This window comes from Bidens hawaiensis, unplaced genomic scaffold, assembly GCF_021521415.1.
Source record: "Bidens hawaiensis isolate Kalapana, Puna unplaced genomic scaffold, B.hawaiensis_p1.1 tig00007737_1, whole genome shotgun sequence".
NCBI lineage: Eukaryota > Viridiplantae > Streptophyta > Magnoliopsida > Asterales > Asteraceae > Bidens > Bidens hawaiensis.
Window position 1 is genome coordinate 559,339 of NW_027491536.1, and position 72,089 is coordinate 631,427.

The 72,089-nt window shown below is 35.9% G+C and overlaps 4 protein-coding genes, 1 non-coding gene and 4 pseudogenes across 7 annotated transcripts in view; 4 read left to right on the forward strand and 5 right to left on the reverse strand.

The window, feature by feature from the left end:
- Positions 1-3,175, reverse strand: part of LOC143635826 (GDSL esterase/lipase At5g55050-like) — a 4,138-nt pseudogene extending 963 nt beyond the window's left edge. Inside the window, exons 1-3 of the transcript XR_013154131.1 lie at positions 2,691-3,175; positions 2,139-2,277; positions 1-137 (exon numbers count right to left, since the gene is read on the reverse strand). The exon at positions 1-137 is cut by the window's left edge and continues 100 nt beyond it. The product of XR_013154131.1 is annotated as a GDSL esterase/lipase At5g55050-like (transcript). The remainder of the gene's footprint in view (positions 138-2,138; positions 2,278-2,690) is intronic.
- Positions 3,176-10,232: 7,057 nt separating this feature from the next.
- LOC143635827 (tetrapyrrole-binding protein, chloroplastic pseudogene) lies at positions 10,233-11,360 on the reverse strand (annotated as a pseudogene).
- A 14,719-nt stretch (positions 11,361-26,079) lies between these two features.
- LOC143635853 (uncharacterized) lies at positions 26,080-31,584 on the forward strand. Its single transcript, XM_077103583.1, has 9 exons — positions 26,080-26,521; positions 27,109-27,199; positions 27,280-27,358; positions 27,444-27,489; positions 27,581-27,679; positions 28,181-28,249; positions 28,355-28,694; positions 29,771-29,916; positions 30,538-31,584. Exons 1-9 carry the CDS (start codon positions 26,117-26,119, stop codon positions 31,582-31,584), a joined length of 2,322 nt encoding a protein of 773 aa, XP_076959698.1. The 5' UTR covers positions 26,080-26,116.
- A 1-nt stretch (position 31,585) lies between these two features.
- On the forward strand, positions 31,586-32,227 carry LOC143635869 (uncharacterized). The gene has a single exon (XM_077103596.1). It carries the CDS (start codon positions 31,604-31,606, stop codon positions 32,171-32,173), a length of 570 nt encoding a protein of 189 aa, XP_076959711.1. The 5' UTR covers positions 31,586-31,603; the 3' UTR covers positions 32,174-32,227.
- A 5,041-nt stretch (positions 32,228-37,268) lies between these two features.
- Positions 37,269-40,844, reverse strand: LOC143635828 (autophagy-related protein 8C-like). Its single transcript, XM_077103566.1, has 6 exons — positions 40,771-40,844; positions 40,560-40,617; positions 38,661-38,716; positions 38,525-38,577; positions 38,311-38,429; positions 37,269-37,599 (listed from the first exon to the last, which is right to left on the reverse strand). Exons 2-6 carry the CDS (start codon positions 40,594-40,596, stop codon positions 37,505-37,507), a joined length of 360 nt encoding a protein of 119 aa, XP_076959681.1. The 5' UTR covers positions 40,597-40,617; positions 40,771-40,844; the 3' UTR covers positions 37,269-37,504.
- Positions 40,845-43,413: 2,569 nt separating this feature from the next.
- On the reverse strand, positions 43,414-45,195 carry LOC143635829 (CASP-like protein 2D1). The gene is made up of 3 exons (XM_077103567.1): positions 44,773-45,195; positions 44,549-44,660; positions 43,414-43,930 (listed from the first exon to the last, which is right to left on the reverse strand). Exons 1-3 carry the CDS (start codon positions 44,934-44,936, stop codon positions 43,670-43,672), a joined length of 537 nt encoding a protein of 178 aa, XP_076959682.1. The 5' UTR covers positions 44,937-45,195; the 3' UTR covers positions 43,414-43,669.
- Positions 45,196-64,282: 19,087 nt separating this feature from the next.
- On the forward strand, positions 64,283-64,940 carry LOC143635830 (protein translation factor SUI1 homolog 2 pseudogene; annotated as a pseudogene).
- Positions 64,941-65,625: 685 nt separating this feature from the next.
- TRNAE-UUC (transfer RNA glutamic acid (anticodon UUC)) lies at positions 65,626-65,697 on the reverse strand. Its single transcript has one exon. It is a non-coding gene; the product is annotated as a tRNA-Glu (tRNA).
- A 2,396-nt stretch (positions 65,698-68,093) lies between these two features.
- LOC143635872 (reactive Intermediate Deaminase A, chloroplastic-like) overlaps positions 68,094-72,089 on the forward strand; it is a 4,041-nt pseudogene continuing 45 nt past the window's right edge. Inside the window, exons 1-6 of the transcript XR_013154139.1 lie at positions 68,094-68,293; positions 71,238-71,353; positions 71,447-71,491; positions 71,608-71,681; positions 71,762-71,811; positions 71,902-72,089. The exon at positions 71,902-72,089 is cut by the window's right edge and continues 45 nt beyond it. The product of XR_013154139.1 is annotated as a reactive Intermediate Deaminase A, chloroplastic-like (transcript). The remainder of the gene's footprint in view (positions 68,294-71,237; positions 71,354-71,446; positions 71,492-71,607; positions 71,682-71,761; positions 71,812-71,901) is intronic.

A 72,089-nucleotide genomic window follows, 5' to 3' on the forward strand; every position in this document is an offset into this window, starting at 1 on the left:
TCATTGCTTCCAATGACAACTAGAAATAGAGACTTTGATAAGTGGGCTTGGGCTTCAGCTGAGCCCATTTTCTGAACCAGTTGATCATGGACTAGTGTGTAGAAGCCCACTTGCTTTGTCATGGAAATTGTTTCTGTCTGTAATATAAATAGAATAATATTAGTAGTTACTACAATTGCTGGGATAGCTCAGTTGGGAGGGCGTCAGACTGAAGATCTGAATGTAACGTGTTCGATCCACGTTCACCGCATTCAATTTTTATATTTTTTTCATTTTGAATATTTCAGCTAAAATACAATATATAGTTTTTATTTTGTAAACTACTAAATTACTCTCTTTTACTAAATAAATATTTTCATTATTATGTAATATTATTTTGAATAAGTTTTTATTAGTTGTTACATGTTAAATATTTCTTAAAATTTTTCATTATTTTGTAATGAATGTTTTTCATATTATGTTTGCATTGGTTTACTTATAAACATAACTAAACTATTATTGTTTTTGGTATACTAACCGATTTTAATTGCTCAGTTAGTAAAATAATTTAATTCCACGCAAAGGTTAATTATTGATCTTAGTGGATATGTCTATTCTGTAGTTCACCATAAAATGTCTTGTGTTTTTTTTTCTCAGCTTTTTATGGGTTTGATTGTTTAAAACGATAACAAAAAATAATGGTGCAAATGTGATTGTATAATATTATTCGTTATACGCTCAGGCATATATATGCGTATTTACATACTTTTGAAAATGCGTGTTCGAAAGCCTCAAGGATGACATAACGGTGAGCGTAAAAACATAATTTTAGAAAATGTTTGTTAAAAAGCCTTAAGGATGATGACATAATGGCTAGCGGCGAGCCATTCGAATTCATATTTCAATGATTTTGTTTTTCCTTTAACCAACTAAGAGATATGTTCAATTGTTCATTACAAGAGAATTAGCACGGTATTGTTGCGATCTCCTAAATTTATCGGTAACGGGTTCTCATAAAAAAAATTATGTAACAAACTAACAATATATGCGGTCCCATCTTTTTCTTTTCATAATTCCAACATGCTATGAATATATACATTAAAGTTTGAGATTTAAGTTAGATGAAATTTAGTGGCTTTTTTGACGCAATTGTCTTCTATTTCAAGTTATAAGATGAAAAGAGTTTAAACCTTTTTACGAAAATTCATATTAATAAAACAATATTAAAATATTTTGAGGTTTGACCAAATACAAACTAAATTAACGTGTTAACTATGCGAATCAAGTAATATAATTACAATATAGTGTAGTTACAATACTATGTAATTACATAACTACACTATTTGATTCGAATGATTAATACAGTCTTTTAATATTTGTATGTTAACTTTCCTCTAAATCCAAATAGACATTTGGTTTATAGGAGCATATTTGAAAATATGTTATATATCATTAAAAAAACTTTGAACTGTTTTATATGTTTTTAAATAAAAAGAGTATAAGAATATTAATAAAAAATGTATTTAATAAACTGAGTATATATATTTTTTAATATTTAATAAAAAACACGTACACGTAGTACCCGGATCAACCCCACATATGTCCTTCCACCACCATAACTTTGTTATCTCATGATCATCATCATCATCATCGTACTCAGTATATCCTACCAATAGCAATGCTATGGTAGGGTCTGGGGAGGGTAAGATGTAGACAGCCTTACCTATATCCCATAGGGATAGAGAGGCTGCTTCCGGTAAGACCCCCGGCTCGATAGTAGTTTTGCATCAAGCCTTGGACATAAGGCACATAGCACTCAATCATCGGGACACCGGCTGATTGGTGCATGTGCTCTTGTCTTTCGGCTATCAACGCCACCACATGATGGCTGGTTAACCTTCCGCCACTTTTAACGTTATTTTCATGAGATTAGTAAAATAACGTCAAAATTAGTGTAATTTTACTTTTGCCCACCCGAGGGTTCACACATATATACATTATATGCGTGCACCGCAAGCAGGGGGTATAACTTTATCTATATTACTATATACTTTTATTGTTGATTTGAAACTATACAATATGAATAACGAAATAGAAGCTTCCATGAATGAATGGTTAAATTCTATTAACTTTCAATAATATGAAACGTGTAATCTTACAAATAGGTCATCAGTTCCATTGAAGATGCCGGCACCTCCCGATGCAAAGTTTTTACCGTCGCGTTCGTGCTATTCACCTTCTTTGATTTCGACACGAGTGACAGGTATGGTGGCGCCGATGGTAGTCCGACCTTCTCCGCTGCAAAATCACACATAATATTTTAATCCCAGTCACAAAGTGTATGTATCGATCTTCAATGCTTATAACTAACCTAGATACAGTTCTGTTAGTCATCTGTTCCTCTAAATTACATAAATAACTTATATATGAATTTGGAGGAACGAATTATATCGTATACTGCATGCAGTTATTTAAAGTAATTGCATGTCCACTATAATCGGTATACACAAATACCAAGAAAATCTTATAGATATTTGTTCCTTTAAATTTAATATATAAGTTATTAATTAAATTTAAAGGAACAAATGAGATCCTATATGTAGTGTGCAGTTATTTAATAATAATTGGACACGGTATAGTAAGGACCAAGTAAGTCTGACATATATTATTTCATTAGCTATCGTATTAGATAACAATACACTGAAACATACCTAGAAAGTCAGCAGCATTTTTGCCATTACTAAACCGTCCTGTAGCTTTTCCAGTCGGGAAATCAACCCCGTTATGAGGAAAATCGGCTTTTAACAGAGACAAAGCCATATGATTGTTGTTACCCGCATCCACTAGCGAGTCCCCTAACACGTAAAGACCTGGAACTGATTCACACAAACCATAGGATCCGAAAAGCAAAACGGGTAACATGAAACATGTAATGAGGTTAATGGAAGTAGCCATGGTTTGTGTGTGTGTGTTTTTGTTAAGTGTGTGTTAATGGATGGCTTGAAAATTGTGGAGATGATGTAGAGTTTATAAAGTGGTGAATGTGAAGTCAAAATAGGAGTGTGAATGAAGTGAACGAAAAATTGGAGTTATGAATAGTTATGATTCTGATATTTTTGAGTTGTATGGTTAACGTGTGAATAAATTCCTAAATAGTGGCCCATGTGGGTTTTGTTTTTTATTTAAAGAAAAACATAACATGTATGAGAAAAATTGTACTTATTTCACACTTAAATTCTCGTTACGTCAATTTCAACCGGAGCGGCAGTATAGTGATTTAGGCATGTTTTCTTCGAAACAGGAGATGGTGGGCTTGAGCTATTTAGTGTTGTTTGTGATTATTGGCGTATGAAGTTGTCTTTCACCATTGACAGGCCCGGCCCATGGGAAGGGCGATATACCCAGGCCCACTCTCCCAAAATTCATATTTTATATATAACGTTGTAACACAAAACCTATGAAATAACTCCTTGGTTGAATGGAAAGTATTCTAGATTATGGAAATAAGGTCATGGGCTCAATCCTCATAATTGGTGTTCTATATTTATATAAAAAACTTTCATTTGTGTTTTATTTCACTTTACATTTTTACTTTTGTTAACATTCTACCATATGGTCCATGGCTTTATAGCCTAGTGGTATCTTGGTGGTGGGATAAGGCTTAGGGACCATAAGGTCCTGGATTCGAATCCCATAAGGGGGTTTTCCCAAGATTTATTGGGTTTCCTCCTGAATTGGTGGTTAGGCATTATTGCCTAGTGGAGATGGATATGATCGCGTGATTCTGCTGGTGACACGATGATACTCCAGTGGTCCGTGAGTGATCCTAAATTTGCCGTTCAAAAAAAAAAACATTCTACCATATGTCTTACTATTCATCCATATTTTTTACAATCCTCATACGCTTTTCATCTAACATATAATCTTGAATTCTGACAACCGAAAAAACTCATTCTTCGGAAACCAACAAAATAACTTACATAACATGTTCAATTCAAATATTTTCAACGGCAACTATGTTTACTACCCCCGTCAATCGGGAGCAAACCCAACCCACATTCGAAATCATTCTTGAACCCCAATTCGAACCCATAACTGTTCTGAAACACTGTCGAAAAACACAAAGAAGAAAGCGTCAGCATCGAGTGCCGATGCAACAAAAAATACTCGATAAAGTGGACGAGAGAGGAAGAATTTGCACTTGCAAGTGCTTGGGTCCTATTTTCAAATTTGTTTAATATTGTTTGTCTTATATATTACTTATTATGTGATAATTTAACCAAAATTATTCAAATATGTGCTTCCTTATTTAACCAAATAATTGTGTTTTAAGTATTTGTTTGAATTAATAAATTTTAAATAGTGTATTGTTAAAATATTGTTAATATAGAATCATGATAAGATCATGTATGTGTGCAAATCATTGCAATTGTGAAAAATTCATATTATTTATCAACTTAAATATTATAATATATAAATTTTCACTAAAAAAATTATTTTTTGAATGTTCTGGAATAGGGGTCAAGATTTGACTTATTATTTATTTGTATATGTGAGATATCGTTATTTTCGTGTGTGGTGTCATTAACATTCGGATTTGGATTCTTGCAAAAACTCAAAGTATGTGTAAATCATTATCATTCTTCTTCTTTGAATTTTTGGTTATCAAAAGAACAAAGATGTTGATCTTTGTTTAAATCTTTTCTGTTGGTTTATAAGATAGGAACAGAATTCGGTTCATACATTTTAAAAAATTAAAAATAAAATTATAATATATGTAGAATTCGGTTCATACATTTTAAAAAATTAAAAATAAAATTATAATATATGTCTGGTTGAACCGATGAAATGTTTCATGAAACAGTGTGTTAGTTCGAGGGTAACCAAAAGTTGTTGTTTTGACTTGCGTTAGTAATAACTTATTTACTACTGATGATGATTTGTATTGATTATTTGTCGTTAGCGTGAACATCGTTTCCTACTAATTAGTTAGAATATGCTAATGGTGTGGCTTTAATCAACTCGGTAGATCAACCCTCCTTCACCTCATTGTTCACTGAAGTTAGAATTAGAATACTTTCGAGCGAGTGTGCATTTGCACTTTCTACCAACATTGAAGCTTATTTCGATTAAGTAACAATTTCCTAAATGAAATGATAACACTAAAATCACCAATTTTAAAGTTGAATGATTTTCATTGTAAACTTACCGCTTTTATGGGTGTTCAGGCATGACTTAAGAATTGTTATATGGCCATGTTACTATGCAAAGTCAATGCTTATACAATAAAGAAATAATGGTTTTCTTTGTATGATAATAACAAGTTTATGTCTGTCAGACACCGTATACTTGTATCTTGTTCTTTGCCAGTTCCTTACCATATACGAGGAGAGTAACCTAGGATGTAATAACTTGTTTTCCACACTACATGCATCATGAATAATAAGACCATCTAAGTCTAACACAACTACTACCAGGGCAACATATGCCCTACGTCAGTTGCACATTTGGTCAATTCCATAATTCTCCCTCTCTCTCTCCGCCATTTCATGGGCCTCACTCCCTCTCTCTTTCATTCCTCTATCTCTCCTCTCATAAAACCGACCGGCTCAATGATGTTGGAGGCCTATTCTAAACAATTGTGTTAAAAAACAAAAACAGAAACCAAAAACTGTTGATAATCAGTCTCGAACTTGTGACCTACCACTAAGCAACACAAAGGTTTATCACTAGAACTACAATTATTTATGTTTCTAATCCGCCAATTAAATATACATCTATATATAATGTCTTATTATATAATTTTGGAGACCGTAATTAAGTGTGTATCTAAAGTCTAATCTTTATCTCACTTGCCCACATGACAGCCCTGATGAAAACGTTGGTTCTATCACAAGTTAATATCAGATGCGATGCAATTTATGTGATTTTATCCCTTCAATTTATTGTTGTCTATTGCATGTGTTATGTTCACATCTAAGCTTTTGTTGTTGGGGGTATAAATGGAAAAGTGACCAACAAGACGAGTAGAAATCAACAATGATAGGATAAGTATGTTCTCAATCATGTTCACTATGTGCTTCTCTCATTTATTGCCCAAGCAAACATGAAACTAATAAAGTGTTCGGTAGAAAGTTCGTTTATATTTGTTTTTTTAATAAACAAATGAACATGAACAAAAATTTAGTGTTCGATTAATCAAACGAATGGACATGAACCATGTTTGGTTCGTTTATTTATGTTCGAGAACGTTCGTTTATTTATGTCCGTTTACAAATTAAGAGGAAATAATTAAATATTATCTAGATGAGTCATCTACTTAATGATTCTATATTTGTTCATTTGTGTTCAATTAAGTGTGTCCATTATGTTAGTTTGTGTTAATTTACATTTGTTCGTTTAACTTTGTTCAGGTATGTTCATTTATGCCTGTGAACTGTTCGTTTCGATCTTAAATAAACGAATATAAACAGATGCGAACATGATCGTTTTTAAACGAATGAACCTAAACATAAATATTTGTTCGATTAAGCGTTCGTGTTCGTTTAAAGTTAAATGAACGAACATGAACATGAACATATCATTGTTTGTCTTCGCTTAGTTCGTTTACAGACATATATTCAAGGTATTAGATTAACACTAAATACAATTACACAATCTTACGAGCTTTAAAGTTTAGTAGCTTGTATCTCATTTACAATTCATTAATTTAATATAGCATTGCATTTACTTTAATCAACTCAACATACCACTTTGATCCAACGTCTAGTCGAGTTAAACTAATTACTCGACTTTACTAAAATGGGCGATGTTATTGTCCACTTTCATGCTCTATCACTTATATCGCCATAGATGATCTTAAAATATGTCTTTCTCGCGTTGAATTGTTTTTCTTTTAGTAAGTTTAAGCGTTTTTCTTTATTGTTAAGCCCAGCCCGTCACAAGAAAATTCACCAGACTTCATCAATACCTTATCAACAAGTGGAAAACATATTTAACTGAACCCAAGCGTTTACAACTCGGCGCTTGAAGGTCGAATATGTTTTTGTTTCAAGAAGTAAATTAAAACAAACTTAACAAGCTTATTCAAAATATAATAGAGTAGTTATTACTGGTTAAATCGATGAACTAATTAACTATTACTATTATTATATACCATTTATTTTAACCCGTTAAAAATTATACTCCATACAATCATGTGCCATATCATTGCTTAAAAGCCATTCTCACTTTGGTGGGGTGGTATGGGTGTGAAATGGAGGTCATGGGTTAAATATCCATAGTATACAAAGAAAAGAAATTAGCTGTTCAAAAAAAAAAATATCATTGCTTAAAAATTAAAAAAATAAAATGAATTTTTAATTTAACTATTGAAATCATGTTAATCGTGTATTAACTTATGGGATTAAGTAGGAACACATTGATAGTGTAAACAAGATTCAAAGATGGTGGAGAGTCCACTAGTTATCTCATACCATATTAAGGCATGATGATGGTGTAAAGAAATATCATGACACATGGTTTTAAGATCTTTAACAATAATATAATAATATAGAAATGTTATAAAAGAACACAAGATGGGATATAAATCACACTAATAACTTAGTCGTAGGAAGGGTATCAAACGGATTCCGATTGAACTCAAACTAGCGGTATTGAAACCATCTCGTCGTACTCAACGAAATTAGATTTTAAGTTTCCGCTTTTCGATTTTTAGCCTGTAGATTTTTAATTTTTTTTCAGATTATTATGTTTTTTTTTTGTTTTTCGTCATTATATTGTTTTTTCTCGATATTATGTTATATCACTCAACGATGCGTTATATTTTACTCGACACTGTTTTATATTTTGTGATCCATTGAATATTTGTACCCTTTCTTAGATGTAGGAATCTATGTATGATAACTTAATATAAAATAACTCACGACTCAAAGGTCCTTCGTAAAAAACTAAAAGCTCCAAAATCATGTAACGTTCAACATTGTAGTTAATTGATAATTTATTTTATATTACCATTACGTCCTTTTGTTAATATAGTTTTAAACTTTTAATGAACGTTCTGTGACGAACTTATGAACTTTTAACTAGGGGTCGGAAAAATTTCATTATATGCCTATATATTAATTTTATGTTTGAATTAGTGGGGTTACATAATAAAGAGAGAAAGTCATATCAAGTTCAAAATACATATGTATGTCAAATGCCACTAGAAATGTACAACAGAAATACATCACTCTTACGTTTGCTTACTACGTATTTCATTTTTATATCTATAAGTAACTTTTTTTTTCAATATAACATACATCATCTATTTTATAAAGGCACGTATAAGTAGGGATGAGCAAAATCGGTACCCGTACCGATTGGTACCGGTACCGATCCTGAAATCGGTACCGATTTGGTACCGTCGGTACCGAATCGATACCATGATTTTAAGTTTCGGGATCAGTACGGTACCGGTATTTCCCGATTTTTACCCCTGGTACCGGTACTATCACGGTACCGTACCGGTACCGAACCGAATATTTCGGTACCGGTACCAAAAATTTTTAATTTTCGGGATCAGGAAAATCAGGATCGGTACCGGTACCGGTCGTTACCGGTACCATCCCATGTTCATCCCAACATACAAGTAGGACAAAAGTCACTTAAAAAGTTAAAGAAAAATAAAAGTATATAATGAAACAATTAAATAATAAAAAAATTAAGAAGAATTCAAATTCTACTTTTTTTTAACAACCATGTCTATTTCCCCACCGTTTACAATTTTTACACTTGTTTGCCACCAACTAGAGGTGTAAAAAACCGGCTTGAAACCGGTTAATCAGAAACCGAATCAAACCGGTTCGTTTTATAACCGGTTCCCAAATCTAACGAAATCGTCGGTTCATATAGCGGTTTGGGTATTTTACAATTAAACCGGTTATTTTATCTTAAACCAGTTTAAAACCAATCCTAATTGGTTCGGATCAACTTGGCTATTTCTATGCTTAAACTGGTTTCTAAACCGAACCAGCTTTAAATGTGCAAAAAACAAACCGATTCAGTTTGTAAAAAAACCCAACTTTGTACACCTCTATCACCAGGAACCAACCAGGTTTGAACCTAGATATCCACGATTTTGGGTATGGAACCGGGTTCGGGTATGTCCGGGTATTGGCAATAGCCGGGTCGGGTTCGGGTCCGGGTATCGCCTCTAAAAACAAAACCCCAGTTATCGGGTTTGGGTCGGGTATAGAACCAGGTGTTGAAAAAAACCATATTTTTGTGTTTTTCCGGGTATAAATTGGATTTTGTAAGGGGTTGCACTTTTTCGAGGTGTTTTTCAGGTATTTTTAATGTAATTTCTGGTATAAATCGAGTATTTGAAAAACCTGGTATCGAGTATTGAAAAAACCCGGTTCCGGTTTTCAGGTATTACCGGGTACAAATCAGGTCTGGTTCGGGTACGATTTTTGGTACTAAAAAACAAACCCTATTAATACCCTACAGGTTGGGTCGGGTATTAAAAACCCGGGTATAAAAAAACCCTTCCGGTTTTTTTTTTCAGGTACGGTTTCTGGTTCGGTTTTTTTTCACCTCTATATCCACCTAAGAGGATTCACCTCTTACCATTGGGCCAAAGCCCAAGTGGCAATAGACTTGGCTGTCCAAATTGTCACCAGCCCATTTGCCACTAACCCTAAAATTCTTGTATATTTGTTTTCTCTTACGGCCCTTGCAGATATGAAGCTCCGAGACTTGACTTTCTCTTTCTTTTCTATATTTTAGTTGTTCACGTGGTTGGTTTTGAAATTTCACAGGAGTCAGTGTCAAAAGTTTTTTGAGAAGCAAACATAATTAGGCCGTATAATATATAAAGATTTTTTTTCATGGGTGCAATCGAAGAACGCAAATGAACTTAACCGGACAAACATAAACAAACCTAACTGGAAGCACGTAAACAAATATAACTTGACAAGCATAAACAAATACATTACCGAATGTTACAAACATTATTAAACGAACATGACCTCTGTTTATGTTTGTTTGTTAAGCTTACCAAACGAAAATTATTCGATCATGTCCGTTTCTTTATTAAAAGAACACGCATAAACCGATTGAACAGTTCACCGTGCATTCAGATAGTTTATAACCCTGGTTAGAACTAATAAAGTTGAATATAAAGTATAAACAAACAAATTGTTTGCATAGTGATTCCAAATATGTTAAAAAAACTTTATATTTTATTATAATAAAATTAAATTCCAAAACCAAATTTTACCAATTAAAAAAATAAGAAAAAGTTCACCTAGACAATCATCCTCCCATAATAATCCAACACCATTCTTACAAATGTACAAACATGTTACATGCCTACTAGCAACTTGCAAATTCATCAGAAACACATGTTTATGTTTGTACAGTACAAACACCTAATGCACAACACCATTTAAAAACTGTAATTTGTTTTAAACAGCCCTTTGCCAGCTGTCACTTTACTTTCCTTTCCTTCATTTTCTATAACAACCACCTCATCTTCTTCAGACTCATCTTCATATCCCGCAAGCGCGGGATGACTTAAAATACACCCGAGCAATTGCGTCCCACGCAACGCGTTTGTCAAGGGCAAATGCCCCTCGGGTGTCTCGTCATTCAATTCCCAAATAAATTCATCCGGAAACGCCTTGTAATTATATTGTACCACTTCAGTATCCAATTTTTTCATCCACCCGACTTTTATAAAAAACCGTGTGAAGTCTTTATCCACCTTTTCCCATATCCGTTTCTGGACACTGTACCCGAACTTATTATTACTGTGGGTCCTCCACAGCGTGTCCATAGTTTCAAGATACGACTTCTGAATAAATTTCACCTCAGAAAAAAACACGTACCCCCGCTTCTGCGCGCCCTCGCCTGCGAGGACGATCAGCAGGCGGCGGGTTTCGTTGTCCGCCTCCTGGAAGTCCTGTGCCTCCAGGAGGCGTTCTAAAACATCGAATGTACAATTGGTTGATTGTGTGGTCGTTGATGACGTGGAGGAGAGAGAAAATGTTATCCCTGCTGAGGATACAGAGACACTTTTGTTTTGGGTGGTATTTAATGTTAGTAAACACGGGCGTTGAGACGGTAAGTCTAGGGATTGTCTTCGGGCGAGCCGCGGGGTGCGGTGGCGGGTGGTGAGGGATTGGAGAGAATTTGTGGCCATTGGTTTTGTATACAGAGAGAGGTGTGTGGTTTGTGAACTTATGATGAAAATGAAGTTGTGACAAATGCATTAAGTAGAATATGAAAGAAAGAAGAATATTGTTTTTTTTAGTTATGATACCTATGCTTTGAGGATGTTATTATTTAGTCCTTGTAAAGAAAACTTCAAGGTTTAATTAGTTGATGATTTCTAAGGTATTTAATGAAAATATTACATGATTAATTAATTAAAAGCTGGGAACTAAAATAAATGAGAAAAAAACGAAAACTTAAATCATTATTATGAAAGCATAAATTTTAATTTAAATAAAAGATATCTAAATAAAAGAAAGTTTGTACTTGTAAGTATAACTTAAGATTGAAAATTTGTACTTGTAAACATAAATTATTGTTTACACAATTACATGTACTTGTGGTTTATTTGGAAGATTTTAAATGAAGTGATCTGTAAAGGTAATGATTTAAATATGATATCATTTGATATTCGATTGCTTGTTTTTCCTTTATATGGTTGGTTAGTAGAACATGAAAATAAAGGTGTATTGGACAGAGGGGTTTAAAAATCTATTTATTTTGATGTAAATTTTTAATGCTTGTTTAACTTTTTCAGCTTGTTCTAAACATCTTTATTTGTATATATTTTGCTCTTAAAAAAAGTATAACTTCGGTTTTTTTCTACATTTATTTTGAACATATAGTGATAACTTAAGTTGTAATTTAAATATTTTTTAAAGTTTAATTTCTGCATTATAAAATTCTTAAAATAATTATTAGTAGGTAAAGATGCACTGACTACGGTAACTTCATTTATTTTCACTAAATGTTACAGTGTTCATTGATTCCACACTAATATTTTAAAATATAATAAATATAACGGCAAACTTTTAATAATTTCATTAAAAAAACTAAGTTAGCTCTATTTATTAAATAAAATAATTTTTATTATTATTCTCTTAAACCCATCTAATGTCCTATTAGAGTCATGGGTTCAAGTCTAATGTTCTATTCAAAGCTAGTCTAAATTAAGACTGTTGTTTAAATTCAAATAGAAAATGTGAAAATTTTGAATTGTTTTAAGTGAATAAGTTGAGGGGCTTTAAGTATAGTTTTAATAAAGAGAAGGATGGGATAAGATTATGGAGATAAGAAATGAGTGAAGGCAAATGTGGATTGGCTGGATTTGGGTGAGGGGGAGATTCTCTCTTCCTACAACATTTACAAATGACCCTTCACTACATTTCTTCCACTAAATTGTTGCACTTTATAGTTATTCATATTTATTCATATAAATTTAATACAAGGTTCTTACCCGTGTGCGCGAGCGTTGTGTTAATGTGATTTGTTATTTGTCGTATACGTAAATATAATGGTTGTTGTTGATACACGTAATGCTTTCTCAGTTTCATATATACACGTTTGGTTACGTTCATGGTTGCCTCTATTTATTGTTTCGATCTGCGACAACAATAAACAATCTCTATGAGTCTATTCTCTAGTTCATTCCCCTTGGGTGGAATCCTAAGCCAAAACTCGTGATTTCGATCAGTGGCAGACCTAGCCTTTAGAGAGGGGTGGTAACCGTTTGCCTTAATATAGTTGAAACCCCATTACAAGCAAATTCACGATACTCAACTAATATCTTACTAGCTAGTGGAAAACACAACTTGTGTTAGCCCAATAGTCTTAAAGAGGCGTCACATATAAAAAACTAGTTGAAGCGATATTAAAATGCGAGAGCTCTAAATCTCTAATGAACACACTCAAGCGTTTACAACCACGTCATCCATGGAATGCCGCTAAGTTTTGTTTTAACAAATAAATTAAATTATAATAAACATAGCATCCTCATTCAAAATACAATAAAAATACTTATTACTAGTTAAATCAATTAATTAAGTATTATTATTATATTATTATGATATCATAGTTTGTATAATCACAAATGCCACATAAAAAGTGTTACTAACATTTAACTCATTAAAAATTATACTTCAATAAATACCCAACTCATGTGGCTTGTTTAGTATCAACAACTAATACACTAAGAAAAAAAACTCATGGTATTTATCATTGCTTAAAAAGATATATATAAATAATTTTATAACTAAACTATTGAATCATGTTAATCATGTATTATAATTCTTTGGTTCACTTAAAGTGTAAACAAAATCCAAAAATGGTGGAGAGTCGATACCAAGTTAAGACACATGGTTTCATAATCTTTAATAATAATATAATATTATAGAAAATTATTAAAAAGCATAAGATCGATGTAAATTACACAAAGAACTTTAGATTATAAAAAGAAGTAATTTGATTCTCGTATAATACACAAAAGTATATTTTCATTGAACATATGTATAAAGCTGTTTAAATAACTATTGTCTCTAAGGTTCTTTGTAAAAAGCTGGTCCAAAATCATGTAACAATATAGTTAATTGGTAATATTAATGTTATATTACTATTACATCCTTTTGTTACATTTATTTTAATGAACGTAATTAATTGGCAGTATAAGAGTGTATAAAATAGTATTTAAATAAACTTGTTGAAAGTATTTATTATCTACTACCTTTTGAACCCGTGTATTACACGGGATTTGTCAAATAACCTCAATTTAGGTATTTAATCATACGTAATTTAGGGGTTTTTCATTTGAATTTATAGATTAGTTTTAATATTATCACACACTTTAAATGTTACATATTTAAATTATATATTTTTTTAATATTGAAATAATGTTTCTAGTATGACATAAAATCAATTATTGGTACATAAATATATTAAAGATGTTTTATATGATCAATACGAATGTAAGTTAAATAGTGTTTTACAAATTGTAAGATTATATATATTGTATTTATTCAACGAAATTTGATGTACACACATAACTAAATATCTATTATACGATAATGGTTCGTAAATCATTATTTAACTACTTTAACAATTAACTGTTTGATTTTAAACTTACTATATATATTCAATGGTTTATTGTTTATATGTTTTTTTTTAAATGATGGAAAACTTTATATATCTAGTAGTAAAATTAGATTTAATAGGTTAATAAAGTTACTGTGAATTAAATTACATTAAATACCTTTTTTTTTCATATGGGTTACAACTAATGGGTCATACCAATTAAACACATGACCCATGGATAGATTGGATTAAGGAGAATGAAGATTAGAAAATATTAAATGTGGTTAGGACACATTACTATTATTATTTTTGTTTATTAGTATAGGTAGATAGGTAGATATTATATATATTCAATGGTTTATTGTTTATATGTTTTTTTTCAAAAAAAAATGATGGAAAACTTTATATATCTAGTAGTAAAATTAGATTTAATGGGTTAGTAAAGTTATCGTGAATTAAATTACATTAAATACATTTTTTTCATATGGGTTACAACTAATGGGTCATACCAATTAAACACATGACCCATGAATAGCTTGGATTAAGGAGAATGAAGATTAGAAAATATTGAATGTGATTAGGACACGTCATCATTATTATTTTTGTTTATTAGTATAGGTAGATATTATATATATTCAATGGTTTATTGTTTATATGTTTTTTTCAAAAAAAAAATGATGGAAAACTTTATATATCTAGTTGTAAAATTAGATTTAATGGGTTAGTAAAGTTATTGGGAATTAAATTACATTAAATACCATTTATTTATATGGGTTACAACTAATGGGTCATACCAATTAAACACATGACCAATTGATAGCTTGGATTAAGGAGAATGAATATTAGAAAATATTGAATATGATTAGGACACATCATCATTATTATTTTTATTTATTAGTAGAGGTAGATTAATTAAAATATGTAGGCCCGTCTTCATGATTTCGGGTGCCCAAATGAATACTAAAAAATAGACTTTCATGTATATTTTTTCCCCAAACATCAACGATAATTAAGATAACAATAAACAATTCACAGTTAAACTATAAACACCACAAAATTAGACGAACTTTAGTTCCCACTATAGGCCAGACCCAAAAATACCCGGTCCCCCCTTAGTTAGTCCATTAACATATTTGTTATGTTTAAATATGTGTAACTATGTTTTGACAATTATACTACTTAAAGTGTAATTGTGTATTAGACTACTAGATTGAGGCCCATGTATTACACGGGTAATTGATGAAAATTTTAATTTTTAACCATTAAGTGAATTACAATCAACAAAATGAACATATATTGTTAATATAATTACAATTTATATGAAAATTACATAAATTACATAACTAAGATTACACAAATATGTTACAAATAAGAGCATTCTCAACACATTCTTTAAAGTTGTCAAACCCTTATTATTTAGGGAATATTTTAAGAAAACCATCAAAAGCACATCTCCAATCCATTCCCTATTATATGGATGAATTATATGACAACTAAAGTAAATCCCTAAATATAGGGACTCGTTTTTTATCCATACCATATAATATATCACATATCTACCAATCACCATTAACTATATATAAGACAAAAGAGAAAAAAATAATAAAGAATTAATTTATGGATATGAATAAGGAATAGAATGTGGAAGAATTTTGAAAAATGATAGATAAATTTATGGAATGGTGTTTTTTAGCTAAATTATAGGGAAAATATATGGAATGGGATGTGAATGCTCTAAGTACTCCCTCCATCCCATTAGAAGTGTCATGGTTTGAAAAACACAAAGTTTAAGATAGATTAAATGATTACTTTTATTGCTTACCAAATGACAATAATGCCCTTGGAAATCGGGTCCATCAATATTGGTTATTAATGCTAATTGTGTGTGTTTAAGGGTAAATTTGAAAATTAACTAATAAATTTTGAAAGTGGACATTTGTAATGGGACAAACAAAAAAAGAAATATTGACACTTTTAATGGTAAGAGGGAATAATACATTCCGTGTACACTACATTTGTGATTTATTGGTTTGTATACATCGTTTATCAAAAATCAAAATCTTTAGTCCATGTCTGCTTATAACTCTTTATAAGGTAACATGTATGTCTGTTTATAACTCTTGATATAGCCACATATAGTTGTTTATGTTACAGATAAGGTTATTCAAGTACATACCGTGACCCTAGATAAATTATAATATATATCCATGAAATTAACAAAAATATATTCATACACATAAAAATAGCATACCTTTTGATCAATTAATATATATATAGTGTCATTTGAGATCATTTGCTCATGTTTATGCAAAAAAAAAAAAGACATGATTATCCTAAAAAATAGATTACCTGAACTTTGATGATATAATCATCCTTAGAATCTGAAATTGATTGATAATGATAAATTATTTGTTGTTATTAATATTCTGCATATGACAAATTTTAATTAATTTATATATTAAAATTAACAATTATATAATCAAGAAACATATAAAACCCAAAATTTAAATATAACAAAATGATTTGTTTCATTTCATATGAATAAAAAATGACAAAGACATACTAACCTTAAAGCCATGTTCAAATAACAGTAAATTAATAAAAAAACATTTGTGTATAGCTTTATTATTTTAAATATATACTACAATAGACACTTTAATTATGTGTTATCCAACAGGTAACACTAACATAACCTCAAATCATTGTATTTGTCTAAAAATAAAATTATTAAGTTAATATAATATTAAAATGATTTAAATAACTGATGAAACGATATTCTAGGTTTACATAACTTAAATGATTTTTGGAAAGCGAAAATAGTGGAAATGAATTGAAACATATTTTTTTTGTTTAAAAAATTGAATGTTTTTAATTAAGTAATTTGTCTTATAAGACATATTAAATTAAATATATTTGAATGTATATAAAAAGTATAAATCAAGTCATAAAATATATGTTTCTTAAACATTTTTGTCTTGAGTTATGAAAGAAAATGTTGAAAACTAAATATTGATCTTCTTGTTGCTAACCCTTTATGCTACACTAAAAAGTCATATAAATAAATGATAGATAATTCATATTGTAAATCGTTATTCATATAGATTATAATTATAATATTCAACTTCAATGATTTAAACACCGAGATATATATAAAGTGTATTATTCATGCTTGCAATATTTATATAAAATGGTTGGAGAAGATTAAGAAAATACGCATTTTCTTGAGTTCAAATACATATGAGAAAATTTTAAATCCAAATTTGAAATAATCTTATATAAAAAATTATGCATTGCTGCTCAAATTCCAGTTTAAAAACAAGTTATAGTTTACCTTGATTTTTAAATTTTATTATAATAGGTCTGCAACATCAATTTTGATATTTCTTTATTTTATTATTTTTCACCATTAATATTAATGAATGAATCAAATATGATTTACATTCAAGAAAAATAAACTTCAATTCATATATTGAAATGACTTAAAATATAAGGATCAATATTAAAATGTTGAAAAAAAATTAAGAGCTATAAGAGTGGCAAGTGGTAAAAATGCGTAGTTATTTATTAGAATAGATAGATTGACCACAAATAACTAAATACGTAAATGGGACGCGTTAGGATTGAAGAATTCAACCTATTAACCCGATATTATTTACCCTCTTGGTTTTTCTTTTTTGCTTTATTGAAAATAATAACAATAAAATATAATATTATCAGTATACTTGATTTCTAACTGAATATGTTCCAATAAGGTTATATCACCTATTTAATTCCAGAAATGAAAATAGTATCAGCTTTTTTGTTTTTATGATACTTTTATAAATAAACAATGCACAACGAGTTAATTATCATAGCAATTTTGATCTAAATCAACTTCCTTTGCTCTCTGGCGAGTTGTAGTGTCTTGGTTTGAACACACTATATCGATGAGAAGCTAGGAAGTCTTAGAGGATCGTTGACTGGCCGTGCTAGGTCCAAATCTCTTAAGGTATGTTTTTCGTCCAGTTATTGGTGCTCATATTTGTAAATTCGACTTGGTTAGAGACTGATAAAAATAAACACGTCCCAACATCAGATCCACCATTTTGTAAAACATCATATTTGTAAAGTTTATTAGGAAAAAGAAAATGTAAAAATTGATCTCTTGAAGTTACTTGGATGACTTGTGCATTTGTGCTTTGATAACTTGTAAATTATCACCCATAATCCTGTTTTGAATAAAATTTACATCGAAACGTAGCTAAACTAATAATCCTGCATAATATGTTTGAAAATTAATAAAAAATCATATGGTTATTAGAGGAGACAAGAAAAAAAAGGTATGAAAATACTACACGACCACGTGAAAATTTTTGATTAACGTAAAGTAGCCTTTTAAATGAAAAGGTATATGGTTCAAATGATAAATCGCTAAAGTTGAAAGATCATATCCTAACAATATGTGGGGAATATATACAAATTCGATAACTAAAGCTCTGATGATTTAGAGCGTGTTTAATTCACACAAAAAATATATTTTTAATGGTTTATAAAGTCTTTTGATTGTTAAGTTTTAAAGACATAATGAATGATTTAAATATTATCTTTCAGTTATATCTCTTAATGATTTAGCATACATTATCAAACACACATTATAAATTTAAACATCCAATATTCAAGTTTTAATAACTTAGTATATAGTGGTTTTACTTTACGAACAGTGAGCTATGTGTCGGCATAGACTTTCAGAATCAATAATACATATAACTGTATTTTCATGATTACCCTCATATCATTTTAAATGGTTAAAAGGCTAAGTGTAGTGGACGCCGATTCGGGCGATTTTTGGGCATGAAGGGGCGCGACCCCCCCCCCCCGGGATTTTTAGGCGAAAAGGGGCAGGGGCGAGATTTTCTCGTCACCTGGAAGAAGGGCGAATTGCTGGTGGTGGGGCCGACATGTATGCATATGTGTGTGTTATATATACATATATATATTATATATATATTATATTACTATTTGTAGCCCCTACACTATTACACCCCAAAAACAAATTCTCACCCCTTGCTGACTAGACGCCACATGACGCAAAACGCCTCAATTTGTAGTCCCTCCACTACACATAGCCTAATAGCAAAATAACTTAAGTGTACTATTTGTACAGTTGTACTCGTATTCAAATTAATGATATCAATCATTATGTTTATACTGTACAAAAATGGGTACTAAAACGCCTGGCCCAAATTTAGTGGTACATGGTAATGATAATGGGCCATTCATTGAAAGAAGAATTATAGACTTTAATCTAACTTGATGGTTTTCTTGTCCAATAATATGAGGATGATGATCGATGATCGTTAAGATTTGTGATCTTATAGTTTCGGATTCGAAATTTGATGCAAAGGGATTTTATCATTGTGGTGGGTTTTCTACCTGTTAGGGGTGTTTTCCAGATTTTGAGTTTTCCAAGTCTGATTCTTTGGGCTTGTTTTTCGGGTTTCGGGTTTTTGAAGTTGGGTTCTTGGGGTTTCAATGTTTTAAATCCTGACCCGAAACCCTCCAAACGTCTCACGGGTTTTTCATGTTCGGTTTGGGTTAATCGGTTTCAAGTATCCTAAAACCATAAACAAAAAAAAACTAGAATATCAGAATTAAAGTAACATGTGCTTCTTTGTTTGTAACGTAAATAACAAAATAATACACCAAATGACCAGATAAACAATTCAACAATAGAGTAAATTTTAACAAAGTCCAGCCATAATATAAGGAAAAAACCCCCAACATAAGGTCTTCAATCTGACATGATTTGGGTGTTTAACTACGGGTGCTATTAATCATAAATAAAAGATATACATAAACAATAAATAATCAATTCATAATAGATGGAATAGAGCATTCGATCTATACCAGATTCTGATCACCTTAGCGGCTAAGACTTAACCTATAATACCTAAAAGTATTTTTGGTTTCAAAAATAAAATTTTATTTGGTTTTCCTGGTTGACCCGAAACCCATAAATTAGACCCAATAACCAACCCAAATCACTTCGATCTGGGTTAGTTTTTTCGGGTCAGGTTAGTTCGGATCTGGGTACATGTTTTCTCAGATTAGGTTTCAACTAAAAGTGACAACTTTATTCCTTGATAGTAAACATGGGTGAGTCAGGCATATACCGTCAAAATCAATTAAAAAAAATCTTGATTTGAACCCAAAATCCCAATGTGAATTGGTTGTATGGGACGAACGGTAGAACTTATGGTAGATAATGGTCTGGACTAGAGGTGCACAAATCGGGTTTTCTAAATACTCGGGTTCGGGTATAGAACCGGGTTCAGGTATGACCGGGTACAGGTATGACCGGGTATTGGTAATAATCGGGTAGGGTTCGGGTCGGGTATTGTCTCTAAAAATCATACCCTATGCATCGGGTTCGGGTCGGGTATAAAACCGGGTATTCTAAAACCGGGTATTTGAATACCTTATTATCGGGTATTGAAAAAACTCCATTTACGGGTTTTTTCGGGGTTTTTTTCGGTATTTTTTTATATAGATTGGATTTTTTAAAAGTTTACACTTTTTAGGGGTATTTTTCGGGTATTTTTAAGGTATTTTTCGGGTATACATCGGGTATTTGAAATACCCGGTTTCGGGTATTGGAAAACCTCGGTTCCGGGTTCGGGTATTACCGAGTACAGATCGGGTTTTCGGGTATTACCGGGTACAGATCGGGTTTTCGGGTATTACCGGGTAAAAATCGGGTCTGGTTCGGGTTCGGGTTTTAGTGCCAAATTGATCTACCCTATCCGTACTCTACAGGTAGGGTCGGGTTCGGGTTCGGGTATTAAAAAAACCGGTTCTGAGTTCGGGTTTTTTGTGCACCTCTAGTCTGGACCCTGGGCCATGGCCCATGAGTACACTTGGGTCTTGGTTCAACCTGTGTGAACCCCTGGCTAAATTTTAAGGGCACTGTCTCCAATTCTCCGTACTTCCTAGCATGGGTCATTGTTTAGCTACAAACATCAATCATCCAAAGATATTTTTTAATAAATATTATAATCTTTTGTATTACATTAACAAGTATAGTTTTAACTTTTAACACCCCTTTTATCCCTCAATATTACATATTACGGGGTTGTTTTATATTATTTGTTTTTAATATTTATTTATTTTTTAAATATTTATCTTTTTTTATTGTATGAAAGTTAATAATATACTTGATGATAAATTGTTTCACAAATAAATGAGATGTTATAACTCGTTTTAAAATCTATATAGGTTTGATGAGACAAAATACCCGTTTATTTTTTTACTACAAATTGGTTTTTTAATTATAGATAATATATATATATTTTAAATAAATCATACATTAATTTTTAGTATATTCATACTTTATATACTTTATTATATCAAATATTTAGTGATATTAGTTTTTAATTTAGTGAGATATAACCCGTTTAAGAAATATATGGTTTTGATAAGACCCATACCCGTAAATTCGGGTCAAATGCATGAGAAGCTTTCATTTAAAAATCAAGCAAATATGGTGACTCCAAAAAATAGGGGAGCGACCACATCACGACACATAAGATTTTTGGGTTTTCGTTTATATATATTATAGATAGATAGATAGATTTCACATATCATCATAGTAGATTTAAAACAAAAACGTATCCGAATAATAATATACTTGTGTTTTCTTAGTTCTAATAATACGACAATTTTAACATATGATATATGATACCTCGTCAATAAAAGTTTACTTTTTAAAAAGATTTAAGATCATATTCGTTGTTTTAAATTTTCTGGTGCAACAATAACCCAACACATAAACTCACATATTAGTTTTAGGTCCAACTTGTTAACACGAGTAGCTAAACAAGTCATGTTAGTTTGAGGTCCAGCTTAAGTTTGTTAACACTTAACACGACCGGCCAAATAATTCATCTATGTGTTTTTTTAAACGCGCATTGCCTTCAAGTATTTAGAGGGTTTTTTTCAAGAGAAGTTTCACGTAATAATATGAAAATAGATAAATAATTTTTAGGTGTTAAACGAGTTGTGCTCGTGCTAATCCTGAATACACTTATCGTTTTCAAGTTTACGTGTGACAATATTTTCTGACCATGTCATGCATGGATTCGTGTAAAATTTTGGGTTGTTGTCATGTTCGGCTGCAAGCTGGAACCCATTTAGCGCCCGCTTTCATACCCTAGCACTTTATTGCTATTTTTCTCTTTAATAAAAACCCATTAAAGGAACTCTTTTACACGCCAAAGAAGTTATATTATATCAATATTTTTAGCAATAAGCTAGAATCAGTAGATAATAAACTATAAATTTTCAAGCGAGGCTTACGTTTTTAAAACTATACCAGTTTAACCATTTAAACATACAAAGATTTGCTATTTTACAATTGTTGAAAATAATCCGTCTATATCTCTTCAGTTATCTTGTGGATTATAATTTCTTGGATTTTGTCATTACAAACTCATCGTATACACTCCAACATGTAATAGTAAATACTTTGCAAAGTGACAATAGATCAATAGATGATCATTTGATATGTTACCTCTCCATTGATTACTCATATGTTTCATCCCTTGGGAAGTTGCTCGTTAATATTCTCTAGTCAATGAAATTTATATCAAATTGGCAAATACATTGGTATGCGAGTTATATAAGAAATGACAAGTCACCTGTCTAAGTCATCAGAACGAGAAATCATCAGCATCTCTCACTAACCATACTCGTTTGTCATGCTTGTCAGAGCTTACCAATTGGTTTAGTAAAGAGGCACAATGTTGTAATTCTATAATCTCTCAACTGCTTTTGTGATTGTCCAATCCAACTTCAATTCTAAGTTGTACAATTATCTTCTTAACATTTGACAAGTCGATATTATACTTTGCACCGGTTTGATGCTTCTAGATAAAATAATCACGGGAACAACTCGATTAATGGACCCTGTCATTATGCCAACAATATAGCCAGCAATCAATCTCGTTTTTCTTTCCTTGCACCCTATTTTATGCCAATTTAAACCAGCTAAATGTCTTGATAGATCGCTATCAATTTTAAATATATTTTTTACATACCAAATATCCTTAATTTGACAGAAATTATGTTCCTATGATCTCATATTCAATGAAATGGTAGTATCTATATTCTATAGAGTATAGACCACTTATTTCTTTAATCTTGTACCGTCATTTAGACACTGTTAATAAAAATAATTAATACTTTCATTTAACTTTAAAGTTTGGAAACAAAGTCTCTTTATAAAAATCACTTTGGACTTTTTATCACCGGTGTTATTAGACTATCCACTATCACAACCCAACCCAACCCAACCCAACCCAACCATTTATTAAAAAACTAGTTTCTCTTTCTTCCACTTATACAACCCAACCCAATCCAATATTTTACTCACTATCACAACCCAACCTAAACCAATATTTTATTAAATAAAAATGCTTCATTTTTTATAAACTTTATATCAAAATGTTCAGTATTTTTTTATAAATAAAACCATGTTTTTACATTTTTTTTAAAAATGTTAAAAGTTATAATTTTCATGAAAAAATCAAGTTAGATATAAAAGTTTGGTTGCAAACTTGGGTTGCTGGAACAACCAAGGTTGCAACCAGTTGTGGACAAATAAGAATTTTTAATTTTTTAATTAAAATGTTTTTTTGTCATTTTGTGCCACCTTATAACCGGTTGTGATAAATGGCCACCACAATGGGTAGTCTTACGTGGTTTCTAGTGGTTTGTCAATAGCATTCATGTGGGATCCACACCTCAAATGAATCAGTAAACTTTAGTGGGCTGTGGGCCCACCACCATCAACACCTGTTAACATCTCAGCACTGTCATTAATGCATTTCCAACTACAAAAATACCTTTTATGTTTATTAATTTTATTTCCATTCATTGATACATAATAAATGCACTTGTTAAGCAACATGCTATAGCCAGAGTTTTATATTAATGTAACAAGTTTTGTTTAAGGTATTAATTAAAAGTATAAGTTATTCATTAGTGAAATCAGTTTTTTATTAATTTCATTTCATTTTCTTGGACTCATTTTATGAGAACCTTATATTTCATGGTCGATCCCGAGGTCACAAGCAAAGTTTCGTGACATTTCGACTTTGTTTGGACACCTTACTTAAAAGCTTAACAAGATAAGTGTCCCGGACTAATTGAGCATAAAACCAAATGAGCGGTTATTTTATTGTTATTATACAATTAGTTTCTTTCATTATAGACTATTCCGGTAAAATAAGATGGAATTCAATCCGATTCCCATATTTATTTCTTAGTTCTTTTATTTTATGACTGAATATGATTTGTTTAGCTTGTATCATCATTCGATCATTTTTCATTATATAGAAACATAGATATTACATCAACATAGCAGGTAGACGGACAACAAGCTGCGCCGCCACCCCTTTCTGAACAAACTTAGTTCTTATTAATTCTTTTGTTTTTTAATCATACAAAGTATATGCCAACAAATATATTAAAGCCAATATTTTGAATCTCATATTAATAATTCAGAGACATTTCAGCCACCAATCAAAGATTATATACATATGTATATGGATGTATATATCAATAGATCTAGTACCATAGTCAAATGGTTCATATTTATTTGGAAAATGATAAGCAATAAACATCAATATTTTTCATGGTCCCCTTGATGAGAGTTGGGTTGGTTGAGGTTTTCTGTAGCAGCAACAGTGGAATCAGAAGTTAGTAGACTAGTAGTTAACATAATTTCTTTTTTATTTTTATTTTTTCTTTTTTCCTATCAACTACAACCATGATTTCAAAATTTCAACTTATGTTAACAAATTAAAATGAAATAGAAATAGGAACTAAGTTTAACTCAAATCACTCAATTTCAGTGGTTCTTTAACTCTTTATAAATTGGATTTAGTTATTACTAAGTGTTTTTTTTTACCATAATTGTAATTTAACCAAACCATTTTAAGTTTTTAACCATTAAAAAAAACTGATTTGACTTTATTGAAATAAACAAGTTAGCAAGAAGCCAGACACACTCGACACAACCTCCAAAAGAAGAACAAAAACACTACAAGGCCACATACATTCCCAAGACAACCCATTCAATCTCGATCTATTCATAACCAAAAGACAACCAAGAACTTTTATCTCTTATATCAAACTTGCTAAATTTATCAGAGTCGTTCTAAACACCAATGCAGAGGCGCAATATAAGAGGGACCCAACAGTTAGAGATGAACAAATCTGATACCGGTATCAAAATTTTGAGTTTTTGGATCGGTACGGTATCAATATTTTCCGAATTTTTACATTTATTATCGGTACTATTCCGGCACCGGTATCAAGAATTTGTGATTCTCGTGAACAGGATTTTTAGTACTGGTACGACACCGATCTTATACCCACCAACGGTGACCCAGTCACTACCGTTTATTCGCTTAACAATGTAATTTTATGATTTTATCCGAAAATTATATATATTTAACACGGTCACCACCGAAGCACTGACTTTGTAACTTCAGACATCGTTATAACTAAGTCCAAGCTTCTCCACTATACCAAAACGTTTATAGACTTTAACAAACTCCAAACCAAAATCAAACAACTAGATTGAAAAACTTTTGAAATACTTAAGTTACACAACCATTCCAACCAAATCCAACAACAAAAATCATAAAACGCGGGAAACATATATATACAAAATAATTTGACAAAAAAAAAACACAATGAATGCTAAGTTGTTGAAACTTGAAAAAAAATCAAAAACAGAATTCAAACTCGTTACATTACCGTGGTCACATTAATTATTCTCGTTAAAATTCAAACCTTTTTTTCAACTAAAAGACAAAAACCCTTCTGTACCACACTCCAATCCACACAGCCTCGGCCACAGGCTCGGGAGTCAAGACACACACACCTAGAAAAAAATAATAATACTCTCTCTGCAACTAGTAGTAATAAAACAAGAGAGAGAAAACCATCACAACGCCAAACCACACAACACTGTCAACGAGAGAGTATGCAATTAAAAAGAATCATTAATATGTCACAGATCGAGAGGAAAAAGCGACGCGGACGTCCATCGAACACAGATCGAGTTCGCCGGACGTCTCACCTCACTCCTCCGCCGCCGTCGTCGCCGGACCGCCGGAGCACACGGCGGCGGCGTAACGTGAGGTATAACTTTGATATCGATGATTACGTTGACGGCGATGAGTTTTATGATAGTAGGAGAGAGAAGAAGCTGAGGTTGCTTTTGTTTGATGACGACGTGCATCGGCGCGTGGCGTCGCACGCGCCGATGCCATCGGTTTCCTCCTCGTCCTCTTCGGATGAGGCGGAGTCGTCTGATGAGGACGGGGAATACGCAGGGAAGCGGATGAAGAAACGGAAGCTTGTTAGGAAAGACGACGAAATTAAAGAGGTAGTTTGTTAATTGGATCTGAAAATTGAAATTAAATTAGGTTAGTGTTTTGTTAGCTGCTATTGTTGCAGCATATTGTTATAGTATGATGCGACAATAGCAGCTAACGAATTAGTTAGTTGTTAGCTGATATTGTTACATAATATAAGCAACATATTATGTGACAATAGCAGCTAACATATTAGTAGTTGTTAGCTGCTATTGTTACATAATATGTTGCGTATATTATGTAACAATAGCAGCTAACAACTTAATAAGTAAATTTGGTGACTAATTTGTGGAGTGTAACGGACAGTCAACTAACTGTCATAACTAACTCCAACACAATATCTCTCTCACGCAGAATCTAATATACATTCTCTCTCTGCCACTCTATATTATACTCTCTCTCTACATAACACTCTCTCTTGCTTGTTTCGTGTGATACACTCTGCTTACTTATTCAGTTATTTGTATAGGGCTCTTTATGTTTTGTGTAATTTGTAATTATGTGTTTGAGTACTTTTGTGGTAGTGTTCTTTACCTTTTTGCCTTGCTTTATGTGGTTTAATTCTTTGGTTTGTGTTTATGTGTTACGTTTTTGATAGATTAGAAGGCGAAAATTGGATGAAGAGGAAGAAGAAAATGAAGAGGAAGAGGTGGAGGAAGAAGAAGCGGGCGGGTCGGATTTTGATTGTGGTTAGTTAAAAACAGTTATGCTAATGTTTCTGCTTCTGCTTCTACATTTAGTCTAATTTGTTGATTGGGATATTAATTAGGGACGGCTTCGGATCATCCGAAGAGAGTGCCTATGCCGGATAAAAAGACTCTCGAGTTGATCCTGGATAAACTTCAAAAGTGAGTATCATTGGTTTATTAGTTTAATATTTGGAGTCAATGATTTATGACTTATGCTAATTTTGCGGTGGATTAATTGTGACAGAAAAGATATTTACGGAGTTTATGCCGAGCCAGTTGATCCTGACGAGGTATCTTGAGTTACTTACTTAGTATCGGTTTATTGAAATTTTGATTTTGAATTTATAATCATGTAATTGGCGATTTGTTGTTTATTCTTAGCTTCCGGACTATCATGATGTGATCAAGCATCCGATGGACTTCGCAACTATCAGAAAGAAGCTTGCAAAAGGATTGTATCTATCTATGAAAGAATTTGAGGTTACTACGTAACTCTGCGTTTGTTTATGTTCAGTAGGGGTGAGCAAGAAACCGCAAAAACCGATCCAAAACTGAAACAAAAACCGGCGGTTTGGTTTTATGTTTTGTAAAAACCACACTAACGGTTCCTAAATTTTTTGTTTTTTATTTTTATATTAAGAAATTTATAAGAATATAATAAATATGTAACTCCAATAATATTGATCAAAATGTATAATAGTCTATTATTTTACAATTAACAAAATTATTTATACGTAAATTCATTTTTTTTTGCCAACTTTTTTTTCGTCCTAAAATTTTCAATCTATAATGACAAAAACCGAAAAAACCGAAACCGAACTGTTTCAAAAACTCCAAAAACCAAAGTTTTGGTTTTCGGTTTGGTTTTGGCCAAAAACCGCTCCGAACCGCACCACACACAACACTAATGTTCAGTAACTATTATCTTCTTCGGTGTTCTTAATGTCATAATATATGGTTAATGGTGTATCTTGAATGCAGAGTGACGTGTTTCTGATTTGCTCAAATGCAATGCAATACAATGCACCGGATACCGTTTACTATAAACAGGTATTAACTTTGGATGTTTAAAATTTAATTATTTAGTTATTTTTATGTGTATTTTAGCAAATGTGATTCGGTTTATTGATCTCACCGCTCTAATAATTTGGTAAGGCAAGCTCTATTCAAGAACTGGCGAAACTAAAGTTCCAGAGATTACGGGCTAATACCGATCAGTCTGAAAAAGAACTCAAATCCGACCACAATACGACACCAAGTTTTTCAATGCCTAAAAAACAGTTGAAGAAGTCAATGGCCCGGACTACTACACCTGACCCGGACCCAGTTGGGACTGAAACGTTTTCTGATGCAACTGTTAGGACAGGGGAGTTTCCAAATGGTTCTTCTGCTCAGACACCGGCCCGACAAATTAGTGGTGAAGTCTTGATTGCTGAGAATTCTTCGTTAGGTGATAATAATAATAATCTTGATAAAGATCAAGAATTACTACCAGGTACCCGTTTTTTTACTTTAATTTCTGTCATTTTTTTAAAGATTTTTTACATTAGATTCGAGAGTTAATGCGGGAAAATATCGGTCAAGGACTGATATATGAGATATTGTTATCGCGATGGGATATCAGTGGTATATTGGTAATTTTAATATCATGTAAAATTTATATATATAGCAATTTAAAAATAATTCAGTATACTCTCCTACCATTAACAAATTAACCTTTTGCAACTTGAAAAACACTAACAATTGTAGCAAGTAGAAACTGGTTAAGACTTAAAACACTATCATTGAACACTAAAAATTGATAATTAAGACTTAAAATAATGATATCGGGAATATTGGTGATCATCATCATCATCATCATCGTACTCAGTATATCCCACCAATAGCAATGCTATGGTAGGGTCTGAGGAGGGTAAGATGTAGACAGCCTTACCTCTATCCCATAGGGATAGAGAGGCTGCTTCCGGTGAGACCCCCGGCTCGATAGTAGTTTTGAATCAAGCCTTGGACATAAGACACATAACACTCAATCATCGGGAATATTGGTGATATATAGGTCAATATCGCCGATATTATCGGTACCGATATTCCGACCGATATTTTGCTGATATTTTACCAAGGGACCGATAACCGATATATCACCGATATCGACTGCATAGAAACGAAATCAACTTTACGCGTTTTACCTGTTTTATTAACCAATTTGAAATTAAGCATAAAATAGAAACCAACTTACATTGTATATACTGATTTTAGCAATCAAGTTACATGATTTTAGCAGCAAATGACATTTTCATCGTAGCGTCTTATTTGTTATGTAACGTTTATGTACATGTATAATAGATTAATAGTTACTTTCCAAATATTGTTTAAAAAATGTATCATTTCTTAAACTTATCAATGTTTTTTATATACAAATAATTTAGCTTGTAGCATCTAATGTTGTAAGTTGGTTTCTGTAATGTACCTATGTTTATTATATACCCCATTAATATTGAAGTCCTTATTCGGTTATTTGTAAAGCTATATTCATTATGCCTACATATATTGAATACTAAACTGTTTTTTCAGAGAAAGTCTGTATGTCTAAACTTGGAAGGAAGACATCTGTACTTGATGAAAACCGACGGGCAACATACAACTTACCTCTTGAACCAGTAGCTGAGTCAGACTCTGTTCTTTCAACATTTGAGGGTGAAAGCAAGCAGTTCATTCCTGTAAGTCGCAATAATATTAATCTATGTGTCATCCACATCAGCAAAGTAATGCCTAGTGGAGTCTATGTAGGTAGAGCATCTCCAATGGGGTGATGTGGCACATGCTTGAATTTTACAAACCTTGACGTGGGCCCCATTCACATTAATTTTATATTTAACAAAGTAAACATTAAATAGTTATTAATTTTTTTCATTAAAAAAGAAAAAAAAAGAAAGAAAGCCTAAGCATACGGGCCTCTTGATTCACATTGGTTATTATTAGTATGTTATTATTTTAGGTGTGTTTTTTTAAAAAATATTGCTTGTTTTAAGTTTTATTTTAATGTGTGTGTGTGTGTGTGTTTTAGTAACTTTTTTTATGTGTTTTTTTATTTAATTAATATATTATGTACGAAATATAAAATAATTAATTATAAAAGATATAGATGAAATAAAGGGAATAGTAAGTGATGAGGTGGCGGTTTGAAACAAAAACGCGTAATAACCACTGGAGGAGAAATAAAGATTTTTGTAGGTTGGTTTAAAATCTGATTTGGCATGCCGAGTTGGCGGTTTGAAACAAAAACAAGTGTTTGCCTTTGGAGATGCTCTGACTCGTGTTATTCAATCTTTGGAAATCAGGTTGGGCTCCATGTAGATCACTCCTATGCTCGAAGCTTGGCCCGTTTTGCTGCAACTCTCGGGCCCGTTGCTTGGAAAATCGCATCTCACACAATCGAGCAAGCTTTACCTGAAGGTGTCAAATTTGGGCCCGGATGGGTCGGTGAATATGAACCACTTCCAACTCCAGTACTACTGCCTGAAAACCGCACCTTAAAAGTACCAAATTTTCTTGCACTTTTCAAGATTCCTTCAGATGTTAAAAACACCCAAAAAGCTTCCCATGTGGACGGTGAAGAGGTAAATGACCGTTTTAACCCTGCGATTCTTGTAAAGCAAGAATCTCCTAGACAACCCCGCAAAGATCCGAGCCCGAACCTGAACCTGAGCCCAAGAACTTCTTTCTTTCCTGGTTCAAATCTTATGCATCAGAACTCACTATCCAGGAACTTTACAAGGCCCGAAAACACGGGTCCACCACGAGTTGAGCAGGCCCGAGTTGAGCAAGCCCGAGTTGAACAGGCCCGAGTTGAACAAGCCCGAATTGAACAAGCCCGAAACTTTACAAGGCCCGAAAACACGGGCCGACCACGAGTTGAACAAGCCCGAATTGAACAGGCCCGAGTTGAACAGGCCCGAATTGAACAAGCCCGAGTTGAACAATCCCGAATTGAACAGGCCCGAGCTGAACTCAATCATCCACCACCGTTACATGTAACTTCTGCTGCTGATTTTGTGTCAAAAAGACCGGTTTCTAATGCTTCCGATGTTCCATCAAAACCCGTTTCAAGAAACGGGAATTTTGCGTCTTTGGGCTCTTTTAAGAATCCGGGCAGTAACAATGACAGATTTGCCCCTGGGATACCGAGTCAACCAGTTGGTCTGGATTGTAACAGAATGGTTCCGATGGAAAATAATAATAATAATATTATGTCCCCTAGGCGGGACCCGCAAGGCGTTGGTAAAGACTCGTTTAGGAACCCGGGCAGTAACAATGACAGATTTACCCCTGCGTTACCGAATAATAATAATAATAATAATAATAATAATAATAATAATAATAAATAATAATAATAATAATAATAATATGACGCGGGACCTGCACGGCCTTAGCGACCCGGTTCAAATGATGAAAATGTTAGCTCAGGAAAGTCAACAACAAAATAATAATAATTTTGGTTTCGGGTCAAAACGAGACGATTCAAACAATGTCGCGTTAACTGCCGCTCAAGCATGGATGTCATTAGGCGGTAAAGGTGGCGGCTTCATTAAACCGCCATTACTAGAAAACCGAAACCCCCACAAGCAACAAATATCAGCTGATTCTTTATACGACCCGACCCGTGACCGCCTGCAGCCTCAAGTAACGCGTTTCCGTGGCGAGTTCAACTCATTCCAGCAACCGGTCAACGACGGTCAACTCCAAAACAAACACGTCGGGTTTCCACAAATGGTAACAACCGCTGACCTTTCACGGTTTCAAGTGCAGCCCGGTTGGAGGGGGGTCCCGCCTCAAATGCAGCAACAGCCAAGACCGAGACAAGAATCCCGACCCCCGGATCTTAACATCGGGTACCAGTCTATCGGGTCGCCCGTGAGACAATCTACTGGTATGTTGGTTGATTCTCAGCAGCCTGATTTAGCTTTGCAGCTGTAAAAGTTAAAACTCGAGGTACATGATAATATGATTTGTAGCCCCCATGTTTTGATTTTGAGGATCGGGTGGAAAACGATAACCGGGGCGTTTAGAAAAAGTGTAATGGCTAAGGTTTAATGAACCGAACCGGGTTGGATGGGGTCGGGTCGGGGCACTGGGTTGAGCGAGTGAGTTCGTGTTGTGGTTGGTTGTTTTATTATGTAGAGAAAATGAAAATCTTGGTAGTGTTGTTGGTTTATGAGATAGATGAAATCACATTTCTGCTATAGTTATAAATATATCTTGCCATCTTGGTTAATCTTTGATATATGTATAAGTTTTCAAGGCGAGTCGTGTGTTTATGTGTGACATTTTTACGACTCAAATGTTAACGGACCGTCGAAAAGATTGGTTCTAGTTGTTTATTCGTATTTATAAATTATAAATTGTAAACATAATTTAGTTTAATATTAAATTTTTAACAAACCTATATTACTGAAAAGAACATGCTCTACATATATAAGCCATTAAACCGAGTCGCTTAAACGGAAGGGCTGATTTGACCATTTGGAGATCCATATAGGTAACGATTCGACTTTTTATTATATGACATAATTATGCGGTCCCTGCTAGAGATCATTTTGAAAAATGGGTTTTTGATATCTTTACGACTATACCATGTTAATGTTCTTGGTTCTTTGATTCATATACCATGTTAATGTTACTGGTTCTCTTAAGACAGTTAGAAGAGTATACAGTATATACTTGAGGTTGGGGGTCCATCATCCCATGTGAAAAAAAAAATTCGGTGCTATTATAGTGTTGAAATTTTGACTGACCTCGGTTAACTTTTGACTGTTGATCCCCGTGGAATTTTGAGAATGACCCTATGAAAGAGACCAGCCATAATAAAAAGTAAAGTGATAGCTTTTACAAATATAATTATATAAATGTAATATAAACAATTTATCTAATTAAATTCCAATTTAATACTGAATTTTTAAGTTCAATGCCCAATCCAGTCCATCACTATCTGATTTTTACTTGCTTAGGAATTTTAAACTAAATGATGTTATAGTTAGATTTCAATTTATGAAAACTTGTGAAGAAAAATTTTAAATACATTGTAATTCTTATGCATTTTTTGGCTATATAATATTTAGTTTGCTAATTTTTTGTGTGACCCAACCGCAGACTAGAACGGCCAAACCAAACAAAAAAAAAAAATTATATGCCTATTTGAGTCAACCCGAACAGCCAAACTAGACCGAAAAAAATATTTATAAACCAAGTTAACTTAATACTGACGAAAAAAATACGACTTTATGGAAATATCCTGAGTTTGTAACAGAATCAAAATTTCCAAATTTATATTACTTTTTAATAAACTCTTATGCCTCCCATATTTATCTCTATTCAATTAAATAATACTTTATATCACTCATTTATCTCTATTTAGGGGATGTTTGGGATTGCTTATTTTCACCAAATTATAACTTATAAACTTTTTGAAAATACTTTATAACTCTCGGTAGCAAACTCGAGTTTGTCTATTTAATCGCTTAAAGCAAATGGATCCACTCGACTGATTGTGATTATATTCATGGCAATCTTTAGATTGAACCAGCTAGACGTGCACAAAAAAACCGGTTCCGGAACCTAACTGGTGGAACCGAACCAGAACCGGTTCCAGTTCCAACCCGGTTGGTACAATACCCGGTTTGGGTATTTTTGTACCCGAAAATCGTACCCGGTTCTCCTATTTGTATGTCAGTATCAGTTCCAACCCGGTTCCTACCCGGTTCTTAATTGGAACCGGTTCGGTTCGTACCTGAAAAACCGGTTCCGACGGGTTTTTTTTGAAGGGTCAAACAAAAGTCAAACTAGCCGTTGGAACCGGTTCCAACGGTAATATAGCCGTTGGAACCGGTTTTTTAGACACCAATTAGCCGTTGGAACCGGTTAATATAGCCGTTGGAACCGGTTTTTGAGACAATAGATCCGTTGGAACCGGTTCCAACGGTAATATAGCCGTTGGAACCGGTTTTTGATGCCCAAACCTATATATAACTTGTTTCCACCACTTGTTTCACCACCAAACTCAAAAACAAACTAAAATACTACTCCTTTAGCAAACCCGTTCCTTTACCCGACCATCCAACTAAATATTATTATGGCACCCATCAAAAAAACTAACAAGAAGGCTAAGAAGAGTGCTTTTGTTGCCCCCGTTCCTGTTACGGAGGACCCAAGGGTTGTTACGGTAGTCAACCATAACCGCAACCAAGACATATGGAAGAATTGGGATTTGATTGTGGATGACGAAGGTTATCAAAAGGCTCGTTGCAAACTATGTGGTTCAATATTAAAGCACGATTCCAACTCTACTTTGAGAAAGCACATCGAGAAGCCATATTGCAAGGCGTTGAAAGGGATTGGCACGACCGATCAAATTGACTTGGGTAAAGATGGTACACTATTTCGTTACAACACGACTCAAGTTCAAGATAGAATGGCAAAGTTCGTTATTCAACGAGGTTTGCCGTTTAACCACTTTGATGACCCGGAGTTGACGTCGTTGATTCGCGAAACTCTACAACCGAGATACACACATGTAAGTCGTACTACCTTAAGACGTCGGTGACATGGCAATTGATGAAACGCACCTTCGCTTTTGAAAACTTCCCGTTCCCACATACCGCCGAAAAATTGTTTGAATTACTTGATGAAGTTACAACGACTTACAACTTGAGAAATAAAATATTTTCGATTTCGTTTGACAACGCTTCAAACAATACTAAGGCGGCTGAAAAATTTATCATTAAATATTCACCACCTTGTTTCGGGGATTTTTTTCATGTCCGATGTGTAGCACATATCATCAACTTGGTTGTTCAAATAGGTCTTGACAATGAAAACATTTGTGTTGATTTAAAATACTTTAGACTTATGTTACAAGATGTCTTCAAAAGTGGTAAAAGAAGACATCTTGAATATAAGAACTATTGCAAGTCGGTTGAAAGAAAGTATTTGGGGCCGAATTGGGACGTTCCAACCCGTTGGAACTCAACTTGTCATATGTTAAAGTGTGCTTTTGCCCAACGCCAAACTTTACAAGCTTTTCATAACAATCTTGTTGAAGAACGCAAGGCCGATATGTTTCCGGAAAGTGTTTGGGTCCAAGTCGGTTATTGTTGGAGTATCTTGACGTGTTCAAAGAGTCAACAACAAAATTATCGGGAGTCTATTACCCTACTAGTTGTTGGGTTTTGCAAGAATTGTACTATATGTCTTGTGTTTTTAAAAGCTTTGCGGAGAAGAACAAACTCTTCGAAAATATTGTTGCGGTGATGAAAGAAAAGTTCATAAAATATTTTGAAAACATACCGCCGGTCTTTACTTGTGCCGCCGCATTAAACCCCTATTGGAATGTTAATGGGGTTGAAACAACGATTGAGGAAATATTCGACAACTTAGGTATGCACGAGATTGACCTGAAGTTGTCGACGGAATCGAAGGACAAGTTCAACAAAAACCTTCAAGACCTTTATGACCATTATTTTCAAATGTATGGTCCAAGCACGAGATCGTCTTTTGTGAAAAAAACAACAACTAGTAGGCCGTGCAATGACCCACTTATAAACTTGATGAATGGGATTCATGAATCGGCATCTAAGAGGCAAAGAGGAAACACACCAAGTAGCGAACTTGGTCGATAGAGCAAACTATGTTGAGGGCGCAACGGTCGACGAAATTCGCAATATTGATTTGTTGGCTTGGTGGAAAGGTAAACAAAACGAATTTCCCATTCTATCCGCCATGGCTCGTGATTTGCTTGCCGTACAAGCCTCAACGGTTGCTTCCGAATCGGTTTTTTCTCTTAGTGGGAGGGTGTTATCTATGCGAAGAACAAAACTAACTCCCGAGTCTCTAGAGGTTTGCATTTGCCTAAAGGACCATTTGGATGCGGTGGATCGTGTACAACACAAGACGAACTTTGAAGACGAAATACCAATAGAGCGTCATATTCATGATGAGGAGGCGGAGGACGGGGTTTCTTCCGATAACGAAGACGAGGGTGAAGACGAGAATGAAGACGAAGAAGAGTTGTAATTATTTGTTTTGGTAAAATTATTTGTAACTTGTTCAACTAATATTTAGTTTTGATTTGTTTTATTATAATTACTTTTGTTACTCATGATTAATTTTTGTTACTTTTTTAATAACGACGGAACATTTTATTTATTTAAAAAATAACTATTACAAACATTATTAAAACATAAACGATACTAAACATAACAACTAAAACATAAAAAACAAAGTCCGTCGTTTTAATCCGGGAATACTTATTTTTGGGTTGTAGAGCCGGACGACTCTCCCACTTCCGTTTTTTTAGCTTCCAACCTTCTTTTCTCTCGACAATACTTATTCGTATGTTTTCGTAATGTCGAGTTGGACCCTGCTTTAAGAAACTTCGAGCAATATTTGCAACGTGCCAACTCATGTGAGTCGGTCATGAGACACAAATCGTAATGAACCCAAACATCGGGGCATCTTGTTGTTTCGATCACCATAACAACGTCATCATTAGTTGCCATTTGTTGTCGGTTTAAGGTTAATTGTGGTTTGGAGTGTGTTTTATAGTTTTGGAATTGGTTTAACAAGTACACAAACAAACCTTGCTATTTATAGTAAGAAAATAACCTATTTGTAGTTAAAAAACCGGTTCCAACGGTCAAAAACGGCTATATAGCCGTTGGAACCGGTTCCAAACGGCTATAATATTTAAATTTCAAAAAAACCGGTGGAACCGGTTTTTACGTAAAAACCGGTTCCGGTTCATACCCTACCCGGTTCTTAAAAGTTAGCATATCTAGGCATCGGTTCGGGTCGGGAACCGAACCGGTTCTTGATTGGAACCGGTTCCATTTTACAACCCGGTGTGAAAAAACCGGTTTCGAACCGGTTCGGGTTTTCCAGTTGAACCCGATTTGTGCACGTCTAGAACCAGCGAGCTTAGTTTTACCCATTCTAAAAACCATATATAATAGATTGGCCATAACATTTACCAAAAGACCTAACCAGGCCCTCGCCAAGCCACAAAAAACGACACCTCTCATGGCAAGGTTAAAGACGAACGATTAGATAAGCAACGAACAAACACGATAAGTCCCCAGTGTGATTTCGCGCATACAAAGACTATTAATTCGTAAAATACTAAGAAACCGTTCACATCAGAAGTGAAACCGAACAAAGCACGACATGATTGAGAAGGAAGAATGTACACGTTCCATGTCATCTTATAGCCATATTTACATAACAGATTCTTCAAGTCTTCCAAACATCATATCCTCAGACCAATCCGAATGTGTTCTCGCCACTGTATGTCATGTAAAGAAAACCATCTTCGTCTTTGTTTTCCTCGTAGATTGCAGACATCATCGCAGCTAATAATAACATCGAATAAATAAGTATGAGTTTTGTAATTACGGTGAAATTTCAATTAGAAAAGAACGAGGTGCATTCATGTCGACTGTTATGGGTCGGAGACTCACAGTCACAAGTCAAGAATCCTAGTTTTTTTTACCACAAACGAGAATATGATGCAGGGAAACAAACAAGATATAAGTGTGGGGTGTTTGATCCGAAATGATGAAAGTTAACATTGGATCATACAAAATGGAGGACGGGTAACGATTACTATGCACTAAAGACAAAACTAAACACAGTTATGAGCACAAATGGATCGACAAAAACTATGTTTTGAGTTTTTGTCGAACAAAATTTGTATCAACATGTCTGGTTGATAATCCATAAGTGCTTACAAATGTGTTCCGATTTCGTATTCAGCATATAGCAGTCATGTTGCATCCTCAAATTTGTAATTTGTAAATCTCAATATTAACTTGCACTTTTCGAGATCAAACAGACACGCGCTTATACCTTGTTCGTCTTCCTCTTCCGGCCCCATTTTCATGTTTGTAGTCAAGAAATCAAGATTCTTGGCTTGCAATGTGTAGATATCAACAATAAGCCATAGTTCTTTGTTGACATCTGATGTAGCCTCTTCTCGATAACTAACACGACCTCCGACCTGAACCATTTCAACTTGCCCAGTTTGCAACGAGTAACTATTGCACTAAAGATTGTGTACTAACCAGTAGGTGGGAGAATGTTTTTGACAAAGATAAAGATAGCCTTCTCAGCACTGAGCTTAATCCTCTTTCTAACCACATATACAAATTGTCCAACAGTAAGATCAGCAGGTACCAGATATCTGCATCCATTATTTCATACAAAAATTATAACTTAATTATATTATATCCGTGAAAAATACGTGTCAATATCATCAACAAGAAAACGATGACGAACTTTTTCTTGTCTATGTCAGGTATGTCACTTCTTTCAGCTTTCTCCACAATAACCTGTAAAACAGAGCAAGAGTGAAAAAACAATACAAATCTATACATGTAAGCATATATATGAATGCATGAATCAATTTTAGTACCGGAATTCTGTCGGGATATTTCTCCCTGATACGAGCAGCTTCAGCTTGGCGCCTTTCTGAAAACAGATTGTCACATCATATATAAGATACAAGTTGTCACATTCTGATTGTATAATGAAGCATACCATAGTAATAAAAAGCACTCAAAATGAAGCAACTTATTACTTATGCAATTAAAACAAGCACAACACCAATTGTATATAAACCGAGTTCTAATTTACCTCACTTAAGAGTGTTTGGGATTACTTATTAAACTGTTTATCTTGTTCCTTTATGAAATAAGTAAGTAGTTTACAGTAAGCAACTTCAAACTGCTTACTTAACTCACAAGTCACACATGACAAACAGTTTGGATAACCAATCCAGACAGCCAAACATCCTCAATAACTCGATATCAAACATAAAAGGCAGACATGCAATCTCAAACTTGGTTTCAAAAATCCAAAACGCACACAAAAGTGAGAGTCTAAAACCGAAGCGCAAAGCATGCTCTACCCACCATTTAGCTATAAATAAGCTTTACATAGAACTTAGTTCACAAATTAAATACATATACAATCTAAATAGCATGTGATACAGCATTTTAAAGCATAAAAATGACCCGTGTAAAAAAAGCGTGCGCCTCAAAGTGCTTTTTATGTCACAAAATTGCACCTCACCCGCGCTTTTTGGACTTTTGTCGCCTTGTTTAGACAAAAACACCAAGGCCATTACCTTGCGTCGCTTTTAAAAAACAAGATCTCACAAACGTCTAATATTGCAGATTAAGTACACAAAATTAAAAAGTATTATTTCCTAAGCTGCACACCTTCACATAACTCAATATTAATAGTTACAAATACGATAAAAAGACATATATGACCTTCATCTACATAAACCCTAAATAATCTAACAATCAAAAGCTATCATGAAAACCTATAGTTGATGGAACAAAAATTAAGTAATCAACTAATCATAAGTTATGATTTCGAACGTTCTGAATAACGATAACTTAAAACACACAATAACAATCTCAGTTAAGAGAATGCTTGAGTTTCGGATTTCAGATAAATTACACAAAATTGAAAAACATTATTTTCTAAGCTGCATAACTTCACATGACTCGATATTAGACTACAAACATATTTAGAAAGACAGATATGACCTTCATCTACGTAAACCCTGAATAAGTTAATGATCAAAAGCTATAATTAACCGAACAAAAACCGAAGTAATATACTAATCATAAATCATAATCACAAAACCATAATTCACCTCCTAGATATAAGCTCATAACCATAACATGACTTAACAATCTCTAAATTACGATAACTTGAAACACACGATAACGAATTCAGATTTAGATTATAACTAAACTCAAATTGACCGAATTGTCCGAGTTTGGCCAACTAGCTCCAAATTCGACCAACTCCAAGTAAAATGTTGGCCAACTTGAAGAGACTCACCTTGGCACCCTAACGAGTATCGGCCTAGACCAATTTTTACAACATTATATTCTTAGCTGTATAACTAACTTCACATGACTCAAAATAAAAGGTTATACATACTTAAAAAAACAGACATGACCTTCATCTACATATAATTAACAAAACAATAATCAAAGTAATCAAATACTCATAATCATAATAGCACTATAATTCACCGTCTATATCCAAGTATATAATAAAATAATAATAATAATAATAATAACAACAACAACACTAGAGATCAATTCACCGCCTAGATCCTAATCATCTAATAATAATCATAATAATAATAATAATAACACGATTTAAAAATATCTAAATTAGGTTATTAATTGAAACACACCGATACGATCTCAAATTCAGATAATAATAATAATAATAATAATAATAATAATAATAATAATAATAATAATAATAATAATAATAATAATACCGAGAGGATGTTCGAGTTTGAATGAGCTTTTGGCCATGGCGATCGATCGACAAATCAACTGCAAAAAATTAAAAATAATAAGAATAATCGATGAGCATATCAGATCAGATCAAGGATTTGATTAATTACATTAAATAAAAATCGTATAAATCAATTGAAATTACAAATAAAAACCTAAATAAGTTGAAAATAAATTGAACGAAAATCGTACCAAAAGAGAAGATAATTGTTTGTTTGTGGATTAGGGCAAGAACGTATAGAAAAGAGGAAAGGTGGTAATAGTGATACGCTACCGTTTTGATAATAATAATAATAATAATAATAATAATAATAATAATAATAATATTTTCTCTAACCGAAACCCGAAAGACCTGGTCAATGGTCAAAACCCAAGTATCCGATTATATTTAGAACCGGTTACTATCCGGTCTTGTTTTAACTTTTGTTTACCATACTATGTTCCAGTTTCTAAAAATATCCGGGTTTTGCATCTCTGAATAATATAAACTAAGTAACCAAACGCAGATTCGGTAAGTATCGATTAAGCTTGTTATGGTACAGATGGTAAATCAAAAAATCGAATATGGTAAAATGCTAAATTAGTATCGGTACATGTATAACTTATGATCGAAGCGACACGAATTCAGCATGTATTGGTTAGGTATAGTTTCACTAACTATGGAAATAAAATAGTGCATGCTCATAAATAGTAGTGACATTTGTATTGGTTATGATACGAAAAAATAATGTATTTAAATAGGTCTTTATTTAGCTGGTAACACACGGGTGTTGCAGAGGTGAGTCGGCATGAATTTGGTTGGTATCGATAGATATTTTAAGATACTAGAACTGAACACGAAAAAATAATATCATCATATGTACATATATAAATAAAAAAGAAAACAAAAAAAACGAAGCAAGATATGATATCAACATCATATACTCATATCTTGAATTTTTAGTGGGATGTGTCAAAGCCCTTATGTAACGGGTCAGGTTTGTTTCATTTTATCATTAAACATAGTATAAGACAAATGGTGTTATATGTGTGCATATTACATATAATAAGTGTATGTTCAAATTCAATGTGAGAAAACAAAAAATCATGGGTAATTTCTTGTATGTTTTAGGCATTTTGAAGAAGATAGATGTTTGGAACATTAAATAATCTAACAATCTCAAATCTTGGCATCCTTAAAACTAAAATACCCACATCTACCATAGTCATAGAACGACATGACTATATCAAAATCAATTTAATATTTCACATATTCGATTGCATTGACCTCAAGTCTAGATATTTATCATGTTATAAGAAATTTTAATTTTGTATTTTAATTTTACTTTTTTATTTTGATCAATCACTTATTTGTTATGCATGACATCTAGCATTGTATTAGTTGCAAAAACACTTTCGACATCAACTTTATTTTGATTCTATTATGTACTTTAGTGAGATTTCGTTATGCTAAGGTAATTGAGGTTCGTGGACCATAATCAATCCCTCTAATACATATACTTTTTTCTTTGGTAGTTTGTTATTCTTGAAAAACCAATTGGTCCATCATGTTTCATACGTTTCATAGTCATATCATTATCATCAATCCTTATTGGTTACGCATCATAATTGAAGCATTACCAACTATGACCTAGACAATCACTTTGTCATGAATGCTAAATACAGTTAATAAATTGTCGTCTAGACTTCGTGTTCATATCTTCATCTCTTCGGTGTGTGTACGAACGTCATATAATAGTAATTTCTTATTCGTATTAGTTATTCTTTCCCCTCAATTATCATTATATCATCCAATTTATTCATAATAGAAGTTGAAGTGAAATAATAAGTTTTTATATGATGGTCGAACTTGTAGTTTCTTGCAATAATAATTTTATTTTTTAAATGTTATTATTTTAATTTAATATCCTACGATTGATCATAACAAGACTTCATATTATAAATTAATAATGTCTGAATTTTGCGGTAATCTTATATCATTCGTCTCTTTCATGTTTGATCATAAGAAAACAAAGAAAACGACAAATGTTATTTTCTTACTCCCTTAATGGACAAACACAATAATTACATCACATTACTTTATATTACAGGCATTTTATTTAAAAAACAAAAGAAGAAAAGAAAAGAAAAAACAACCTCATCAAGTAAATAATTATAACTTTTTTAACGACCAAAACACATAGAATTGTTTAGGTACTCCATACGAGATGATTCAATGGCAAAAAGTCACCGCTAACTAGTCTAACGTAGCCGTACAAAGCTCTCAAGCGCCTCAAAGTTATCTATAGTTATTATTAAAAAAAATGCCCTTAAGCCCTTTATAGGCATTTTTATTATTAAAAAAAAGAAAGAGAAAAAATAACCTCATCAAGTAAATAATAATATATTTTTTAACAGCCAATAATAGAGAATTGTCTATGTACTCCATATGAGGTGACCCAATCGCAAAACCCACTGCTAGCTGGTCAAACCTAGCCCTACAAAGCCCTTAAGTGCCTCCAAATTATCTCTAACTTCAGGAAAAATCACCCGCCCGAATGAAACTTGAAAGCCCTTATGATCAAACTTGGATCTCAATTGAGAAACTTAACATTCCTACCACTACACCACATTGAAAATGACAGTAATAATTCTTTTTAACCCGAAAGCATTCACTTATTAAGGTTTTACTATTTATCTATGTATTAATAAAAAACAATTTATAAGCTTTACATGACTTTCTAAAATATACAATACAACTTTTCCTTTTTGGTAAAAAAAAAAAACTCTACATCCTAAAATCAAAACAATAAAAAGGTGCATATAGAAACGAAATAAGGCATTATTAAAAAGCAAATGTACACATGATACCACACTTGCATTCTAAGCAAAATAGATGCATTATCTTTATGTAGGGACCAAAATAAAACAAAGTGGTCACAACTCACAACCATGTTACATATTCAAGATACTCCTATAACTCTTTCAACCTATGTTTCTATTTATAGTCCTAATAAAATCACATTTGACATCTAATAAATGAAAATCAAGAACACGCGGTGTGTGTTTGCGAAACTATTTAATCGTATGGTACAACCCGTCAATGCATAATCTAGGTCGTTTCATCATCGACTTCTTTGGAAGAGCGAGGAGGTTCAAATCTAGTGAAAACCCTAAATGATGAAATCATTGATAGGGCAACGAAACAAAACAAAGCAATAAAATGAAGAACCAAAGTGAGGTTTAATCTTCCACAAAACCTTCCATATGAAGAACATGCTTCACTCCATGTCACCTTTTGGTTGCCTTTGTAAACCAAATATACTATATCTCCAATGCTACCCACACATGCCACCATCAAATATGCAACCACCTTAAATCATAAATTCAAAATAATCATAGGCATAACCTCTTCATACATCAAAATAGATCTTCACACACCAATTTTCGTCTATACGGGTTGTATGGGACCTAAGTTGTGTCAGTTTGTATCAGACTCTAAACAAGCAGTTGAAGACTTATACGGCTTGTATAGTCATATAGGGTTTTACGGGACGTATAGACTGAACAAGTTTTTTCCTCTCCGTACGCTTGTTTGTCATGTGTGGCCTATACGACCCGTACAACCTAATACAACATATCAGCATGTACAGTCATCATGAGGGTGGTGTATGAAGATCACATCTCTAATGATATTGTTGCAAAATACCCAAAAAGTTATACGAAAACATGAATGGGCCCACTGTAAATCAGAGGACCTCTAGCGACAGACGAGTCACCGACCAATGTGGACAAAGTTTTATTAACATTAAAAAAAGAGTTAGAATAATATAATTTTTTTCTTTTTTAAAGGCAAAGGGTTGATCTTTTTATTAACAAAAATTAATTAGAGATGCAGATAAGCGGTCAACAAGCTACGCGCCATCCCAATAATTATAAAAATAATGTAAAATTACTACAGAAAAATATATAAATGACATAAGAAACAAACCTGATCACAGACAAAAAAAATCCATGCTTTGTTCATCAAATTCTTGACCCATGAAGAAACAACAGTAATCAAAGCATACCCTGCAGAAATGGCACTAATGCTAGCAAAAAATCTGTCAAAAAAACAAAAACAAAAAAAAAATTAAAAAATTAAAGTTTTAAAAAAATCTTGATGAGTTGATGGGTATTATTTAAAACATGTTAAAAAGATAAAAAGTTGATTACTTTAGACCCTTGAGGTTACTAAACTCTAATCTGCCATACATATCATTTTCTTGATGGTTGGTCAAAGTCAACCACAAAGAAGCAATACTTAGAGGAATCACAATCAACCTCAGTGAAGAATCTATAACTTTAAGGGTGTTCACATTTTCACCAAGAATCATCATCTTTCAAAATCTGCAACAAGAAGCTGATAATATGATCAAGATTTTGACTTTTGAATTTTGACTTTGACAAGAGTCCAAGATGGTTTTTTTTATGTGAGTTTGGTTTCAAGAACAATGGGTGTGAATGAATGAAGAAAATTGTGAAATTTGTAGGGTATTTTGGGGATAAAAAGCATGGCTTGAGGTTGGTTAAAAGTGCAAGAAAGATAATGGAGTCCAAGTGGCAGAAAATGAGTAAGTAGTGTGTTAATGGAGGTGACTTAAGGCTTATGTAATATGGTAGTTGTAACTTGTAAGTTGTACCAAATGCATAGGGGTATGCGTGACCTTTTACTTGAATGCTGAGTGTTAGCTTTTTTTTTTAATAAAAAAACATTTACTTAGATACTCAGTGTGGGGTGATTTAATGGCAAAATATAACCGCCAGCTAGCACAACGTAGCCTGTCTAGGCGCCTCTAGGGGTGCAAACGAGCCGAGACCAAGCTTGACCAGGCTCAAGCTCGGCTCGCTTAACTTACATAGAGCTCGAGCTCGGCTTGTTTCGAGCTCTATTTCCAAAGCTCGGGCTTGGCTCGTTTACCATTTACAAGTTATTTTTTAAATAATATAATCATTTTTATAAATTTATGTATAAAATAATATATATTATTTAATTATTTTTATTTATTTTTTATAACATTATATATGTTAATTAATAATTATTAAATATATATTTTAGAAAATTATATAAATGACAGGCTCTTTTAGGCTCGCGAGCAGGCTCGAGCCCGATAAGTGTAGCTCGGGCTCGGGCTCGTTTATTAAACTGGCTTACTTTTAGGCTCGGGCTCAATTAAGCTCGGCTCATTCAAGCTTTTTAACGAGCCAATCTCGAGCAGCTCAGCTCGTTTGCACCCCTAAACGCCTCCAAGTTATCTTCAGTTTTGGAGAAAACCCAAGGTCCACTAGTGGTAAAACCCGCACGCCCTCATGATCGAACTGGAGATCACAAAAATCTTGATATTCCTTCATCGAGTTACTAATATCCTCCCTAAAGTAATTTTGAAAAGATTGAACCTGAGTTTCCATTAAAAAAATATATTTCTTATCACTACATAGTCTACATTCCATTGGAGAGGACAGTAATGAGTGTTAGGTAATAAGGAGTCTTTAATATCACAACTACAATTACCATGTTTGGTATTTGCCACCATCTTTCTTGGCATTAAAGTTTTTCAATAAAATGTTAATATTTCTTTTATTAGTGTGTACTACATAATTTTGATATGGGTGTTTACTTGTAACATACTTTTGAAAACAAATACCAAAGGAGTTGTTTTAATGAAAAAAATTTGCTCCATATAGCAATGTAAGAAAAATAAAATCACCACTAGTCACTAGTCAGGACGTAGGTGACGTATCTACTTTCACTCGTCTATCACTCTATCATCAACAAATTCACGTTAATACGTTCATGAATGTATTGTTTACACGATGAGTAGTCTTGCATCACCTTTAACTCACATTTCATCATAACTCGCTTTTACCGATAAATACAAATACAGGTAATATAGGGCATAAGCTTGCATATGATAAACATGTCCGTGTATTATTTCATTCTTATTTCGGATATTGTTGCCCCACATATGGCTTGTTGCTCCAAACAAAAAATAGATAATCATTGTTAAAGACTAAAATGTAAGGTATCTTTTATAGCTCTACCATACGACATAGAGTCATAGACTAATAATCATATACTCGTATAATTATATGATAAAACTAATGGTTCAACACGAAAAAAAAGAGATCGTGAACAATCAGTTTAGTTCATTTAATAGCCTATGGTGTCACAAACTAAAACGACGCCACATCAAGGCTATATCTAAGGCACAAACGACGCCAGGAATACCTTGGAAGTAAAGTAACCGTAAGACGAGCGCTGGTACAGTGTTAAGGCAAAACCCTTCACATACCTAGCACTCCGCTGGGAATTGAAACCAAGAAGGATCTTCTGGGCAATGCTTGCGTAAACGGAAATAACGTCCCCGCATAGCGGGAACGTCGAGAACTACGTTGGTTAAAGCTCCAGGATGGAATTGGTGGTTTTAACATAATTGATCACTATGTTCAAAACTACCAAAACCTCATGGAGAATCCACACAAGTGGGACTCAACGCTCCTGACTTGCGAGGAGGTTACAGCCTACCCGCATCATACCCAAAGACCAAGCAGGAAACTCGGGAATTTCTGCAAGTGACAAGGACTTCCGCGGGAAGAATCCACATGGAAAACCTTAAAAAACCCTTTTCAAAACCCTCTGCTTAAAGTCCAAAAGTTCACCTCACTTTATTAAACACTCATGAGAAGAACATTGGACTGGGGGGACTTGAAGAGGTAGGTCCCAGCAGAGCCTAGTTGGACCCGCAAGACTCACCTTGAAGAGGGACGTCTGCGCAGAAACCAACTGGATCCGCAGGACCAACCATGCTCAGAGACGTGACGTCCTTACGCGCAGTACGCAAGCTGGTCCCGCAGGAAATGCCTCCCGATGGTGGACTCCGCCTGTCCCCGCAGCCTCGGATACAAGCCATCAGGGAAGGCCACCCGCGCAGCAAGGCTACACGCACAAGGCACTTAGCTCTCAATCACTCAGTGTCACCTGAAGGAATGAGCGAAGCCGGGAACAATCCCGCACAAGGGCGGGAGGGGGAATACTCCCGCCCAAATAAGCCAGTCCGTACGATACAGGAAGATCTTCTGTACTGTACCTGACGAGGTATGGGAAAAAGATCTGACTAAAGATACGACAGCTTATTGACAACAGTATGGCGAGCAGCATGCTCCTGCACTGTATGTCACTATTAGCCGCTGCCTACTCACCAACTACTGCCATACCACGTGCGTAGCCGTCAGTTGGTGGAACAGGAATAGTATACAGCAGGCCTGGTCGCTATCAGCCGCTACCTACCCACCAACTACCAGCAGGGCACGTGCGTAGGCTACTGTTGGTGGAACAGGAACACTGTTGCAGCCGGCCATACCTCTTTGGAAACCTACCTTCGGCTATAAATACCACAAATGGTATGACCATCTCATCGGATCATATCTTACTACATTATCATATTATACCTGATATCTGCTCTAGCAATCTCTTAATATACTTTTATATTTAAAGAGCAATCTAGTCTGATTCTCACGCCGGAGGGTGGTCACAAGGAGGAACCCCCCCCTTCTCAGTGACGAGCTCACGGTGTCTGTTTTGCAGGTTATCAGAAGAACCATCTTCCAAGGGTCTAACCCCTCGTGGGAAACATCTCTCCAACCCCCAGGTTACCAGTAATCTGTCCGGGGTCTGGTTAGTGTTTCTTCAATAGCCCATTAGACACATGCCACCAAAGATTTGGTGAATGATAACGCGTGGCTAGAAGCGTATAAGACTTATGTTTTCGTGAAGACCCCCGTGGGGATGCAATGTTTTATCATGTTGCATGCCTAAAATATTTTGTGTACGCAAATAAATTTTAGACTGTTACGCCCCAAAAGTTTAACATGTTGTAAACGATTGTATGTAATGTGAATAATAGTTGTGTAAATCAAAGACGGTTGAAAGTGGATAATCCATTATTATGCGTTTTTTATCTATAAAAAATGAAAATATTAGAAAGAACAGTATTCAGGGTCATATGATTTCATTTACGCAATGTACATAACCATGTGTTTTCCTATGATCATTAAATAGTTTTACACAGTAATTGTATGATAACTAGTTTTTCTAGCAGACAAAACTTAAGAGTTGAAACCCGAGCGTTACGATGATGAATCGACACGAATTCGGTTAGTATTGGTTATGTTCGTTAGGGTATAGACATTGTTGGTAAAGTTTTAGCGTTAAAACCCAAAAAGTTAGTCCGTCAAATTAACATATATAAAAATTAACATATAAAAAACAAAAGTTTAAAACGATGTTTAGCGGAGGAAAATACAAGCGTTGTCGGTCTCGGTCATTGTGACAGTAATTCAACACGTATTTCGGTCGGTTTTTATTACGCTCGTTACGGTACTGGAACTTAAAATGAATATATATATATATATATATATATATATATATATATTAATTTTTATATATGTTAATTTGACGGACTAACTTTTTGGGCTTTAACGCTAACACTTTACCAACAATGTTTATACCCTGACGAACATAACTGATACTGACCGAATTCGTGTCGATTCATCGTCGTAACGCTCGGGTTTCAACTCTGGAGTTTTGTCAGCTACCCAGGCGCAACGCTTCGGGTAGAAATCTAGTTATCATACAATTACTGTGTAAAGCTATTTGATGATCATAGGAAAACGCATGGTTATGAAGGCGGCCCAACGGCCAATTGGGGGGGAGGGGGGCGTCGGACGGTAAACTTGCGTGTTGGTAAAACCCGAGCGTTGTCGGTAACAAACGTTGAAGAGGCGAGTCTACTCAAATTTGGTTGTTTCCGTCATCTTAGTTATGGTACTGAAACTAAAACGAAAAATATTTGATATTTGGTCGGTTTTCCTTACGTCCATTATCGTAAATGAACTAAATAAAACAAAAAAAATCACGAACTAGTACGGTGTCGCCTAGTGGCTCAATAGACCACTTACGACATCAAAGTTGTAATTTATATATATTAGTAATAGTAATAGTTATAATTATAATATAATAATTTATATGGGTGTAATTTATAATATCTCAAACAAGTATACTCCTTGTCACAGTTAAGTGGTTTGAGGTTGGTAAAAAGTGCAAGAAACATAATGGAATCCAGGTGACCAAAAGAACCCTCTTGAGGTGGCACAACACTAACCAGTAACTAGTGTGAACATGAGAGTGGCTTGAGGGCTAAGTGCGGGTGACCAATAAGTCAATAACCGATGAATTCAGACCGAAATTAATCGAAAATCGGTTTCATCATTTTTGTATTCTCGCTTAATCAAGATAAATCGAATTATTATATTTTCATATAGTTCTAGCTTTTATACATCTATTTCATGTTTATACCTTCATTTCATGTATTTATTTATTTATACCTTATGTATTCACATCTCAATTTTATTTTTTTAAGCAAAAATTTTAGTTCTGGCTTGGTTTTGGTTACTAACCAAAATTAACCAAACCAACAAACTAACCGATTAACTGAAAAGTGAAAACTGAATGGTTAATAAAATAGATTAACCAATAACTTCAGTTTCGCTTTTTGTTTAGGCTAATATCCAAACTGTGCAAACCACTAGCTGAGACTGATATAGATGTATGATGGTTTATAATTTTATACCAACTGCATTCAGAGATGCACTTTTTATATTAGCCTTTAATGACTTGTACAACTTATAGTGACCTTTTAGTAAAATATATTTGATCGTCAGGGCTGTCTCCGAGAATTTAAATGTCTCGGCCGAGTTGAAATGTAAAGGCCCGTAGGCTCTAATAAGTAACGAAATAAAATGACCCGTAGGCCCATAATATCAAACGGGTTATGAGTGAAGAGGTAGGTCCCAGCAGAGCCCAGTTGGACCCGCAAGACTCACCTTAAACAGGGACGTCTGCGCAGAGACCAACTGGATCCGCAGGACCAACCATGCTCAGAGAAGTGACGTCCTTACGCGCAGTATGCAAGCTGGTCCCGCAGGAAATGCCTCCCATGGTGAAGGACTCCGCCTGTTCCCGCAGCCTCGGATACAAGCCATGAGGGAAGGCCACCCGCGCAGCATGGCTACACGCACAAGGCACTTAGCTCTCAATCGTTCAGTGTCACCTGAAGGAATGAGCCAAGCCGGGAGCAATCCCGCACAGAGGCGGGAGGGGGAATACTCCCGCCCAAATAAGCCAGTCCGTATACTGAAGGATCTTTTACTGTACCTGACGAGGTATGGACAAAAGATCTGATCAGAGATGCGACAGCTCACTGACAGCAGCATGGCAGACAGCACGCCACAGCACTGTGACCAATAGCCGCCGCCTACCCACCAACTCCTGCCATACCACGTGCCTAGCCTGTAGTTGGCAGAAGAGGAAGAGTGCACGACACGCCTGCTCTGTGTCAGCCGCTACCTATCCACCACTCACAGGCAGGGCACGTGCATAGGTTACAGTTGGTAGCGTGTTGGACCGGCTAAACCCCTTGGAAACCTACCTTCGGCTATAAATACCACAAATGGTATGATCATCTTATCTTATCATATCTTATTACATTATCATCATAATATACCTGATATCTGCTCTAGCAATCTCTTAATATACTTTTATATTTAAAGAGCAATCTAGTCTGATTCTCACGCCGGAGGGTGGTCACAAGGAGGAACCCCCCCCTTCTCAGTGACGAGCTCACGGTGTCTGTTTTGCAGGTTATCAGAAGAACCATCTTCCAAGGGTCTAACCCCTCGTGGGAAACATCTCTCCAACCCCCAGGTTACCAGTAACCTGCCCGGGGTTCGGTTAGTGTTTCTTCATTGGCGCCATCCGTGCATAAAGCTAGAACTACAATTTTCTCCAGTTTTTTCAAAACTTTATACAAAAGATGGTTAGAGAAATTCCGGTAACCACAACCCCAGCTATTGGGGGGAATACCGGCAACACAGTTTTTACAAACACTACTCCGGCTACCGAAGCCGGAGCAAGTGAAGTAAATTTTACGAACACTACCCCACTTACTAAAGCAGGGGCAAGTGCAGTAAATGACCGCCTACTGGGATCCACCGATACCCAGTTTGAAAAACGAAGACTCCCCCGCCAGACTCTCGACGAAGTCAAGGCATGGGCGGAGGCACGACAAAAGGAATTCCAGGCTGAGTTGAACGAACGCTTGCGTTCCGTGCAACAGGCCGACGAATTCGAATACTGGGAGGATGACTCGGAGGAATCCGACTCCGACGCGAACCCTCGTCATAAGGCAAAAGGGAAGCGTAAAGAAACGAAAACCCAACCAAAAAGGCATTTTGGACAAGCCTTCAAACCAAAAAGCATAGATGGAAGTCCACGAGACTTCTCTAAAACGTTCAGACCAAACGTTACAAATGCAGGAACGTCCAAATTTGCAAGGGACATTGCTGAAGCAATTGCCCCGAAAAGTGCTAAACAAATGCCTAACATAGGCACATATGACGGCCTATCTGATCCAGACGATCATTTGAACAGGTTCATAGCGGGGGCAACCGTTAGCAATTGGACGGAACCCACGTGGTGTTACATGTTCCAAATGACGCTGGTGGGGGCTGCTAGGGCTTGGTTTGATCGTTTACCGGTTAACCACATTTACGACTGGGCAGACTTCCAGCAGAAGTTTAGCCAACACTTCAGCCAGCAGCGAAAGTATACCGAGGAGCAATGGACAATCCTCAAATGCACACGGGAAGAAGATGAATCTCTGCCAAACTTCATCACTCGCTTCAACTCAAAGAAGTTAAGTTTGGGCAATATCAGCGAGGATCTTGTTCGCGCAGCCTTCATCCAGGGCGCGCAAGACCCAGAGCTTATCCGCACCCTAACGGGTAAAGATGGAATGCCATCCACATGGGATGGCATCATGACAGCAGCCAAACGCTATGCGGAAACGGAGAAGCAACTGGGTAGAGACCTTCCGCAGAACACAAACCTTTACACCCAGAGGACGAGAGAGGACAACGTCCTCACCGCCCGATTGAACAAAAAACGGAAGCAAGGCATTTGGCAGTCAAGGGTAAACTTTGACACCTCATCCGGCTTACAACACCGATTGGGTGAAAGGGATAATGTAAAGCCGCACCGGAACCCCAGATGGACGCCACTTACCAAAAGCGTCACTGACATATTTGCTAATGAAGAGCTCCCATGGCCAAAGCCTCCAGAAATCCGACATCGTCACGATGCCGATCGGAGCAAGTACTGTGACTATCACAGAACAAAAGGCCACAACACTGAAGAATGCATAGACGTAAAAGACATGGTCGAAACATTCGTCAGAGATGGGACGCTCGCGCACCTCGTGGCGAAATAAAAGCTAAGCAGGCAGGCAGGTGCGTGTGGAACCACGGCTGGGGTAAACACGAATAAAAAATCAGCTTCAATAGACTACATGCTGCGTAAAGAACGAGATCCCGAAACAGGTGCGTGTCGGCTCGATGGCGCTCCCATCCCAACAACATGGAAGGGAGCTCATTTACACAGTTTGCATGTAAATCAATTCCAATTTGTAAAGAAAAGGCCAAGAGCCACTTCTAATGGAAATGATTCTCTCTAGAACATCGAAGATGATGATTTTACATTTATACTTTTCTGGACACTATTATGCCGGTTTTCACCGCATAATTACGTAAAGTCATTGCATGGGAAGGCGGTCCTACCCGCACGAACCCAATAACGTAACAAACCTTCACGCAGGTCAGTTGAAGGGGAAAAAATTCAGCACCCAAAAATGAAAGTGCCGGTCTATCCGCATGAATCATTAAGGAAACTAAATAATAACCTGTCAACAACCGCGCGTCGAACGGTTAAAACTATCCAACACTGGACGACATTCATATCACGTGAAGTCGTTGCGTGGGAAGGCGGTCTTACCCGCACGAACCCAATAACGTGGCAAACCTTCACGCAGGTTAGTTGAAGGAGTTCATCCCATTAAATGAAAGTGCCGGTCTATCCCGCATGAATCATTCGAGGGAACTGCACCAACAACCGCGCGTCGAACGGTTCAAAACAAAATTCTTAAAAAGATGAGAAAAACCTACACGCAGGTCAGATAAGGGTAAAGTCTTGCCATCCTACTAAGTGCAAGTGACGGTTCTACCCGCACAATCACGAAAGAGGAAGCAAAACTTCACACCTATTATCAACCACGTTCAAAGGTTAACTTATCCTCAAAAGATGAGAAACCTACACGCAGGTCAGATAAGGGTAAAGTTCTGCCATCCTACTAAGTGCAAGTGACGGTTCTACCCGCACAATCACGAAAAAGGAAGCAAAACTTCACACCTATTATCAACCACGTTCAAAGGTTAACTTATCCTAAAAAAGTAAGAAAAACCAGCACGCAGGTTAGATAAAAGTTAAAGTTTAGCCATCCTACCAAGTGCAAGTGACGGTTCTACCCGCACAATCACGAAGGAGGAAGCGAAACTTTAACCCACTATCAACCACGTTCAAAGGTTCTTATTCTGAACACTTGGAAAATTGCTAATTTAAACTAAGTATGCAAGTCATAAGTTTATAAAGCAAGGAACCCAAAGAAGGAAATAACAGTCTTATACGCAAAAAGGTTAATATTTCAATGATGTATTACAACAGTGGCCGGGTAACTACCCGCCTAAAAGAAATCTATACAAAGCTAAGTCTATCCTAGCAGTGGGAAGGGATCTTCAGGATCAGGCTTCAGGGCCACCTCCGCTTGGACCAGCACCGTCAGAGCGCGGCTGCCCAAGGAAAGCCTTAAGGATGTTTAGCCCATCATCAGCAGCAGCAACTTCATTCACCTTCTCCACCACTGGATGCGGGAAGGCAGCGTACTGGTTCACAGCATGGTCATAAGCAGCTTCAGTATTAACATTGAATAAAGGGAAGTTGGAGGGCGGAAAGCCTCTCTCAGCGAACCCTAGACCAAGCAGGAAGCCAGTCTTCTGCCCATCCTCATGAGAAGCGTTGAGGGCTGCGCTCATCGCATCGTCATAAGAGGTCTCTGAGAGGACCTGACGCACAACCTACAAAAGAAAATTACAAGTTAGAACATTTTCTAATTACAAGTAGAAAAGAGAGGAAAAAAGAGGATACCTGAGGCAACGCTTCTCGAAGTAGCCATTGGAGGGTAGCTTGCACTTCGTCACGGGCGCGTTCGGCTTCGCTTTGGTTCAGATTGGCAAGTAATACTTCCTTTGCGGCAGCCTCTTCGACGCCCTTAAGCTTCCGCTCGGTTTGGTCAAGCACCCCCCTCTGGTCAAGAATCTCTTGCAGCTTCTTGGCGTCTTCCATTGCCAAGGCGTCATGAGCATGCTGAAGAGCCTTTAATTTGCATTTAAGCTGCTCATTCTCTTCGCGAAGTGGCTCAGCAACAGCTTCAGCTTTGGCAGCCCTCTCAGTTGAGTTTCGCGCAGTCTCCTTGGCCAGCCGAAGCTGTTCATTCACAGCTTGGGCAGCCTTGGAGCGGGCCTCGAGTCGCGCCTGGACTTCAACCTCGAGGGCCTTGAATGCCTTCTCCTTCTCGGCTGCGGCAGCGGCCAACTGCCGGTTCTCCTCCCGAAGAGCCCGCGCTTCAGATACATCTTTGGCGCGAGCTGCTTTTAACTTGTCGTTTTCACGACAAAGCAACTCGACGCGGGGCTGCGTCCGGGCCTGGAGAACCCGAAGCTCATTGGTTAGCCTACCCTCTTGGTAGCTAGCCATGGCTTCCCCCAACGCACCAGGAGGAGCAGCGTGGCGAGCCCAGTCCACGCACTCCACAGGGGTGCGAAGGGTTGTTCCTCGGCGTATGTTCCATCTTGGAACATACACTTCATTGGAATCCGACACTGCAAAAAAAAAAAAAAAAAAAAAAAAAAAAAAAAAAAAAAAAACAAAGGCAGTTAGGAAAAGATGATAAAAATATATAAGGGAAAAAAAGAACCCTACGTACCTGTAGGGTCAATAACAGGCCGATAGCCGCCAAACCCATCACCTGAACCTAAAGGAAATCCATCCAACAGGTCAGGCAGACGGGAAGGTGGCATAGATCGGCGGAAAGCCCGGCGTGTACCTGATGGTCCGGCCGTCGGTGCCGGTGGCGCAGGTATAGTGGCAGCCGCTGTGGTAGCCGTTGTTGGCACCGCCTCCTCAGCAACAGTAACCGCCGGCTCCGTGAAAGATGCTGTAAAAATTGCACTCACGGCCGGCGGAGACACCTTCTCAGCTGGAACAGCCTCAGGAAGGCTGGAACCAGCGGAAGCAGACGCCTGGGTCGACGCCTCGGGAAGGCTGACCAAGCCTACCGTCATTGGCGGGGGAACACTTGCTCCAACTCCACCCTGGAATGCGTCAACATCCACACCTGCACAAGCAAAAGTGTTAGAAAAATTTATTTGAAACAACAAATTTAGACAAGAACTATGGGGGTACTCACGGGGTTTCTTGAGCTTGAACGCACGGACGAGCGGGGGCGAACCCGATGGAGCCGGCCTCTTGACACCGGTAACCGTCGTCGTCGCTGCCTCCCCGGAGGTAACACCTGCAGCCTCCGGAGCGGTGGTCTCCTCACCACCAGGCTTCCCCGCCACCTCTGCATTATCTGACTCCGAGTCAGATAGGACTACCGGGTCGGCCGTAGAGGCCACCTTCTCCTTGCCCTTCCCGACGGCAGCCTTTTTCTTCCGCACCAGTGGAGGACCTTCTGCGGATTCCTCAGAAGAAGAAATGTCATGAACTCCAGCAGCAGGCACAGCATTGAGAGGTTCAGGGTAGAAGATAGGCTTACCTGGCCGTCGGTGGCTCAGGATCTCTTGGCCTGGCGGGTAAACCTCCACGAACCGACCCGCGGTCTGCTCTAAGATGGGCAACTCGTTCCCGTCCAGAGCACGAGTACCCATCCGCGCAGGACCATCTTCCTCCCGCGGATTCAGGAGCGACTGAAGATCGTTCCCCTCTGAAATCAAGAAAGTTAGTAAAAATCGAAGTCAGCAAAATGAAACAAGACGTACCATAAGGGACAGAGTTCGAACCATATTCAAGGACGATCGGAACCTTATCCGCATTCGCCGCCTTCCACACCCGGCTCATCCCCAGCATCACCATCGCCGACTCCGGAAAACGGAAAACCGGGGACTGGACCCGGGAAATCTTCGAGAACCATTCCGCCTCCTCGTAGTTGAGGGCGGGAAGGTTCGGAAGCGCCTGGCCATTCTTGAACTTCATGGCAATGGGGATGGCGCGAGCGGATATGAAGAAGAACTCTCTTCTCCAGGAGCGAAGACTCCGCTCGGTGGTACAAATCTTTAAACCCTTGATACGGGTTGTAAGAGTGTACCACCCTTGGATGCACCTCCATGTATAGAAGGTCATCAGGCGATCAACGAGGGGCTCAAGGCCCAGTATCCGGCACACCCACTCAAAGTGCCGGACCTTGGCAATGGCCATGGGGTGCACCTCTGTCAGGTGCACACCGTGCCTCTCCAGGACACGGTACACAAACTTTGTCAACGGAAACCTAAGGTTCCCGTAGACAAAGAATGCAGCATAAACCCCGATCTTGCCACTAGGGGCATCGTACACAGTATGGTGGGGTTCAGGAAACTCAGGCTCGAGAGACTCGAGCATGAACTTCCTGATGATATACTGGTACAGATCGACAGGAAGAGAGCACTGGCATTCGCCAGCAGTCTTCTGGTCATCAGCATCATGAGAAGACATGGTGGAAGAAAGACGAAAAGAGATTTCAGGGTAATGCTTTACTAAACAGAAAAATTCGCCGGAAATTACTTGAGAAGAAGAGATGAAAGTGGAAAGTGTGAATTGCAAATAACCCTCTCCCCCTTTATATAGTAATCGCAATTAATGCGGTGAATTTAATGCGGAGGAGAGAGAAATCAAATGTGCAATGAAACTATGACACGTGGCAAAAAGCAAGCTGGCAACAGCTATTGAAAGGACGTGTGCCAGTAATTTCGCGGCCACGCGCCCGAAAAATCGCTCCCACGCGCCTGAAAAAGCGACTGGAATGACCATGTTCTGTCACGTCACCATAACTTCCTGCACGTCCTGACACAGTCAGAAGAAACCGTCGCACGACGTTTCAGAGGTTTATCTTTTCACCAACTCTTCGAATTTCAAAATTCAAACTTCGAAAGTATTAAAAAGTAAGCGGGAAAATACCCCTTACCCCTTGGCAAGCAAGTAACCGTAAGACGGATGCGGGTACAGTGTAAAGGCAAAACCCTTCACATACCTAGCACCCGCAGGGAATTGAAGCCAAATAAACCTTGGCAAGCAACCGTAAGACGGATGCGGGTACAGTGTTAAGGCAAAACCCTTCACCTAGCACCCGCAGGGAATTGAAGCCAAATAAACCTTGGCAAGCAAGTAACCGTAAGACGGATGCGGGTACAGTGTAAAGGCAAAACCCTTCACATACCTAGCACCCGCAGGGAATTGAAGCCAAATAAACCTTGGCAAACAAGTAACCGTAAGCCGGCTGCGGGTACAGTGTTAAGGCAAAACCCTTCACATACCTAGCACCTGCAGGGAATTGAAGCCAAGAACCTTGGTGAACAAGTAACCGTAAGACGGATGCGGGTACAGTGTTAAGGCAAAACCCTTCACATACCTAGCACCCGCAGGGAATTGACGCCAGGAATACCTTGAGAGTAAAGTAACCGTAAGACGAGCGCAGGTACAGTGTTAAGGCAAAACCCTTCACATACCTAGCGCTCCGCTGGGAATTGAAACCAAGAAGGATCTTCTGGGCAATGCTTGCGGAAACGGAAATAGCATCCCCGCATAGCGGGAACATCGAGAACTACGTTGTTTGAAGCTCCAGGATGGAATTGGTGGTCTTAACATAATTGATCACTATGTTCAAAACTACCAAAACCTCATGGAAAATACATACAACTGGGACTCAATGCTCCTGACTTGCGAGGAGGTTACAGACCTACCCGCATCATACCCAAAGACCAAGCAGGAAACTCGGGCATTTCTGCAAGTGACAAGGACTTCCGCGGAAAGAATCCCCATGGAAAACCTTACAAAACCCCTTTTCAAAACCCTTTGCTCAAGTCCAAAAGTTCACCTCACTTCATTAAACACTCATGAGAAGAACATTGGACTGGGGGGACTTGAAGAGGTAGGTCCCAGCAGAGCCCAGTTGGACCCGCAAGACTCACCTTAAACAGGGACGTCTGCGCAGAGACCAACTGGATCCGCAGGACCAACCATGCTCAGAGAAGTGACGTCCTTACGCGCAGTATGCAAGCTGGTCCCGCAGGAAATGCCTCCCATGGTGAAGGACTCCGCCTGTTCCCGCAGCCTCGGATACAAGCCATGAGGGAAGGCCACCCGCGCAGCATGGCTACACGCACAAGGCACTTAGCTCTCAATCGTTCAGTGTCACCTGAAGGAATGAGCCAAGCCGGGAGCAATCCCGCACAGAGGCGGGAGGGGGAATACTCCCGCCCAAATAAGCCAGTCCGTATACTGAAGGATCTTTTACTGTACCTGACGAGGTATGGACAAAAGATCTGATCAGAGATGCGACAGCTCACTGACAGCAGCATGGCAGACAGCACGCCACAGCACTGTGACCAATAGCCGCCGCCTACCCACCAACTCCTGCCATACCACGTGCCTAGCCTGTAGTTGGCAGAAGAGGAAGAGTGCACGACACGCCTGCTCTGTGTCAGCCGCTACCTATCCACCACTCACAGGCAGGGCACGTGCATAGGTTACAGTTGGTAGCGTGTTGGACCGGCTAAACCCCTTGGAAACCTACCTTCGGCTATAAATACCACAAATGGTATGATCATCTTATCTTATCATATCTTATTACATTATCATCATAATATACCTGATATCTGCTCTAGCAATCTCTTAATATACTTTTATATTTAAAGAGCAATCTAGTCTGATTCTCACGCCGGAGGGTGGTCACAAGGAGGAACCCCCCCCTTCTCAGTGACGAGCTCACGGTGTCTGTTTTGCAGGTTATCAGAAGAACCATCTTCCAAGGGTCTAACCCCTCGTGGGAAACATCTCTCCAACCCCCAGGTTACCAGTAACCTGCCCGGGGTTCGGTTAGTGTTTCTTCAATGAGTAAAAAAATGATTGAGTCAACCATCTAATAAAAGGATTAAGATTTGTACCTATTTTATAAAATAAAAGTTAATAATATATAAAAAAATACATATATAAAAAAAATGTGTGCCCCAAAAAAATTAGTGCCTCGGCCGGTCGCCCGGGTTGCACAACCCAAGAGCCGACACTGTGATCGTTTAACTTTAGAATTTATGGTTCTCAAATTGGCAAATGTAAATTGCTAATAAAGTCATAAGAGGGGAAAGGGCACTAATAGGTATTATCCATGCATTGGTCAATCATGTGCTGCCACTTCATTTCTACCCTTAATTATCCATAAACCAAAAACTTACAGGAAACACCTACCCACAAGTACCCTAAAACTTTATTAATACATTTAATTCTTCAATGGTCAATAATGAATCAATGTTGTGTGGCAAACATTTGTCATGAAATTAAGCCATACACTTTACCCACATGGAATGGGATGGTATTGCCATGTGGTTTGAAAGCCATACACCCTACCCATATAGGTCCTCTGCCCCCCCTCTGAGTAGTCTTTAATATCTCAACTACCATAACTATGTTTAGCACTTGTCACCATATTTCCTGTCATCAATGTTTTCATTAGAATGGCAATATTCATTTATTGATGTATCGTAGGTTTCCTACCAATGGTGATTTGTTCAATATCTTGTATTATCCACACTATTTCTTTTATATATATATATACTTTTAATTAACTTTCTATTTTTTACCTTACAAAACAACTATGTAGGAAACAAATTACTTAAGGGTAAATGATGATAGAATAAAGAAAATAATTGAAAATCACACGGGCTTTATCCGGTGGTGGAGTTCTGTTAATGTGATCAAGGACCTTGTAACTTCGTGCATGAAGCTTGAAAAACTTAACCCATAATAGTACCGTTGAGTATACAAACCTTATTTTGAATGTTTAATAACTGTGTAGACAGTAGCCAACACTCTTGGTGAGGCCGTAGTGTCGTCTTTGATTACCATTGGGATGATCTCCTGCGAGGATAAAGAAACCAACATTGGTCGTGTTTTTATGTTTTAGAGTTTTTTCAATTTGGCTCTTATAATATTAAAGTGCTTATGATATTAATCTCTTCAACTTTATTCAATAACAAACGTATGCCATAATAATGTATATAAATAGAGTAAATAAATAAATTAAAGTGATATATTTAATTGTAAGATTGCTTGCTTTAGAAATAGAACGCAAGTAATCGGTAATGAGTTATTAAGTTAGGCTATGTGTAGTAGAAGGGCTATAAAATTGGGCGTTTTGCGTCATGTGCACCCAGTCAGTAAATGATGGGTTTTTGTCCCAATATATATACAACATACAAACAATTATAATAATAATAAAACCAAAGTGAAGCAAGGCGAGAACAGAAAAAAGAGCACACATAGACCTGTAAATGAACAAAACGTTCAACGAACAGTTTGTGAATCATTTGACGAAAAGTTCGTTTATGTTCGTTTGTTTAATAAATGAACTAACATGAAGAAATGTCGTTCAAGAAAACCCCCATTGGATAAAGGGCCAGTGTTGTACTATTCACTAGTCTCTAGTCGACCGGTGGGCTAATGACTATGGATTAATCAAAGATTAATCAACGCCTAGCAAGGGTTTTACAACCAATGATAAGGCTATGCATTATACTCAACTATTCATCACTCTGAACCATTCAAACTATGTTATACTTCTTTCTTCATCATTCTCAACAATTCCATTTGTTTATATTAGCTAGATTAAAATAGAAATGTAAACAAAAAAATCTAATTAGATGTGGTGTGCGTGGATAAGGCCATTAGGATCCCGCCATTAGTGGTCAGAGGATAAGTGGGTGCGTTGTTTTGATAAGACTATAAATGTCACCTCAACACCACTAGTGATGTTTCATAAAACATACTCGTTAGCCTAACATGGTAGTTTTTTAACCTCATATTTTTATAATCCATTTCCATGAAACTTCTTGAAAGGATGGTGTGCTACATGTATAGATGATAATGTGTGCTCATTTTATACACCATAATACTCATGAGGTAAATTTTAAAGAAGCCTAAACATAACCTTACCTAAGAGTTGTACTTTAATATAAGGTATACATTATACTTACAGGATGGTCCCCAATATTTTTCCCTCGCAATTCATGTTTTTCGAAATCATATAAAACAAAAGCGACGGTGAAGGTTTGTTTCAGATAATAATGACTTTGGGGTTAAAATTATTAAAGTTATGTACGAGGATGATATGAATCCGAACTCTCGACATAGTGATGGGACGGGTGTTGGCCCAAATCAATCAAACAATCAGATCAAATAAATGAACACGAGATATTTGGGTTACAACCTGCGACTCTTTTCATATAATCAAGCGAACTTAACAAACCAACTTACAAAGAGAAGAAACTCTGTGACACACAAAAACACTTACCTATACAGCTATACCCCTATGTATAGTCTTACTAAACTGGCTCTCCAAACCAATTACTAAACTTTTTTCCAAGGCGGAACTTTGCCAAAACTTGTTATAATTCAACTAACTAAAATAAAACATACCAAAATAAACCCTTAACTTTATAAATAATAATAATTCAAGATTAACATTCAACGGGGCACGTATGTGACCAGCTATGAGTAAGTCGTTTTAAGGGTTGTAAACGAGTCGAGCCCGAGCTTGGCTCATTTTGACTTACTCGAGCTCGAGCTCAGTTCGTTTCAAGCTCTTTTTCTAAATATCGATCTCGGGTCGTGACTTGTTTTTTCAAACTTGGGCGCATACTCGGTCTCAACTTTATTAATTAATTAACATATATACAATTTTAATGATTTTTAGCTTTTTGCATATTTCAAGAAAAACTTTAAACATGCCAAAACTAAGCTATAGCTTGATAATCCGGTGTAAAAGTAATACAAATAAGTCCAAAAAAATGTAAAACTTAAAAACACACAAGTCCCATTAAGGTCAACGAGTTCTCTATGCAAAGCTCGTTCTCATACTTGATAATTAAACAAGTTTCATTTTAAGCTCAGGCTTCGCTCGATCTTTAAAAATCATGATCAATTCAAGCTATTTATCAGTCAAACTCAAGTAACTCACACGCGAACCTTCACATAAAGTATTTTGTCTAATGTTTCTTCATATATTACGACTTAACGAAACTATTAGAGGCCGTCCAAACACAAATTTATTATTTTAGACACTAAAACTTATACTCTTAGCTAAGTTTTAAAAAACATTTCATGACGTGATAAGAAATCATCCCAATTATATTGTAATATAATAATAATAATAACAATAATAATACAAATCGTAACTCATTGGTTAATAATAAAGAAATGGTATCAAAAAATAACTCTTCTATATTATGATGACTCGTAACCTCTAGAAAATACTATGAGCTGTCATAACCCGACCCGAATACCTTTAACCCACCGCCATAGAAATAACCCGATTCTCTCTCTATAAAAACCCACAATTCATCATATTAATTTCTCGTCACATATTCTTCAACTTCAAATCTCAACTTCAATATTATTATTATTATTGTTGTTGTTGTTGTTATTATTATAAGAGAAGACAAAGTTAATCGGTTAGTTCCAATCTACTCAATATTATTATTTTTTTAATATGTTTTTATGTTGAATTGTGGAATCTTTTATTTTTTTATTGGTTTATTTATTATTGATTTGATAGCGAATTAATAGGTTATTTTACACGAGTACATCCGGTGTTGTAGAAATCGTTAGACGCTAATCGAGCAGTGGGGTAGGTACTCTCGATAATAAGGATTAGTCGAGATTAATCGGATTTGATTTTATATGTAATTTTATAATTTTCAAACATACATATGTATACCAAAATTGTTATATAAAATTTTTAATTTTGACCGATTTTAACCAAATAGCGATTAATCGTCGCTAGGTCCCGACTAGCAATAACCGGGGATTAATCGGCGCCTAGTTAGTTTTAGCCAAGTGGTGAGGTAAGGACTAGCTATAATAGGGATTGGTCGAGATTAATCGGATTTGATTTTATATGTAATTTTTCAAATATACATATATATCAAATTTTATGTATAAAATTTCAATTTTGACCGATAGGGGTGCGCGTGGTGCGTTTTTTGGCTAAAACCAAACCGAAAACCAAAACTTTGGTTTTTGGTGTTTTTTGTAACTGTTCGTTTTTTGTTTTGTCGGTTTTCATTTTGGTTTCGGTTCGGTTTCGGTTTTTCCGGTTTTTGTCATTTAAGCTTGAAATTTTATGCTGAAAAAAAGTTTGCAAAAATAATAAGTTTAGTAATAAATAATTTTGTTAATGGTAAAATAATATACTACTATACATTTAATCAAAGATATTGGAGTCATATATTTATTAAATTCTTACAAATTACATAATATAAAATATTAAAACACAAAAATTTAGGAATTCGGTTCGGTTTTTTTTACATGTAAAACCAATACCGAACCATTAGTGCGGATTTTTTCAAAAACATAAAACCAAACCATCGGTTTTTGTTTCGGTTCGGTTTGGATTTTTCGGTTTCGGATCGGTTTTTTTCGGTTTCTTGCACACCCCTACCGACAGTGATCAATCAAACACTAGTCGACGGGGGTACCAAATAGCTATTACCCGTGGATTAATCAGCCCCTAGACGAGACTTTTACAACCATGAGTTCATATAATCTCATCGCTGCTTAATCGATATAAATTGCGAATTAATCGGATCAATAAATTGTTAAAAATAATAATTAGGCTAATTCTTTGAATTTATGTTTATGAACAGCAAATCATCATCAACAACATTCAAACAAAGTTCATGGTTGACATAGAAGTCCAAATCCCATCATCTTTCGATCCATTTGCCGACGTTGAGCAAGAGTCAGGTGGCGGTGCCGGGGTCAAAGAGTATGTTCATATCCGCATACAACAACGAAACGGACGAAAAAGCTTGACGACGGTCCAGGGTCTGAAAAAGGAACTCAGTTACGAAAAGATATTAAAAGAGTTGAAGAAAGAGTTTTGCTGCAATGGTACGGTCGTCCAAGATAAAGAGCTTGGTAAAGTGATTCAACTTCAAGGCGATCAACGCAAGAACGTGTCGGCGTTCTTGAGTCGTGCGGGGATTGTGAAGAAAGATCAGATTAAGATTCATGGTTTTTGAAGACGACGGTTGTTTGTTATTGATGCGTGTTATAAGTTCTTGATTTCGGGTTATGTTTTGTGTTGGTTTTAAGACTTAAAAAGTGATTGATAATTTACAACTCTTTTCTTTGGCCATTCCTACTTTATTGATAGTTATAACCTATTAAGAAGATAGGTTCAGTCCAGGAGGCTAGTTTGAAATGAAACTCGGACTCGCTGAGGTTCACACACCTTTCTTTATGAAATTACACAGCAAGCTTCCAGCTTGGTGCTAATACCTCTAGAGTATAGAGGGGTTATGGAGAGGCGCGCAACTGTGCTTCCTCGCTTCGCCAAGAAAAGCACTTCTTCCTGGTTGAAGGGCGCGCTACAGGCCTACGCTTATTCCTGCGCGAGAATTTCCGGCTTTTTGGCCGTATCTTGCTCCTTTCTTTCGCCTCAGCAGTGAGCGCTACTAGATCTGATTCAACTGAATAGGGGACTTTATCCAGCTCCCGGCAGATATGCTGGGCGAGATAGTGAAAAAGGGGGAAAGATGACTCTATGGCTGAGGGGAGGAGAGAAAGAACGCATATGGATACTATGTCTGTCGGAGGTTCGAGAATCTATGAAAGGACATCAAAGCTAAGGTAACGAAGTAAAGGAAGTCCGAGAGAAGTGGTGATCTCATCTTGCTGGCTGGGAGAGAGGAAGCTTCCGGACCACCTTTTCCAGCCAGATAGCGAGCGATCACTCAGCAATGAACACTAACTGAAAGCGGCCGGGAATGAGTACCTATCCCTTACGGGAGTCGAACCCGTGTCTTCGACATGAAAAGACGATGTCCTAACCACTGGACGAAAGGGACCAAAAAGCCATTCTTCATATACCGCTCCGTGGGCTCCGAGAATAGAAGTGGTTTGTTTTCTTTCTATACGAAATTAAAGATTTCGTTTGTGTTCATGTTGGCGATTTCAGATGTCAATTCGGCGGTTCGTCCCCCCTTCCTACGGAGTATATAAATAAATAAAGAAGAAATGGCAAGATAATTAAATATCGATGGAGGTGCATTGCCGCTGTGGAAAACAAGGCAAGGATTCTCTACAATGACACTGATCCATTTATGAGAAGAAATAAAATAATGAGTGTAAGCGAGCCAAGCCCGAACTTGATTAGGTGGCTTGTGTGAACTTACAAGAGCTCGTGCTCGGCAGGCTGTTTTTCTAAAGCTCCTTTCATAACTAGAGCTTTGCTTGTTTCAAGTGGTGTTTCTTAAGCTCGAGTCTAGCTTATTTCAAGCTTTTTTTCTATAGCCCATGAATTGTTTTTTCAAGCACGGTCTCAGCTCGTTTGTTACGTGTTAATTAAAACTAATTTTTATGTGTTTAGTTTTTATTTACTTTTATGTATTTTGAGAAAACTTTAAATAAGTCTAAGCTTGGTTCTAGTTCATGTCGTATGTTAAACAAGCTATAGCTTGGCTCAAGCTCAGTAGTAGTGTAGTGTGAAATTATTATTATATAGTAGTCCAATTTAGATAAAATTTAAAATGCACAAGGCTTGTTAAGCTCAAACAAGCTTCCCTTATAAGCTCAAACTCGATCACTAAACTATTTTATTCAAGGCTCGGGGTCATAATAACTCGCATATTTCTAGCTTTTTATTGATTTGAGTTTGAGTGGCTCATCGCCACTCGTTTGCACCCTAAAATAATCTCCCAACCATTGATATGTAAGAATTTAAGAAGCAGAAATATTCCAAAGAGAGAAAAAGAAATATTCCATAAGACAAAGGGATGAAAGTGTGCACGCCAAGTAAGCATTCATTTTCAAGTTGTGATACTTATCCAAACTTGTTCACATATCCACTTGACTAGAAAATTAATCGATGATGTTAAATACTTTTAAAAAGTGATTAGAAAACCAGATGAAAATACTTTTTGTTTTAGAAATATGAAAATACACGATGAAAAGATTTCTTTTTGTAGGGAAGAATATTTAGTTAACCTATCTCCGCTCAATATATGATTAACACAAAACACTTTCATATATATGCAAGAGTTTTCAAATTAAAGTTCTCTAGTCTAATTGCTCTAGTCCACTAATCTAATAGCTTTGTTACACACATGTGAAATTTTACTTGAAACTTGTTTGTAATCTAAAATTTATATTTTTCTGTCACTTTTTTTTTTCTCAAAACTGGTTTAACGACTAAAAGAGTTCTTAACAACCCACCTACTGTTATTAATAATAAGTCGGGTGTAGAGATAGGGTCATAAACCCATCCACGGAACAACCATAGTTATCAGTAACCCCTTGCCACCCTCGTAGATCACCTCATGCTCGCAGAAGTCGTCCCGCATGCACAAGGACTGCCACCCGCGGAGGAGACAAACAATACGCAACAGTTAGTTCTGAAGCCAATCATGGTACAAAGATCCTTATGGATACAGATAGTACAAAAAGGACAATAAACGCACGCCAAACCTATCAGAGGACGCCAACATTGTATCTCTAGATGACATGCGTCCTTATCTACCAGCAGTCACGACCAATAAGAGGTCTCGTACGTGCTCACCCATTAGGAATGGAAGGTTCTGCTGATGATGGTAGCATGCCCAAATCTTCTCTACCCCTCTGGCTGTAAATAGGACACTTCATTAATAGTTAAAGGATTCGATTACTCTCTCACTCTAAATGTTACTCTTAACACATTTTACTGATTAAAACGCTGGAGGGTTGTTACGAGAAGAATCCCCCCATTCACTTTCTCGTAACGAGCTTACGTTGTTCTATTTTACGAATTAGATTACATTAACTCACTAGTTGGGATATTAGATTAACCATTCCTAGTTGAACTAGTGTTTTTTCACCTGGCAACCCAACTAGTGTAGGTTCAACCCATACCAACCGAATAGTTTGTCATGAGCCACCTGTTCGCCCCGATAACCCGCTCCACATCTGACATCACGAAAGATATATAGTAAACAATATACTTTAGAAAAAAAACTTATTCCTGTTTAGAAAAAAAACTTATTTCTGTACAACTTTTTTTAACATCTAACGAATAAAGCCTGATTGCTAGGTAACCCAATAACAAAAGGCGACTATATACACTCTGGTTACATAACGACATTGAGTAGCCGAAGCCCACCGTCACCGGTCGTGTTAATATTATTATTATTATTATTATTTAAGCCCTTGTCATCTTGGGTCCAAACTCCAAACACATCCCTCTCGCTTTTATTCATCTTGCGGCGCACCCAACACTAGCCACCACTACCACTACCACTACCACTACAACAGCAATGACGTCATCCATTTCCGCCGTAACAATATCCTGCAATATTCCGGCCACAATCCGCCACCGATCTCCGATCACTTCCACGTTCCGTACATCTTCCGTATCGTATCATACTCACCGATCTAATCAATTCACCTGCCTCGCTGTTTCCACTGACGCTAGTAAGTAACTAACTCTTCTTACCTGATAATAATAATAATAATAATAATAATAAGTTCTATTCCTGTTTTGTTTTATAATGCGTTGATTGAATATTAGGTCGTGTAACGTTTATAAGTTTTCGAGCTATAGGTTTAATAATGTATATATAGTTGATTGAATTTATAGGTAATGCACAACAGTGTTTGGATCAAATACAAATTAAATTAACTGCACAGTAGAATCAAGTAGTGTAATTATAGTGTAGCCAGGTTTAGAAGTTGTTACATTCTGTTCCGAACGAGGTTTTCGAGCTCTAGGTTTAGTAATGTATATATAGTTGATTGAATTTATAGGTAATGCACAACGACGTTTGGATCAAATACAAATTAAATTAACGTGCTAACCGTTGCAAATCAAATAATGAAATTATATATATATATAACATAGTGTAGTTATAGTGTAGTTAGGTTTAGAAGTTGTCACACTCCATATCCAAGCTCGAGCTCTTGTAATTCAAAACGAACAGAGACTCGTGTACGCCCCTATCTCTCAACAACAAAACCAGAGGACTTCAAAATATTATTAATCCTTGTTGTGCATTGGGAAAGTTCACGTGCAAATTAAATTAGCGTGCTAACTGTTGCGAATTAAGTAGTGTTATTATATATACAACATAGTGTAACTATAGTGTAGTGTAATTACACTATTACATACTTACACTACTTGTATATATAATTACACTACTTGATTCGCTCAGTTAGCACGCTAATTTAATTTGTACGTGAACTTTCCCAATGCACAACAAGGATTAATATTATTTTGAAGCTCTAGTTTTATTGTTGAGAGATAGGGGTGTACATGAGTCTCCGCTCGTTTTAAATTACAAGAGCTCGAGCTTGGATATGGAGTGTGAAATTAACAGATAGAAGTCTAAAATAGCTAAAACTTTAAAATACACGAGGTCTGTTAAGGCTTGATGAGCCCAGACGAGCTTCCCATACAAGGCTTGAGCTCGGGCTTATTAAATAAACGATCTTTATTTATAGGTAATGCACAAAGTTGTACCTTTTCATCATAGTTATCAAATGCGAGAAGCGCTCTAAAGCGATAAAGGTGTTCCTAGCGCCCAAGCGATAAAGGTGTTCCTAGCGCCCAGGCGATAAGCGCAGAAAAAGCGCCCGATTTAAAAAAAAAAGCGAACATTAAAAAAACAAAATTTTAACTAAAGTAGAACATCTTAATAAGAAAATTGTAGAAGAAATAAGGAACATAAATAATTAAAAACTTATAAAATAATAATATTTATATAAATCTAGCTTAATTATAATACATAAAATAAATATAACACAAAATGTACTCCCTAAATATACTTAAAATGAATACAATTAGCAAATAAAAACATCTAACAAATACATTTAAAACCTTTTAAAATAATGATATTTATATTAATCTATCATAACTATAATTAATAAAATAAATATGATACAGAAATAAGAATTATGGATGATGTTAAGATTATGTAAATCTGACTATTTTAGGTAATCAGTTATTGATTTACGTAAATTTGACTATTTTGCAGGGGATCCTTATTTATAATTTCTCACAAATCACGTAATAGAACAATAAGGCTATAAATATTTTAAAAATATTTAGATTTGATTGATAAACCTAGGTTGGGCCCAAGGAGATAGTAACACCGGCCCAGACTAAAAAATAATAAGTCTCTCGCAGTCTGGCAACCCTAGAAAATCATCGCCTGAAACATCGCCGGAGTAAAAGCGCCACTACCTCGCCTCGCCTGAAAAATGCGCCTAGGCGCAAGAGTCGGCCGCCTTTAATAACTATGCTTTTCATTTCCAATTAAGTCAATCAACTTAAATGACGCTAGCAACAGTGAGACCTGATTCTTTAACATGGTCAAGCAAGCCAATGACTAAGGGATATACAATTAACAATCGATAAATTGTTTTATAGTGTGTATTCCAACTTGTATCCAGTTTTGTTACTTTATTATATTCATGGCTATGGGTGTGCTTGACTATGTTGAAGAATCGGGTTTCACTCTTGCAAGAGTTAACCAAGCGGGTGCACTTTAGTTGGAAATGAAAAAATACGACTTTATATTTTACATGTACTTAATGTTGCATATTTCCAGACTTCACAAACTCATTGTTCCAAACTCTTCAAAGAAAAGAGCAAGATTTGTTGAACGTGATTTCATTGGAAAAGTAATGAATATGTGATTAGGGCTGTAAGTGAATTGTTCAGTGGGAAGTTTTTGTTTGTCTGTTTAATAAATATACGAACAAGAAAATTTCTTCCGGTAAGTTTAACGAACGGACACACAGGTCGCGTTCATCCAACGGTGTTCGTGTTACGCCGAATCTCATATCATGTAACTTGGTTTCTGTGTATTTTGTTAAGTTTTACTTATAATATGCCAATTTTAAATCACGTAGATAATATAGTCCATATATGATATATATATCAATCAATCATACCTAGTGAAATCCCACCAACAGCAAAACTATAGGTAGAGTCTGGGGAGGGTGGGATGTAGGCACCGTTGGCGTCCGTTAGCATTTGATTACGTTCGTTTGTGTCCAATAATGTTCATTGGCGTCCGTTTGCATTCGTTTACAGTATTAACAACCAGACAAGAATGAACATGAACAAACTCAATTTCTTAGTGAACAAACACGGGCACGATTTTTGTTTTATAGAGTGTTCGTGAACCGTGCGTTTGTCTGGCAAAAGCTTAACGGACGAACATGAACAGCGAAAGTAGCTAGCTAAATAAGTTGTACGAATATAAGATAGTTGTTTGTGAGTTTTCATCCTAATAGGATCGTAATCGACAGCAGGCTTGTTTCAAAGAATGAAATGGAGAGAATCATTTAGGAGATATTAAGGCATTAAGCATAGGTGTGATTAGAATATTAAGTTTGTTCATATTCAATGCAGGTATAAAGGAGGCTGTTAAAACCGACAAGGCTCCAGCTGCATTGGGTCCATATTAACAAGCCATACAGTCCAATAACACTGTATTTCTATCTGGCGTTCTTGGTCTCATTCCAGAGGTTAATTACATTTTCTGAATAATCAATAAATGTTTCTTTAATCATATATTAACCCTTTACTGATAAATACTCCATGTTTTGGTACTTGTGTAGACTGGAAAGTTTGTTTCAGACAGCGTGGAGGACCAAACAGAGCAGGTAATTTATCCATATGCAAATTACTTGAAATCTGTAAAACAATAAAAAGTGGAACTGGCGAGACGTTTTGAATTATAATATTTGTTTTGTTATCGTAATTTGGCTTGCATTTTTAGGTTTTGAAGAATATGGGAGAGATATTGAAAGCAAGCGGTGCCAGCTATTCCTCGGTGGTTAAAACTACCATCATGTAGTCATCTAAATCTATCGTCGTCGTCATCTTTAATTTTAGAAAATGTTAATGTTTTTGATGATCTTTTCGGTTTGCAGGTTGGCTGATTTGAAAGACTTTAAGAAGGTTAATGAGATCTATGCGAAATGTGAGTTTTTATTAAGTCTTAAAATAATTCTTAATGATTGAATATTCTTTCGTTTTGACGTGGAGAAAAATCGAAAATGGTTGTTTTCAGATTTCCCTGCACCAGCACCTGCGCGCTCAACGTACCAAGTTGCAGCATTACCGTTGGATGCAAAAATCGAGATTGAATGCATTGCAGTATTGTAGTTTCTTTCGTTTTGTCTATCGTAGTGAATCTTGTCCTGTCTCAAGTTGTTTAGGCACGGTAAACACTGACGATGTTGCCGTAATAAATTTAAA

Coding starts and splice junctions, on each gene's coding strand:
- LOC143635853 (XM_077103583.1), top strand. CDS start 26,117: ATGCAATTAAAAAGAATCATTAATATGTCACAGATCGAGAGGAAAAAG. Junction 27,200..27,279: donor CGGGTCGGATTTTGATTGTG/GTTAGTTAAAAA, acceptor GATATTAATTAG/GGACGGCTTCGGATCATCCG. Junction 27,680..28,180: donor TATCTATGAAAGAATTTGAG/GTTACTACGTAA, acceptor TCTTGAATGCAG/AGTGACGTGTTTCTGATTTG.
- LOC143635869 (XM_077103596.1), top strand. CDS start 31,604: ATGACGCGGGACCTGCACGGCCTTAGCGACCCGGTTCAAATGATGAAA.
- LOC143635828 (XM_077103566.1), bottom strand. CDS start 40,596: ATGGCCAAAAGCTCATTCAAACTCGAACATCCTCTCG. Junction 38,717..40,559: donor CAAACTCGAACATCCTCTCG/GTATTATTATTA, acceptor ATCTGTTTTCAG/AAAGGCGCCAAGCTGAAGCT. Junction 37,600..38,310: donor AAACATTCTCCCACCTACTG/GTTAGTACACAA, acceptor TGTTATTATTAG/CTGCGATGATGTCTGCAATC.
- LOC143635829 (XM_077103567.1), bottom strand. CDS start 44,936: ATGATGATTCTTGGTGAAAATGTGAACACCCTTAAAGTTATAGATTCT. Junction 44,661..44,772: donor AGTAACCTCAAGGGTCTAAA/GTAATCAACTTT, acceptor TTTTTTTGACAG/ATTTTTTGCTAGCATTAGTG. Junction 43,931..44,548: donor TTTTTTTTGTCTGTGATCAG/GTTTGTTTCTTA, acceptor TTATGATTTAAG/GTGGTTGCATATTTGATGGT.